At 44.0% G+C, this 67,367-nt stretch overlaps 9 protein-coding genes across 10 annotated transcripts in view; 6 read left to right on the forward strand and 3 right to left on the reverse strand.

Moving 5' to 3' along the window:
* The window catches only part of utp6 (UTP6 small subunit processome component), a 7,233-nt gene extending 4,112 nt beyond the window's left edge, over positions 1-3,121 (reverse strand). Inside the window, exons 1-10 of the mRNA XM_068750929.1 lie at positions 3,030-3,121; positions 2,331-2,415; positions 2,213-2,254; positions 1,996-2,088; positions 1,869-1,916; positions 1,707-1,770; positions 1,478-1,596; positions 1,228-1,305; positions 1,050-1,131; positions 540-621 (exon numbers count right to left, since the gene is read on the reverse strand). Of these exons, the coding sequence (XP_068607030.1) occupies positions 540-621; positions 1,050-1,131; positions 1,228-1,305; positions 1,478-1,596; positions 1,707-1,770; positions 1,869-1,916; positions 1,996-2,088; positions 2,213-2,254; positions 2,331-2,415; positions 3,030-3,121 (785 nt within the window). The remainder of the gene's footprint in view (positions 1-539; positions 622-1,049; positions 1,132-1,227; positions 1,306-1,477; positions 1,597-1,706; positions 1,771-1,868; positions 1,917-1,995; positions 2,089-2,212; positions 2,255-2,330; positions 2,416-3,029) is intronic.
* A 734-nt stretch (positions 3,122-3,855) lies between these two features.
* Positions 3,856-4,942, reverse strand: LOC137906725 (gastrula zinc finger protein XlCGF8.2DB-like). Its single transcript, XM_068751013.1, has one exon. The coding sequence runs from the start codon at positions 4,940-4,942 to the stop codon at positions 4,097-4,099; it is 846 nt and encodes a 281-aa protein (XP_068607114.1). The 3' UTR covers positions 3,856-4,096.
* Positions 4,943-6,757: 1,815 nt separating this feature from the next.
* Positions 6,758-12,409, forward strand: suz12b (SUZ12 polycomb repressive complex 2 subunit b). The gene is made up of 17 exons (XM_068751174.1): positions 6,758-6,772; positions 7,006-7,150; positions 7,445-7,491; positions 7,574-7,638; positions 7,786-7,854; positions 8,010-8,059; positions 8,264-8,349; positions 8,450-8,681; positions 8,778-8,883; positions 8,977-9,082; positions 9,166-9,343; positions 10,052-10,140; positions 10,356-10,499; positions 10,615-10,772; positions 11,416-11,614; positions 11,850-11,929; positions 12,073-12,409. Exons 1-17 carry the CDS (start codon positions 6,758-6,760, stop codon positions 12,407-12,409), a joined length of 2,106 nt encoding a protein of 701 aa, XP_068607275.1.
* A 2,339-nt stretch (positions 12,410-14,748) lies between these two features.
* atad5b (ATPase family AAA domain containing 5b) lies at positions 14,749-19,684 on the forward strand. The gene is made up of 13 exons (XM_068751014.1): positions 14,749-14,998; positions 15,783-15,879; positions 15,980-16,062; positions 16,171-16,319; positions 16,549-16,711; positions 16,833-17,077; positions 17,209-17,302; positions 17,400-17,461; positions 17,589-17,787; positions 17,859-17,988; positions 18,061-18,801; positions 18,943-19,101; positions 19,519-19,684. The coding sequence occupies exons 1-13, from the start codon at positions 14,749-14,751 to the stop codon at positions 19,592-19,594; spliced, it is 2,448 nt and encodes an 815-aa protein (XP_068607115.1). The 3' UTR covers positions 19,595-19,684.
* Positions 19,685-19,892: 208 nt separating this feature from the next.
* On the reverse strand, positions 19,893-22,016 carry tefm (transcription elongation factor, mitochondrial). Its single transcript, XM_068751333.1, has 5 exons — positions 21,863-22,016; positions 21,281-21,768; positions 20,567-20,716; positions 20,280-20,458; positions 19,893-20,199 (listed from the first exon to the last, which is right to left on the reverse strand). Exons 1-5 carry the CDS (start codon positions 21,903-21,905, stop codon positions 19,938-19,940), a joined length of 1,122 nt encoding a protein of 373 aa, XP_068607434.1. The 5' UTR covers positions 21,906-22,016; the 3' UTR covers positions 19,893-19,937.
* A 945-nt stretch (positions 22,017-22,961) lies between these two features.
* On the forward strand, positions 22,962-25,881 carry LOC137906578 (arf-GAP with dual PH domain-containing protein 2-like). Its single transcript, XM_068750865.1, has 11 exons — positions 22,962-23,049; positions 23,245-23,375; positions 23,814-23,905; positions 24,152-24,240; positions 24,325-24,437; positions 24,522-24,668; positions 24,808-24,891; positions 24,966-25,028; positions 25,165-25,242; positions 25,534-25,762; positions 25,853-25,881. Exons 1-11 carry the CDS (start codon positions 22,962-22,964, stop codon positions 25,879-25,881), a joined length of 1,143 nt encoding a protein of 380 aa, XP_068606966.1.
* A 1,042-nt stretch (positions 25,882-26,923) lies between these two features.
* Positions 26,924-34,472, forward strand: rhot1b (ras homolog family member T1). Its single transcript, XM_068750534.1, has 19 exons — positions 26,924-26,960; positions 27,315-27,373; positions 27,518-27,599; positions 27,686-27,729; positions 27,820-27,873; positions 27,968-28,020; positions 28,175-28,283; positions 29,030-29,131; positions 29,360-29,458; positions 29,543-29,651; positions 29,721-29,841; positions 30,120-30,204; positions 30,359-30,504; positions 31,013-31,113; positions 31,315-31,445; positions 31,692-31,775; positions 32,071-32,193; positions 32,289-32,491; positions 34,355-34,472. Exons 1-19 carry the CDS (start codon positions 26,924-26,926, stop codon positions 34,470-34,472), a joined length of 1,860 nt encoding a protein of 619 aa, XP_068606635.1.
* A 3,266-nt stretch (positions 34,473-37,738) lies between these two features.
* On the forward strand, positions 37,739-58,149 carry rhbdl3 (rhomboid, veinlet-like 3 (Drosophila)). Its single transcript, XM_068751233.1, has 10 exons — positions 37,739-37,858; positions 38,379-38,402; positions 49,292-49,450; positions 50,555-50,632; positions 52,764-52,988; positions 53,528-53,676; positions 54,292-54,404; positions 57,000-57,100; positions 57,233-57,293; positions 57,878-58,149. The coding sequence occupies exons 1-10, from the start codon at positions 37,739-37,741 to the stop codon at positions 58,147-58,149; spliced, it is 1,302 nt and encodes a 433-aa protein (XP_068607334.1).
* Positions 58,150-61,704: 3,555 nt separating this feature from the next.
* Positions 61,705-66,610, forward strand: znf207b (zinc finger protein 207, b). Of its 2 annotated transcripts, XM_068750751.1 has the most exons (11): positions 61,705-61,812; positions 62,159-62,285; positions 62,377-62,515; positions 62,842-63,027; positions 63,211-63,286; positions 63,399-63,460; positions 63,720-63,859; positions 64,147-64,245; positions 64,868-65,119; positions 65,422-65,578; positions 65,791-66,610. In XM_068750751.1, the coding sequence occupies exons 1-11, from the start codon at positions 61,772-61,774 to the stop codon at positions 65,940-65,942; spliced, it is 1,431 nt and encodes a 476-aa protein (XP_068606852.1). In that variant the 5' UTR covers positions 61,705-61,771; the 3' UTR covers positions 65,943-66,610. The 2 variants fall into 2 exon arrangements, with proteins under 2 accessions (XP_068606852.1, XP_068606853.1); XM_068750752.1 differs by lacking the exon at positions 64,147-64,245.
* The last annotated feature ends 757 nt before the right edge of the window (positions 66,611-67,367 follow it).

The following is a 67,367-nucleotide window of genomic DNA, read 5'->3' on the forward strand; positions in this document are numbered from 1 at the left end:
AGAGAGAGAGAGAGAGAGAGAGAGAGAGAGAGACAGCGGTAGAAAGACAGAGACAATGACAGCGAGGGAAAGACAAGGACAAGTAGGAGGAGTCAAAAACAGAGAGTGAGTGATAGAGAGACAGAGAACACAAAAACATAATGTATTTACACCACATTCAGTGACGTACAATATTTAGGCTGCTGAGCAAACCATTGTCTAAGGAGGTGCTATATAAAACTCTAAATGCTAATGCTATCGATAGGGACATCAGAGTTGACAGCTGCAGGTCCAGGTTCTGCAGCGCCACGGACAGAAGGACCTGCAGACTGAGGGACAGAAAGAGGGACAAACAGAGGGAGCAAGAGCACAAGACTACGGGAAAGAGAGAGAGATTTTACTGACATATATTTATAACATGAATAACCGGATAGAGAGGGAGGAGCTCAGTGTGTCATAGCAGGTTGTGCCAGCAGTCTTGCTTTGTTAATGATGTTAGCGCTCCAGAACACACAGCACGGGTGAGACACAGTGGAAAAAACTATTAGCTGGTGTCTTACTCTCGCAAGATGAGGTCCTGGAGCTCTGTGGTGAAGTCAAAGATGGCGGCTATGTTCAGAAGTGAGATAACAAAGTCCGCTTCTGTTGGACAAGATGATAAGAAGCAGAAAGTTAAGGTGACCCGACACTTCTCGTTGTAAAAGGAAGTCGGACACTTGGCTCTGGTTTTCTGGCTGAGGATCAGGAAAGACACATTCCTCAGTGGTTTGGCTTGTTTGGAGAATTTGTATTACTCATTATACAAAAAGATAATCTAAACTAAAAAATAATCATGTTTAAATTACATGTCAAGAGAGAAGACAAATGAATTGAAGCACTTTTTTTAATGGCAGGGCACTTCTTAAATGCCTGCATTAGTGGTTCAGCACTTAATGCTACAGACATACTTTGTTTCTTTAACTATCAAGTATATTTAAATAAAATAAAATAAAAATCCAACTCAATTGATTTTACTGTTTTAGCACTTTTTCTTTACAACTCGGCACAGAAATGACTTTAATAAAGCCTACCGTTGATTTTCCCTGTAGCATTTCTGTACACAACCTCTGCCAGTTTACCACCCAGGATCTCTGGAGAAAACTCATATTCACCCTAAAAAAAAAAAAAACAAGTATTAAAGCGGATATTCAGACGCTGAAGAGAAAGGGACAGCTCGTGTGTGATTTGGCTTTTTTGTGACCGACTCACCAGGTCCATCTCGGCTTTCTCCAGCTCGCTCTTCTGCTTCCTCAGTTTTTCACAATGCAGAAGCTCCATGCGGAAGTACTGACACAGAATAGATCAAGAACTTCAGAAAAGAATATTCAACAAACACACAATCTGAACATTCAACATTCTGTCTCACTTTAGACAAACGTTTGACTCTCAGCACTGGTTTCATCGTTTTATATTTCAGTCAAAAAAAAAGCAGAGCAATTGATTTTTTTTCTTCTTTTACCTCCTGATTGACTTTTTTGTTGTTGGGATGGAAGCGGAGAGCTCTGAGAAATAAGTGTCTTGCACTTTCAGAGGAACTTCTGTCCTCCAGCTCACTCTTGGCTGCCATGATCCAAAGTGCTGAAAATATACAGTCAAGATTAGGTCTTTAATTTGCAGGTGGCATCATCCTCAGAGTTTCTGTTCGTCCTTTCCATCGTTATTACTGCATAGTAGACGTAGTTTTCTACCCGGCTTGTCCGGATGTATGGCGAGCATGGCTGAGAACACCTTGCTGATCTGACCTTTAGTAGCCTGATGAGCAAAACACAAAGAGGAAATGACTTGACTGAAGAAAACAGAATTATTTTACATGAATTGTACTTGGAACAAATGACGAGATTGTCGCATACCCATTTCTTACTGAAAGCAACATGTGAGAGCCACAGCTGGACATCATCCTGTGGGAAAAGAACAGAGACCTCAATGGAAGTATCTGCGATCAATATTGATACACAACAACAAATACCCATACAGTACCTTCCACTTTTTTGTTGCTCTTCTGAAGACACTGTTTATTCTATGGATGATTGGGAACTCAATCTCCTCTCTTTTGAACTGGTAGTGTATGTGCTAAAACAAATAAATAAATAAAGTTAAGTCCATCCCCAACTCCATAGCTAACGTTAGAAAAAAAAACGTCAATCGTATCCAAAGTACGGGAAATAGAAATTAGATAAAACAATATTTTACTTACCGCTCTTCTCTTCTTAATCAGCTCTAAAATGTTGATTTCGTACTGTAATGAAACAAAAATGCTCAAGTTGCTTTGCTAAACACATCAGTAGCCTGTTTTCCAACATGCACATGGTTACCTGAATGTATGCAATGAAGTCCTCTTTGCTAATGATCAGCCTGTGGAGCTTGTATTCCATGGCTGTCACCCTCTTGATTATCATCCTGAAACAGAGAAACGGCCCGACTTGAATGCATCGTGGCTTTTATCTAGATCCATCCATCCGTCAATTTTCTTTATCTGGAGTCACAGAGGCCATGGATTAGAGAAAGGTTTTCCCCAAATATCCCACTCCCAGCACCACTTTGTAGCTCCTCAGGTCCAGAGGTGAGGCTTGTATCGTCAATAAACTGGTAAATCAAGAGACTGCGCAATAAACGCACGGCACAACGCAGAGCAGCTCTTTGGGCTCGGACTAAAGGACAAAGGACGCTCATCTGAAGCCAACAATGTACAACGCGGACGCAAAACCAAACAGACCTGAATGCATATTGTATTCACAATAGAATATTCAGTGTTGCCAAATTTGGCACTATTTATTTGTAATTAGACAACATCCGGTCTCAGAAACCGAATAAACAAACACTTTATATATATTTTTTCCATTGATTCATTGTGTCTTATGAAAAAAACAGAAACTCAAATCGGTTTATAAACCAGCTTCGTGGCTAAGCGGTCAAATGGGTTGAAATTTGTGTTGTTTTTTTTTATATCCGCTTCCGAAACAAAAATAACTGAAGATTCAAGGACACTATCTGTGCGTTAGATCTTGTCTTACTTGACTTCTTTCTTGGTGAACAGTCCTACTCTCTCCAACTGCTCCAACTCCGGGATCCTCTCCTCAATACGCTGCTGAACGACCTCCGCCATCTTCCCAAGCAAGTTCAGCAAGTTAGTTAGTGGTTACTAATGACAAATTTAAAGTTATATACACTAATAACGCGAGAAACACGGGTGATTTTCTCTCCACACATGTGCGGAAGTTGTGATTCGCCGGGGTTTCCGGTTCCGTCTGCAAATAGTTCCGTGAGGAAACACGATCCAGTCCATGAACTGGATCCAGGACAAGCTATATGTTAAGTTCTGTGACTTTATAACAAAAAATAAATGAATAGTTTATATAAGATATAATTTGAGACTCTTCTTGTCAGGTAGATTGACAAATGGTTCCTGGAGCTTTTTGAGTTCAACAGCATGACATCAAAAATATTCAAAAGTACGTATACAGTAATGATGTATAAATATGTGAAACTAAAAGTATAAGCTATTTAATGAAAAATTATTTGATGACACAGAAGTGGGGTTGGGAAATGTTTGATTGGATTTTGGAGCTGATCCACTTTATCTGAAGCCTGTGCAGCCATTCCAGTTGGATTTAAATAAAAGTGTATTTAAACTAAAAGTCTTAAAGAATATATTCCTCTGTTAAAGATACAGATTTGGCCAAAATGATGAAAGTCTTCTTTGGCTAATGAACAAATTTGCTACAAAAGAAATCTTACTATTATAAAGTTTAATTTATCAGCTGTCCTTTTGGAAAACTTCCATTTCTGGTTGCTTACTACGTTCGATAGTTTCTCTGCAGTAAGAAGACAAAGTGATGTTTAATATATTTATTACATTTAACACTCAGGAAACAACAATGAACACCATCATTATTGATGGACAAATATTTCCAGGAAAGACAAAACCATTTTAACCAACTCTGTCTCAAACATTTCTCTTCAGTCAGAGAATTTCTCAATAAATATTACAAAAATCATCAGTTTATACCATGTAAATTTCCCTCCTTACACATTTCAAAGAGCTTCTCACCAGGGTGGAAGTTTTACAACTGTAATGATTCTAAGCGCTATGGATTCTCATGTGGAATGTCAGTGTCTGATGGTGTACAAAAGCGTTGCCACATGTTTTACAAATGAAAGACTTTTCTCCAGTGTGGATTCTCATGTGACTTTTCAAATGTTCATTTCGTGCAAAAGCTTCGCCGCATGTTTTACAAACGAAAGACTTCACTCTAGTGTGGATTCTCGTGTGACTTTTCAAATAGGCATTTTGTGCAAAAGCTTTTCCACATGTTTCACAAACGAAAGGCTTCTCTCCAACGTGGATTCTCACGTGACATTTAAAATTGGCTCGTGTAAAAGCTTCGCCACATGTTTTACAAATGTAAGACTTCACTCTAGCGTGGATTCTCACGTGCGCTTTCAAATTGCCATTTTGCGAAAAAGCTTTTCCACATGTTTTACAAATGTAAGACTTTTCTCCAGTGTGGATTCTCATGTGAGTTTTCAAATTGCCATTTTGTGCAAAAGCTTTTCCACATGTTTTACATATGAAAGGTTTCTCTCCAGTGTGGATTCTCATGTGGATTTTAAGGCTACTGTTATTTATGTTACACCTGTTACATACTCTGCAGACAAATGACTTCTTACTGGTGTTATTGTTTCCCTGGATTTGGAACTGTTGCTCAATCTCAGCATCTTGTCTGCTTGTTCCACCTCTTTCATCATGGCTGGCAGATACATGAGAGCTGTTAGAGGTCAGCAGGTCAAAGTCTGCTGCTCCTACCACAGAGATTATAACCGGCATGCTGACAGCGGACTCGGTCTGCGCTGCACCATCTTCAGCTTTCATGCACAGAGTCTGAACGTCACTCTGGTCATTTTCCTCATGAGCAGGCTCCACCATGACGACATGAGTCTCCTGCTTCGGTACAAGAGGCTCTCCCTCCGGACTGGTGAGGAGTTCCTCTGGTTCCTCTTTCAGGTGAGGAAGCTCTGGGTCCTCTTGCTTTATACTGGACTTCACCTCCTGGTTCCAGAGCTGCTGGTCAACAGGAGCCTCCTCCTCCTCCTCCTTACAGACATGAGGCTGTGGGCGATCTGGAGGGACAACAAACGGAGTATGACGCTACTGCGATGACGCAAACGTAGACTCATAAAGAAATGAGTTACAGCGTGATAAAAATATGGACTAAATTATCGTCAAAACGTCCGTTTCATTGCTTGAAAATGACGTTTCGTGTACCTATCCTGTGTAACTTCAACTCGGGTTGCAGGCGGAGATCCAGCAGGCCGCGCTGACGATTTCTGTCTTCTTCGTTTCTGACGACAGTTTTCACAAAATAGCCAGAAATATCCTCATCAGCAGCTGTTAGTCTGTTTCTAGCAAAATCTCTCAAAGAGCCAAACGAAGACATTTTATTTAACTGAACTAAATACTAGATAAACAAATATAACGTCGACTTTCAATGACTTCACTCACTTATAGCTATAGATAGCTAACGCTACTAAAAGTATTTGTTGACTTCCGGTTGTTGCCCCCCAGAAAAACCTCCGACTAGGAATTCGTCCAAACATTTTTTGGCCCTTTCCGCTATAGCTGATTGTATGGCGACAAATCAAATCACAGAAAATAAACATTATTTATTTTTTCATTTTCTGCGAGCACTTTTACTGTGGAGGGTGATTATTCCCGCTGACCCTGAGTGGGAGGCAGGGTACACCCTGAACTAGTCGCCTATTCATCGCAGGGTATAAGCAAAAAAAAAAAAAAAAACTGAAGAAATATTTATTTTTAAATTAAATTAATTGATAATATATTCAGATCATTTGCATTAAAATTAACTCTTTTTTTTTTTATCATATCAATCAGATTGCTGAGGCGATTTCCTGCTCTCTTCTCAAATTAAGTCATTCTAATGATGTACATTAATTCAGTTTGAATCAAAAATATAATTAGTGATTTCTTTACTGAAGTGAGGAGAATTTGTTGCTGAAACCGAGCTAAAGAAAAATGAAATACATTGAAAGGACATATTGTTTTGTGTGGCTATTCGCCATATGTGAGTTTCAAAATCATAATTTAAACATTATGATTTAGTTACCTAATACTATCAAACGTAGTGCAGCTGCACGTACATTAATATTGCTGCTGTTAAGTTTAATGTATTTTGAATAAATTATCATCAAGCGACTGTCTTTGTCTCTTGATTTACTGTAAATCTGACATCATCATACAAATTCCGTCAACATGTTTCAATCGATCACGGAATAATCAATGTATAGAGGGAGTTGTGTTACGTCGCCTTTGATGTTAACGCTGATCAACTTGATTTCCCGCAAAATCGTGGAGAGCGAGAGCGGGTTGTACGTCATCTCCGGAGGTCAGCAGCCAATCACAGTGCGGGATTCTCTTAGCCCATCTATTGGCTGTGTACTGACTAGTACTCTGTTGTTTAGTGCAATTTGAAGGAAATAGCACCGACAGTAAATTGCAAAAAGCCGTTTAATAATTTGACACAAAATACTCATTTATCAAGCGGCCTTCGAGTCGACTGAATGCGGGGGGAACATCAAGCACACGGAGTGTTGTTTTCAAGAGAACCATGCTAGCACCGCTAGCTAACTAGCCAGAGTCTCGTCCGCCTCCTCTTCCATCTTCATGGCTTCCTGCCGCTGTATCTGCCAGGCTTGAGCTGGAAGTAGCAAGGTTGATAAATTAATGCCATCGGCCAGGGTGGGTAGCCTGTATTTATGTCCTGAGGCCATCGCATGCCAATTTTAGGATTTTCTGATCACTACTCTTAAGATACCAAGCTAACTAACATGTTAGCATTGTGCTTTTAGCTGAGCAGGCTAGCACGACTGCTAACGCGAGTATTTGTCTACTGGCTAGGCTAACGTGTTGTTTAGTCACCATTTGTTCTGCTACGAGTATCTATTGACACTGTGCTCTTGATTCACTGGCAGAACTCAGGTCATATTATGAGTGGGGCAAGTTGCAAAGCGAACGGCGCCGTGTACCCCGCCTCGTCGGCAATGATGAACTCTGTGAAGAAGCCGAAGATGGAGCAGATTCAGGCCGACCATGAGCTGTTTCTACAGGCCTTTGAAAGTAAGCACCAGCTGCTGGTCACTGGGAAATGAGTCTGGAATCATGAGAGTAACTTTTATTTTACTTCAATAAGTATGTTTGCTACCTGTTGAAGCTACCTGTTAATTAATTAAAAAATATATTTTCGTTTTTTTTTTGCTGATGTGTCTTTATGACTTAATCCAAAATGTTTTGTTCGTGACTTTTTTTAAATTATTAACTCAATAACGTTTCTGAACACAAATGTTATTATGTTAGCAGTGTTGGGGATTTATTCACATTTAACATCACGGTGACACTTCTTTGTGTTTCCAGAACCAACTCAGATATATAGATTTCTGCGTACAAGGAACTTGATTGCTGTGAGTGAAGTACTATTCATATTGTTGCTTTGTGGACTGACGCATTAAATGCATCATTAATGATTTCATTTTCCTGTTTTAGCCCATATTTTTGCACAGGACACTCACATTTATGTCTCACAGAAACGGCCGATCAAATGCTAGAAGGTAGGAAATCTGATTTGTATTTTCTTTTATGAAGTTGACCAGATTCTGTTTCTGATACAAATAAGCCTTTACACGTTTCTATACGGAGGATCCATTGTCACAGTACTTATTCATTTTGAACCTCTATGCTTTGAATTCCCCCACCAGGAAAGCATTCAAAGTGGATGATATGTTAAAAACAGTGGAGAGAATGAAGGGAGAGCAAGATTCTCCAAGGTAACGCAGCTCTATTGTATGAAAGTCGATTTGCACTTTTATTGTTGTCTATTGTTTATGGACACAAAAGTGCTAAATAAACAGAATTTCTGCCCAGTTGGGTCCCTTGATGAGAACCAATTCAGCATGTGCACTTTTCTCTTGTGGTTCTTCAGTTTATCTTCGCATCTACAGTTAACCTTCACTGGGTTCTTCCATAAGGATGGTAAGACCGCTTTACTGTTTTTTTTTCTAGTAATATACCAGGTGCAGATATTTATTGAATGGAGCAGTTGATGCCAAATTAATCCAAAATATATATTATTGGTAGAATAGATTATGTAGATATAACAATGAAATAATATATTACTTAAAAAACAAAACGTAATTTTAATAGCTTTAAATTTTTAAAAATGTTTTTGCCCTACAGAAAAGCCATCTCAGAATTCAGAAAACGAACAAAATTCCGTGTCCTTAGAGGTGCTACTTGTCAAAGTCTGCCATAAGAAACGCAAGGTAAAGTAAGATATGACAGAAGCTCTCTCACTTCAGCTAAAAAAAAAAAAAAAGTCATTTCTGGTGATTTAGTTTGTTACAGTTTATTTTTTCCTTTCAGGATGTCAGCTGCCCGATTAAGCAAGTGCCTACAGGTAAAAAGCAGGTGCCTTTGAACCCTGACAGTAACCAAACCAAGTCTGGCTCCTACCCTTCCTTACTGGTCTCCAGCAACGAGTTTGAGCCCAGCAACAGTCACATGGTCAAGTCCTATTCCCTGCTGTTCCGGGTGTCGCGCACCGGGAGGAGGGACACAAACGGTCTGATCAACAGGGAGGCCAACGAGAATATTGGTAGAATTTAATGCTTTTGTCCTCTAACTTAAATGGTTGTTAGTTGGAGGTAAAATTTCACACCGTGGATTTTTCTTTTTTTTTTCTCGTGCAAAGATGTGACAGATACCCCAAGTAGAAAGAAGCGAAGCTCATCCCACAGAGACGAGGCGGAGACCACGGAGACCTATGTTGCACAGATGACTGTCTTCGATAAGAATAGGTGGGCTTCTATCTGTGATGCTGTGAAATAATAATGTTTTGCTGTTCTTCTCGGCCATACTCTTTAAAATCTTTGCTCTTGTCATGTCGGCAGGAGATTACAGCTGCTGGATGGGGAGTATGAAGTTTCAATGCAAGGAATGGAGGATAGCCCCGTCAGCAAGAAGCGGGCTACATGGGAAACCATTCTTGATGGAAAAGTATGCGTTTGTAAATGCGGACTCGGAATGTGTCTCCCCCAAAACCCAACGCCAATGACCGTTACTCCGTATGATTCCCACAGCGGCTGCCACCGTTTGAGACATTTTCTCAGGGACCCACATTACAGTTCGTTCTGCGCTGGACTGGGGATGCCACTGGCAAGTCCACGGCCCCTGTTGCTAAACCCCTCGCGACCCGCAACTCAGACAGTTCTGGCCCCATGGAGACGAGGACCAGCAACCACCGAGCTGCCCTCATGAGTACGTACGAGCGCACCAGAGGGTTACTTAACATCAAGTAGGCTTGAGATGAAAGATTTCTCTTCTATAAAATCATTTTCATTACAGCTTGAATTAAATTCTGTCCTTGTAACTCTTTAAACCAGAAAGCAGAAATCATCCAAATATGGGAGGGGATGTAAAAGTTTCCAGTTCCATCCTATACTTCATTTAAAGTTCTCCAAGCATTCATAAAAGACACCAAAACAAAGAAGTAAAAGTTTGTGGAAGTCAAGGCCAGCCTTCCTTCAGCTGCCTTAGGGGGAGATGTGAGCTCAGTTACAAAACTGGTTCTTGAAATCTAATGCATACAATATGAACCAATGAGAGTCAAAGCATGCCCTCCTCTTCTCTCGTTTTCCGACTGTTATGGTTTGCAGGTTGTTTGTTGCTCTCTCGTGTCCTTCACAAACATTGCTGTTATAGTTGTAATAATTGTATAAAGTACACAGAACAGAGAACGAACATTTCTGTAACAGAGACCCATGTTTGGATTTCAAACAAAGCCATTGTTTTTATTTGATACGTGAAGCGGACAGCGTTGCATATTCCTGGTCTGCCGGCATCAGTCATTTCAGTACATGATGTCATGGAAAAACTATGTATTTACTCAAATACCTGTTGAATGTATGAAGTTGAATTAGTAGTTTAACGATTGTCCAAGAAATGACCTCCATCTGTTCCCGTCAGCAGTGAAAGAATCGGTCAGCACAGACGTTCAGACGAGGAAAGAGCATGTCCCATACGAGCCCCGGCAGAAGCTACGTATATTTTATCAGGTAAAACGCATCCTTCGAAGTAAAAGTATTCACAAGGCGCCGCGACGCGAGAAATATCTGAGGCGGCTGAAACGCAAAGTCTTAAAAAACTATTTGCCATTTCTGTCTCCTTGAGAGAATGTCATCGTATCATTCGCAAATAATCACCCGTGTGTACTCGCTGCATGCGAGATATCTGGTACACCTCGTAACTAATGCAATCTGTCCGTGTGCAGTTCTTGTACAACAATAACACACGGCAGCAAACGGAGGCGAGAGACGATCTTCACTGTCCGTGGTGCACCCTGAACTGCAGCAAACTCTACAGCCTGCTCAAACACCTCAAACTCTCCCACTCCCGCTTCATCTTCAACTATGTGGTGAGGAACAAGACGGCTGCCGATCCTTCACCTGAGGATGAGTTCAAGACCTTATTTGGTGTTTTCTTTTTGCCTAAACAGACTGAATGGGTTTTTTTTCTTCTCCTCTCTGCAGCCTCATCCCAAAGGGGCACGGATAGACGTGTCCATCAATGAGTGCTATGACGGCTCGTACGTTGGCAACCCTCAGGATATCCACAGTCAACCGGGCTTTGCCTTCAGCCGCAATGGCCCGGTCAAGAGGACGGCTGTGACCCACATACTGGTTTGCAGGTACCAACATATTGTAAAGACTGCTGCTGATGCATGTCAGAAGGGAATGGATGGGCCTTATTTATACTGGACACATTTAGACTCTCTTCCACTCAAGGTTAGTGATTTATTTTGATTCACTGAATAATCTTCAAAGAACTTTTCATGAACAAGGAGTCTGGTGAAGAACGTCAAAGCAGGAAGTAAACCTGCTTTTATGTAAACCCGCAGTAGATCAGCTCTTTTCAATTGGCAGGTTTCTCCCAGCTTGTGTAGTAAATCGGGGCTTGAAAGTTTAAGTGGCATTTTAACATTTTCCATTTAACTGGGAAAAATTTTACATTTGTAAAAAATAAAATAAAGTCTCCTCTGGATCCAGGTAATGATGTAGATCTGGTGGAATATTCACCCGAAAAATTCAAACTGATCCAGAATCCAGGATCTCTTCTGGATCAGTATAATTTAATCATCTGTTCCTGGTAACATTCCCAACATAACCTTTTTGAGTTATTTTGCTAATGGACGGGCGGACAGATTAAAGCCGGCGATTACATAAAAACACATGACCCCCCACCCCAGCCTCGGCGGCGGTGATAAAGAAAACTGAAATCCCAACGTAGAAGCTGCATATGCATGGTATATGTTCTCGGCCCCTTTCAATTAGGCCCAAGAGGACCAAACCGAGTCTGTCTGAGTTCCTGGAAACTGAGGATGGAGAGTTGGAGCAGCAGAGGACGTATGTCAGCGGACACAACCGCCTCTACTTCCACAGTGACAGCTGCATGCCTCTGCGGCCCCAGGAGATGGAGTTGGACAGCGAGGACGAGAGAGATCCGGATTGGCTCCGAGAGAAGACTGCGACGGTGAGGAAACCTTTCTTTGTGCCCGGCCTGAAGCTGTCCGCTAACTGATGGAACGGCAAAGCCAACCCCCCCAAAATGGATGTTTTGACATTCATTTTTCCATTTTCCTCAAATAAATCCTCACGTAATTGAATAAGTAAACACGCATTGTGTGATTACGCGTTGGTGTTGCAGCTTCACTCGTTCATACAACGGCTTTATCGTTGATCTACAACAAAGCGTTATTTGCTTGCAGCAACTGGATGAGTTCACGGACGTCAATGAGGGAGAGAAGGAAGTGATGAAGCTGTGGAACCTGCATGTGATGAAGTATGGGTATGTTGAATGTTACAGTACCGTCCTCATGCAGCGTCCCAAGTCTGTCTCTAGTTATCGATCTGTTTGTCTCTAATGTTTAGACAGTTTAGTATCTTCTATTAACTCTTACTGAAACCAAACTGTTGCGTTTTCCTACCCAGCTTCATAGCGGACAACCAGATGAATCAGGCCATCATGCTCTTTGCCGAGAACCGTGGCGCCCACATCATCCGCCGCAACCTGTGCCGCAATTTCCTCCTCCACCTAGTCAGCATGCACGACTTCAACCTGGTGAGCACCGCCACCATTGACCGCGCCATGGCCCGGCTGCGACAGATCCAGGAGGAGCTGCCATTCAAAGAAGAAGAGGAGGAGGAGGAGGAGGAGGAGGTGGAGGAGGAGCACACGCTGCTGTCAGCAGGAGCCTGCAACGGCACCGGAGTCGCCTCCATGGGGGGCAAGCAGGGCAAGAGGACAAAAAGCGCACTAACAGACTGATGTAGGACGGATCGATAATTGCTGTTGGATTCCCCCCCCCCCCCCCTCCCCTTTTTTTGGTTATTGCTTTTTGTTCAGTGAACAATCGCCAACCCTTTGGTGCTTCGATAGATGACTAACTGGTCACTGGCGAGTCTAACCTGAAGGAGAGCAGCGTACAAGGTAAAAGGTTGAACCAAATATGAACAATACAAACGTTAATCCTCCACATGTACACAAACGTAGGAATCTGAGGGCTGTATGATCCAATTTGAACCTACTTGATATGCATTCAGTGTCCTTGTCCCACGCAACTCTATCCAGACTGCAGTTAAATTGTACTGTTAGCATCGTCTCTTATTTGTACGCAAACACAGTAATCTTGTAGAAAACCTATCCTTTTAGCTGATTATTTTAGCACTTGGTGTTTGTATTTAGAAAGCGTACCTTTTTTTTTTTTTGTATTTTTTTAAGCTGCACCAAATGTTAATCTGCAGTGCGGGACTGAGATCCAAGCCCTTTGCTATAAACTCTTACAAAACGAATTTGCCGATTTTTGCCAAAACCTCCAGAGATTTTGCAGCTATGTGAACAGAGAGGGGAGCGATTGTGGTGTTTGTGTAATTCCCCTCCCTGGCAGATGGGGGAGACAACGTTCCAGAATGACCTAATCTTTCAGTGGGTCATATGATCAAGAGAATATGACAGTAAGATTCTAGACTTTTAATCAATGTTTGGAGTTAAGTAATGCCTATAACCCCCCCCCCCCCGCCCCCCACAGACACACACACACACAATGGATTGTGGGATTTGCTGGTAGTTTGGTATGAAAATCGTGTTTATAATGTAAAGCTTTGGGATCAAGGAAAAGTGACTAAATTCAGACTGACAGTCGGTCGCTCCGAGACCGTTGCGTCGGCGTCGATGATGGCTTCTGGAAAGTCAGGGAACTCAACTTTTCTGAATATTTTATTTTTTCCTAGCATTTACTGAAACAACCAGCAGTACGTCGATCCAGAGTTTGTGTGGATTGTATAGCATTCAAGATATAATAAAATAAAAAAAATCGACTTTTTGATGATGCTGGCACCTGTGGTTTTGTTTCCCTTTGAGTTTTTGAACATGTCGGAATCAGGAATATTTGAACACTTTTTTTCTCTCTCTTGTAATTAGACATGGGCGTGTCTGTAACTGACAGAAATGTGTATAAATGTAATCGTATCAGATATTTCGCTAAGCCTGTCTATGAATTTATTGGATTACTGGGTTTCAGTTGTCTGACCTTGTAGGTCCAGGTTATGGAATATTCCCATCTGTTGTTTTTTTTGTGCTGTATATTTTTAAGCATCTTTTATTTCTTTCCATGACACCTTTTTCTTTCTTTCTTTAAAGCAGTTGTAGTGTGCACATAAGTTGGTGCTCATCACCATTCATTACTCAGACTTCCCTTGTCAACCAAATGTAACGGTATATTTTCTGTATCCATTTGAAAATGGGAGACATAATTCGCCATTGTTAAAACACCCTTTTGAAAATTGTGAACTGTACACTTAGGGGGGATTTTATATTTAAGAAATAAAATACAATTGACCTTATCCATGTGTGTTATCTTTTGGTGATTTAACCATTTGTGATGTGGGTTGAAGAAATGTTCCAGTTGTACCTACGTGCAGGAGAGCTCGCCAGTTACGTTCTACATTTCCATGGCCGACAAAACAAAAAACAAACTAAAGTTGGAAATGCACTTGCATGTTCTGGAGTTTTAGATGCACTATACTGCAGTGGTACAAATTAAATCCCAGCGTTTCCTTGGGGATCTTTAAAGTATTTATATTTAAGTGTCGGACGTTGTTCCTGGTATCTGCTGGAGCCATTCGCCCAGCTTGGGGGAGGTTACTGCCCCCGAGTGCCCCAATCACTACTGGCACCACTATTGCCTTCAGGTAGTTCAACCCCTTCAGTTGTAATCAATATATATATATTGGAGATGATTGGAAAACGTCCTTTTTGATGCTATCCTGATGTTTCACATTCAAAGGTGCAAGCCTGAGTGAGCTACTTGTAAAATACACGATCTTTGGTCACGTCAAAACCTGTCGCACGCGTTTTTACGTCATTGCAGCTCAATTTAGTGATTTATTTTATTCGGTACTGGCTGTTAAATGTGCGCATGGTTGGTGCATTTGTCAAATTTTCAAGGTTGTATTTTTTTGTCAAGTCATCAACTAAAATATAAAATATAGTTAGCTAGTTAATTTACGCAAACGCGAACGTCGCGCGGACTTGACGTCATTGCTGCGTCTTGTATTGCAATGACGTAGGCAGGCGGCTACCGGAAGACTTTTACCAAACTTTATGCGATGGTGAACAAGCTTAAACGAAGGAAGAAAGGTGAAGACGCCGCATTTTCTCCTCGGTGTGAAAGCGTGCAGCAGGTGAAAAGTGAGCAGCGGCCCTCAGCAGCTTCTCAGCCGGCAGAGAGCGCGGAGTTCCGGGGCGAGCCGCCGGCTCTGCGCCGCTACCTGGAGGAGATCCAAACATGCAACCCCGCATTCCCCGTCCGGGCCGTGTTCGGCGCTCTGCAGAGGAAAGCACGCCTGCAGCCTTCGGGTGAGGCCGAGGACCGGTTCCAGCTCGGTGTCCTGCTGCCACCGGTTAACGTGCATCTTTTATTTATTCAAAAAGCAGAAAGCGATCCAAGCTCCGCACAGAATCACCCACAAGAGAAGACGGGGGAAGGGAGAGAGCCGAGCCCGGAGAGGAGGACGCCCAAACGTCAGAGGTGATGGTGATGATGATGATGAATACATTTATTAGGTAGAATGCTAGAACTGTACAGTCAAACAATAGCATGTGTAGCTGCCGTTCAAGGTATATCTAATATTTATGTGTAATTAATTTGATTATAAACATGGAAGTAAGGGGGAACCAAAATTTTGGTTCCATGTTTATAATCAAATTAAAAATTAAATTAAACTTCCATGTTTATAATCAGGTTAATTACACATAAATATTAGATATACCTTGAACGGCAGCTACAGCATGTATTACAGTACAAGTACTGTCAAACAGGGGCATTTCAAATAAAGCCCTTGCGGTCTGGGTTCTGCTGTGGCTCATCGTAGCATTTCAGGACGGGGGATCCGGGAAGGTTCTGTGCCGACGTTCGGGACGCACCTCAGGAGTAACAAGCTCAGCCGTGTTCCCGCACTGAAGCAGCAAAGCGGACGCTCGACAGGCGCAACGAACAATTCCGGCTTGAGCGGCGCAGAGTGTCGGGGCCAGTTACCGGCGGCGTCCGATGTTAACCAAAGAGGTGCGGCTTTCAGACCCGCATTCCCCAGAAGTGCGTTCTGTTCAATCGCGGAACGTAAACGTCCCTCTTGCGTCCCAGGTTCCGGATTTGAGGATGTTCTCTGGACGGACAAATACAGTCCTCGGCATTCAAGTGAAGTCATCGGCAACTCTGCCTCCGTGAACGAGCTGCGCAGGTGAGCTGCGTCTCGCTCCCCACGTCGGCGACGTCGCTAAACCTGAAATAGTTGTGATCAAACGCTGGTATAATATTTCTTTTTCTTTTCTGGAAATCAGTTGGTTGGAGAAATGGAAACTGAGAGCTGCCGGTGAGGAGAGGAGAGAGACGGAGGAAAGGAAACGAGAAGACGACAGCAATGGTGCCGCTCTTTGGTTTTAAAGCTGGTCGACACGCACGCTGACCTGCGTGTAGTGGAAGACGAAGATTTGTATCTCTGTACGTGTGAGGGTTGTCCTTTTCTGTGTAGACTTGTGGGACTGCGGGGACTTCCAGGGTGAGGCCGGGGGGGCCGGCGACCGGGAGGAGCCCTTGTGCAAGACCATGCTCATCACGGGACCTCCTGGTGTGGGAAAGACCGCCTCGGTGTACGCCTGCTCTCGGGAGCTCGGATTCAAGGTGCGGATCAAACGCAAACCCGACGATCTGTGGGCGACTGGAATCCAAACTAGGTGTTGAATCCGGGGAATGCAGCGAAGACGTACGCTGAGAATATCAAATATGGAAGAATCGATGTTCCTGTTTTAGCAGAGGAGCACAGATCCGGGTTTCGCCAGGTTCTAGATTGTTTTCAAAGCAGAAATCGGAGCTTTCTGTTCGTTTTTTTTGTTCTTTTCCCGCTCCGGAGGTATTCGAGGTGAACTGCTCCTCGCTGCGCCGCGGCTCCCGCGTCCTGTCCCAGCTGAAGGAGGCCACCCAGTCCCACCTGGTGGACATGCCGGGGAGGGATCCGCTGAGGCCGGCTTACCTCAGCAGCTACAGCTCCGCCGCTCAGCCCGAGGCCGTGCCTGGTGAGGCGGCGGACGACGAACGCACGCAAATCTAAACGTCGCCGAATGATTTGTGGCGAAAGCGAGACTTTGTGCTGTCGGTCGTGGGGCGTTACCGGAGTCCTCGGTTTGTCTCCGGCAGGAAAGACAAACCGGCCTCTGAAAAATGTCGCCTCCACCTCCAAAAGGAGAGCGGCGAGAAAGTTTTGCCGCTCCAGAAGCGGCGCAAAGGCTCCCCCCCCAGGCGCGGCCTTTTTGTTGGGCAGCTACTTTAAGAGGACGTCCAGAGCCGTAAAACCGGAAACGCCGGGCGGGGGTTTGTCGGACGCCGATCCAACAGTGAAGCAGAGCGCACACACGGCCACGTCGCTCATTCTGTTTGAGGAGGTAACCCCCCCCACACACACACACACACACACGCTGTAGGGTTTACAGTTTAATGGCCATGAGACCGGACATGGTTTGGTTTGGGTTGACCCACTTTCTAACTGTCTGACCCCGCCCCCCCCCCCCAACAGGTCGATGTCATATTTGATGACGATGTCGGATTCCTCGCAGCCATCAAGACTTTCATGACCTCCACTAAAAGGCCGGTTGTTCTGACCACCAACGGTAAGCGCGCGCTCGGCGGAGGTTATTGTTTGTTCCTTCGTTTTGAAGAGACGGCGACAGCGATGGCGCCCCTGATGCTCGCGAATGTCTTCCTCAGATCCCTCGTTCAAAGAGCGATTCGGCCGCGGCGTGGACGAGGTCATTTTCACAACGCCATCAGCGGTGGGTTCCCTCTCGCCATTCCTCATACCACCTCAGCGGGAAACGCCTCGTTCTCGAAAAAGGCTCCGCTCGCCGCCGGTTGTAAATGTCAAACAGTTTGTCATTAGAGGTCGCTGCGTTTCAGGCCGGTGCGTGCAGCTTCCTGCAGCTGGTGGCTCTGGCCGAACACGCGCCGCTGGAGACGGGCGACGTCGTTGGCCTCCTCCGAGCGTCCGGGGGCGACGTCAGACGCTGCCTGCTGCAGCTGCAGCTTTGGGCGCGCAGCGGGGCCGGACGGCCGCCGCCCAGAGGAAGGTCGCCCGAGGAGTTGACCCGTCTGCAAGGTGGATTAGGAATTAGCGATTACAGCTGTAGCTCCAAACCCTGTTTGACATGTCTTCATCTCCTCACTCAGGCTCGAGCGTTGCTGTTGGAGGAGACGATACGGACTTGCGGCGTCGTCGGTGCGGCTCGGGCTGCACCGCCAGCATGCTGGGTCTCCACCCGCTCGGCCCAATCCGCCTGCTGGACCTCCTCAAGGCAAGGGATTCGCCTCTTCTTCTTCTTCTCCTGGTGCTGCTTTAAATAGAAGCTTTTCTCCCCTAAAGAAAAAAAAATCAAGACTTGCTTTCTTTCGTTGGTCAGTGTCGGTTCCGGCCTGAAGCAGACACGCCGGCGCTGCTGCGGCTTCTCGCCGAGAGCTGGAGAAGAGGCGTGCCGCTTCTGTACGCCAACCTGGAGCTCCTCCTGACCGCCGGCTCCAAAGGAACGTCAGTCTCCGCCTCGGGAAAGGGAACCGGCTCGGGGTCGCAGAGTGATCCGAAGGCGGCGCCCGCTGGCAGCAAGTCTGTTATTTCCAGGCTTAACGGAAGGAAGCGTTTGACTGACGCCGCGTCGTCCTTCTGTCGGACGCCAAGCCTCAACAGAACCGTTTCAGCAGAGACCGAACGAGAGGCAGCCAGAGCGGAAGGCGACTGTTTGGATGCCCTGATCGACTTCTTCGACCTCATGTCGTACCTCGATTCCACCAGGGCGGCGGCGGCGGCGGCGCTCGTCTCGGGCCCTTGCGAACCCGGGGCGTTTGTCTGGACAGGAGGCGAGATAAAGGACGGCTTGTTGGACGAGATCGGCGAGGAGGACCACGGCGGCGCCAGCGAGGAGAGGCTGTTGGATATTCGGGCCGCTGTCGAAGGTCTGGGCTGTGGCCGGTGCCTGCGGAGGGCGTCGGAGGCGTGGACGAAAGCCCGAGAACACAAAGAACCGGGAGACACGAGACGGACGAGGCTGACGCCACGGTTACCGGCTTCTTCCAACAGACGGCGCCTCAGCTTTAGTTTACAGCCTCTGTGTTCACGAAGGTCAGCTTGATCTGAATCCCGGGTGTTTGGTCGCTGGAATAATTAACATTTACATGAAATAGCGATAAGAGCACTCGATGCCCACAACAAGCAAAAAATGTGTCATTCACCGCGTCCCCCCCCACGTGTCTGTCCCGCCAGCGTGTCCCACAGGAGGTACGAGCTGAGCAGGAAGGTGCTTGGAAGCGAAGGGTTCGGCCCGCTGGGGAATAGGAAGGCCGTCTGGGTGGACTACATGCCCGTCCTCCGCGGCATCCGCCGCTTCCAGAGCGCACGGCGAGGGGAGGAGCCGCCAGTCAGGTGGGGTCGACCGTGGCGGGCGCGGCGTTCTATCCGTCTTCACTTCGGGAGCACAAATAGAAACGTTTTCATAGTTCGCAGAATCTAGTCTAAGATTTACTTAAACATGTACACTCTGCTGCACGCACACACACACACACACACACACACACACACACACACACACACACACACACACACACACACACACACACACACACACACACACACACACACACACACACACACACACACACACACAGCAGCTTAGACCTGAAGCCTGACAAGAGTTTTAACTCAATCTGAGCAAATGTATTTCAGGCCGTCATTGCTGGAGGATTTTATTTGAGGGGTCTTAACGGCCCACATTGACAAAAGTATTCTGATTTTGTACATGACGGTAAATACTGTCTGCTAATAATGGCGTCTCTCCATCAGGGGTCCGGACTACCTCAGCAGGATCAACCTGGGACTGTCGAAATCAACCGTTGAACTCCTGGAAGGCTTTTCCTAGCGTAGAGCCCACGTCCATAAACTCATCTCACCTGCATTCATTCACCCAAATGCGACCACCGTGTCTTACTTACATGCATGTGCAACAATAAAAGGGTTTTAACTTTTATTTTATAGTGTTGATCTGGATTTTACTCATAAAATCTCACAGTAGTTACTCTTCAAACGGGAGTAACTATAATCCTCAAACAGAGAAGCAGGTGGCAGAACAGCTGGAAGCATTCAAACGTGGGTTTCTTCATTTGACTACCAATATTCAATAAAAACGCCACCAAAGATGTCCAAGAAGGAAACCATTTATTTAAAAATGCAGCAGGCGCTCCTGGATTCAATGCGGATTGACGCTAACCGCTAGCGCTACTCAGCAGCTCAAAAAAGGCCACAGCCTGAAGCAGCGCGGCGCAGAGCTCCTCCCCTGTTCCGCTGCCCAGCTGGAAGGAATGCCGGTACTTCACCAGCAGGTTGGGGGGGAAAGTTATCCTGGGACTCTTGTGTGTCACCGACTCAGTCATCAGCCTCTGGACCGTCTGTGCCCCGCTGGTCCGAGAAAACCCCACCATGAGCCCAAAGTGCCGACCCACGGCAACACGGGACATGTTCAGAACTCTGCAAGCAGGGAGAGGAAATAAAAAAAATTTTTTGTTGCCCTTCTATATTTAACTAAACGTCACCTTCTTTCTCCCCACCTGGGAGGAATGTCGGATTCAGGCAGCGAGTTCCTCGGCTCGAGCAGAGCGAACAGCATGGCCTCCACCGTCCTCATGTGAGCGACGACGGAGAACAGGTCCTTGTTGTGAAGGGACACGGCCGACTTCTCGATCACGTACAAGTCCGCCGATGGCAGGAGAGACACGACCGTGGCGACCTGATCGGGGGAGGGCAGATATCACCGCAAATGGTTCCTGTATCGACGGTTTGAGCACAAGGTCGAGTTCAGATGAGAGAAATTGATGCTGCGTAGTTCCCTACTCACGTCAGTCAGGTAAGCAGAAGCCTCGTACTTGTCCCTCAAGAAATTAGGACAATCCGCCTGCTGCCAGTCCAGCACCGCCATCCCCCGGTCCACGTGAATCCAGGCGATTCCATTGATCCCGCACACTATTGACACAATGGAACTGGACCCCTGAATAAACAAATGCAGAATATTGACAAGGAGGGAGGGGGGGGGGGGTCACAGAATTATCCTGCATTCTCTCTTTTCATATTGTTGAAACAGCACGAGACACCCAGGATGCCCTGTCGCGAAGGACGGACAGATTTGACTAAAGTTGTGAGGGAACGGGTTGGACAGGATTAGAAATGAGACAATAAGAGGGACAGCGAAGGTTAGACGTTTTGGAGACAAGGTCTGAGAGGCTTTGATGGTTTGGACATGTCCAGAGGAGAGACAGGGACTATGTCGGTAGAAGGATGCTGAGGATGGAACTGCCAGGGAACAGGGCTAGAGGTCGACTCAGGAGAAGACACATGGACGTAGTGAGGGAGGACATGAGTGGCTGGTGTTGGGGAGGACGATGCAAAGGACAGGGTGAAGTGGAGACGGGTTGATTTGCTGTGGCGATTCCTCACGGGATAAGCCAGTATTACAGTAGTAGTTGTAGTAATAGTATCCTGATCATGCTAAAGTAGGACGGACGCTTGAATGGTGGACGGAGCGAGGACCACGCAGACAGGAAGAGACCCTCACCTCCAACCGGGACAGGCCCACCTCTGGACTTATAAACCGGCCCAACGGAATAGTCCCTTTGCTCGGCCTCTGAACCGGGTTGAGGATGGAGTTGAACACCGTGACTGCGCTCTTATGCTTCACCATCGGCACATTCACCAAACTCTCCAGCGTCGTGAAGGGTCCGTGTCTGTCCCTGTACGCCACGATGTTGAGCGACTTGCGGCCTCTCAGGAGCTTCACGCCGGCCAGCACGGACGGCGCAGCGGTGTTCAGGAGGTTCAGGATGGTGTCTCGTTGATCGGAGGTGTAGTACGCGTCCAGCGGTCTGTTGTCCCGGCTGCAATGTGCAGAGGCCGACGACGTGAGGTCAGGATAGAGCGTCTCAAAGCCGACCACGGGAACCCGGCTCCGCCAGCAACACGTACACTGGAGGTACTGTGGCTCCAGCTCGGGCATCGATAAGAGTTGTGGACGACGGAATAGCCCAGAGGGCCCCCCGTAGCAACCTGCGGTGGGGCGAGAACGTTTGTTTCAGCGTGTATGCTGTTATGCTAATATTAGCTAACACTGCTAATCGAACTCGACTTTGTTGTGACCTACTTCTCTTGACGACCGACGACAAAAATCTCCTGGTGAACCACATCTTCGCTGATTTAAATAAAAAACACGATAGTTTTAGCTATTACGCCATATAAAGGCCTTTTGCAGAGACATGGCCCGATACGGTGCGACAACTTTCAGCTGACCGGTGTTGTACAACAACAACAAGTAAATTGGTTCCGGGCTAACTTCTTCTTTTTGTATTACTGACTGAACGCGAACCGTTATTAAAGCTCATTATCGCCACCTAGTGCAGCGGTGTGTATTCTCATTTCCGTTTTTGACGTCACTGAAAAACTATTCTAGTTTCTGTGTTTATATGTTCGGTATTATTATTGGCTCTTTGGCCAAACCTGATATAAATCCTTATTGTCTTTAGCTACTATGTGAAAGCGCAGCACCAAGAGGGACTGTGTTGCTGAACAATAAGTACCATAGATACTTTGTTTTGTGATGAAAACATATACTAATATTCATCTTAATATACCTTGTACTCAAGTGCAGTTTTAAATGCAAACCTATTTGTAAAAAAAAAGAAGAAAAAGTTCCACACCTGTAAACTATCATCCATCATTGTCGCTCGAAATTTGAATTTGTAAACACAATTGATTGCTTATTGGGATCTTGTAGATAAACAGACAAACAAACAAACAAAATATGAGTGATTACATAAACTTTTCCAACTTTAATTCGTGGAGATTTTTATCTCAAAGTAGATTTTTATCTCAAAGTAGATTTTTACCCAATTAATTAAACAGGTGTTATGGGTGAGGTGGGACGCACGAAATATGAACTGAAATATTTAGTTTGTACTGACATGATAACACTTTTCCCACACTTTCAAACTAAACACGTCTATCAGCCTAAGGCTGTCGGCCTGCTACATGGTGACGTTTGTTTCACTTCCTTCTGCTGTTATTTCTAGACCTCTGCGTTTGTGTGCCGAACAATAAACTTCATGATGCTGCCTTGGTAAGAGGAAACGCTGGGTCCACTGAACAGCCACGGTCTTTACCTGCTGCAGAGCTCGGTGCCCTTTAGCGTGTGGAATAATCAGTATGTAGCTATTCAGCCTAACAGAAGCAAACTGCCTTCATCTATGGCCAATCTGGAAAGAAACAACAAACTCTTGTTGGATCTGGTGCGACAGCCTGGAAACAATTTGTGTGCCGACTGTGGGGCCCCAGGTGGGTATGATCTGGTAACCTGTCTGCATCGCTGGGTCAAGCTCCAACAACAATTCATCTTTTGCCAACAATTTAAAAAGTCAACTTTAAAACATGCTGACCTGTATCGTGTTGCGTTCTGCAGTATTTGTACAGCATTTAGTTCCTCCTCATTGTGTTGCTGCTTGTGATATTTGCTTTTTTCCCCCCGCACAGAGCCAGACTGGGCCTCCTACACACTCGGTATATTTATCTGCCTGAACTGTTCCGGGATGCATCGTAATTTGCCGGCTGTCAGCAGAGTGAAATCCATACGTCTGGATTGTTGGCAGGATTCACTAGTAGAGGTATATTAGTTTGTGCTTAGCAATCATTTTATACGATAGATATAGATATTATCATTTTTTTTATACATAGAAAGAATGGGATAAAAATCCATGTAGTTTCTCCCATGAACATTTGTTCTTTCTGAAATTGTTATTAATCCACTTACTCTATTTGTTTACTGTTTTACATTCAAGACTATAGTTATCCTGCATGTCAGATCCCATGCTGTGTGAGCATTTCACAGACAGAAGCTTTAATTTGTGTACGTTAAAGCCTAAACTATCCACATAGATATTTTTTATGTGTACACGGGTAATTGGTGAATAATATTCTATAGTCTCATGAAGTCTGACCTGGACCGGTTTTCTACTCAAGTCTGTTAAGTCTTGCAGATGAATTATTAGCCTTGCTCTTAAGTGACCGAATCATTTCATATAACCATGTAAATGTGGTTGCAGTTCATGCAGAGGACGGGAAATTCTGCAGCCAAAGCCATTTATGAAAAGTGTGTCCCCGTCTTCTACTACAGGCCGCAGCAAACCGATTGCATGTGAGTGGCTGTCAACGTCCGAAGCTCATTACTGCAGTAGAAGTGAAGAATCAGCAAGTAATGTAGTTAGTGCAGGGGATTAGAGAAGTCGTCGTCGTCCCCCTAAAAAAAAGGAACCAGTACAAAGAGTTGCTGCCACAGAGAGCGTGACTTACACTCATTCATCAGTGTCGGGCCTGCAGCTTTACGTGGCGTTTCAGACCATGTCCTGCAGGAATTGTAACGATTGACTTGTTTTTCTTGAAGCACTCTTAAAGCCCAGTGGATCTGCTCAAAGTATGAAAACAGGGAATTCACAGGCGACAGCAACTACACTCAGCAAACTTACGGCTCAGGTATTTCTCTTGAATATATTCTTTACGTCAACAACAACAAAATAATGTGTATTCTCAACTCTTTACTTAATATATGCATCCCAGATGTGTTTGAGTCAGCGCTTTGGAAGAAGGGCAAAGACAGCAAGCAGTTTCTCAAGAGGATTTTCCAGCTGTCTCAGAAAGACTTCACCCTCAAATACTTCACTAAAGAGGACGTGAGTAGTGCTTTTGCCATGTCATCACTTAGCCTATAAGGTTTTGATTCTTGTGATTCTATTCCTACATTCAAACCATCATAGTCCAAGGTTCCCAAAGCTGTCATCTTCATGAGGGACCTAAATGCAGTGTTCCAGCCAGAGAAGATCTCGCACGCCAACGGCCTGCAGATCTCTTACTTGCACGGCGAACGTGTGAGGAATATGTTTGTATATCACCATCACGGTCAGGTGAGCTGTGCGATTTAAAAGTTAGCACGCAAAACCCCTGAAATCTCATTCGCTGTTAAATCAGAGGAAAAATAAAACGACGTCATTCAGGCTGAACAGACCCGGTGAAATATGTTCATCTGTATCCGACGCTTTGCAGGTAATTGTATATTTCTTCAACGCAATCCGGGCGACGCGTCTGGCGTACCTACGGAAGAAACATCCCACGCTTCACGATGATGACGTGAGGGTTTAACGTTAAAGACTTTATAACCATGTGCTTTGTGTTTTAAATGTGTCGCATGTTTCTCTTTGCAGTTAATTCCCCGAATAACGAGACACTGCCTAAAGGAGGGCTACATGGAGAAAACTGGCCCAACAGTCTGTTAAAATTACCTGAATTTAGTCCAAAGTTGTTGTTTTTCTAAATTCATCTAATGCTTTTGTCGCTGACAAATGACTTGGGATTGCGATTGTGCTTGTTTGTCTCTCTGTGTGTGTGTGTGTGTGTGCTCAGAAACGTGAACCATTCAAGAAGAGGTGGTTCACGCTGTGCTCCGTGAACAGAAAGCTTCTGTACTTTAAAACTCCTCTGGTAATTAACAGATGATAATAACACAGTGAAGGAAGAAAGAGTTCTTTTATTCAAAGCATAAGAAAGTTAAAAAATATATATATATAGTAAACATTTGCACCAAAATTAAGAAATAATTCTCAGAAACTAAAGAGAGAATAAAAATATTTAAAGAAAGTCCATTTTATTAGAAGTGGAAAATATTTCTAGATTTTTACTCTAAAGCAGATTTTAGATCTGAGACAATATTTAGCATTTTTTTAATTGCAGTCATTCTTTAATGGGACTCTTTTGCCTGTTTTCTATTGTTAGGATTCCATGGAGTTGGGCGCCGTCTTCATCGGCACAGAGCACCACAGCTACTTTGTCTCGGAGACGAGCAGCCGGAGCACGAGGAGAGGCCGGTGGCACTGCGGCATCACGTTGGAGACTCCGGGCAGAGAGTACGTCTTTCTGTGTGAGCATGAGCAGGAGCAGAGGGATTGGCTGGAGGCCTTCAGAAAGGTCATCTCTCAGCCCATGACTTCAGAGGACTACTGTAGTAAGACAACTCTCGTTACTTCGGACTCCACCGATGGCATCCTTCTTTAAATATGCGCCATTCTAAATGCATTTCCTTCCTATCCTTCAGATGAAGCCAACTTGAGAAGAGGGAAATGACTGGAATGACTCTGCCTGGCTGTTCCCACACTGACACCTTGTAAACAAATCTGATGTATATTATGCATGTACTGTACTAAAACTAAGTTTTGATTCCATGTCTATTTGCTTGTCCGTTACTAATTAAACACATCCCAGATGCCGTTGTCGTTGTAGTTACTATAGTATCACTACAAGTGTAGCGTTTGAAATGAAAAGATGAAAAAGAAAAGAAAAGAAAAATGACAGGGCAGGGGGTTCTTCAGAGGCCATATGGAAGTCCTATTTGGGTTAGTGTCCCTCTGGCACCAGCCCCCATGTTTTAAATGACCCCCCCCCCCACCTGAGAGACTTTCAACTTTCATAGTGTCCCAATCAGTCATTCATAAAAACAGACATTACATAGTATTATTATAATGTTACTGGCCATTTTGCTTCCTTATAAATAACCTTTTAAAGTAGTTTTTTTTGTTGACTGGTGGCGCATGAAAGACACTGATGTCAGATCCTGGCAGAGAATGTTCCTGATTAGAACTGAATAATAAAACACAGTAAAGGAGGCGGATTTATAATGTAAAAAATAAAGAGCACAGTGGCGAGATTTGAAAGCAGAAGACTGTATTCAAAAGACATACCGGAACGCACTAACAGTATATGGGCAATCCTAAAGGACTTTAGGATTACAGTCTTTCAACATCCTCTTCACAATATACGATCTTTGTTATCGCTCAGTGCGTCCGAGGGGCGCATCCGACGGGCAAACACCAACAGCCGGGTTTCGAAGGCTGGACGGAGCGCCAGCAGCTTTACGCGACAACCTCTGATCTGTTGGCGGAATAAAGACGCAGTTCCGGCGTCCAACCTTTTCTGCGTTTCTCTAAACGCCGTTCGGCCCGTTTGGAAAGCAGCGTCAATGATCGGAGTTGAGATGCGAACGTAGCCCGTGCGTAACGCGCGCAAGGCCGAGCAAGGGGGCCGTCCGGCTGCACCCTTCATACCCTGACTGGCTGCGTAAATGCGTTCACCTAAATCCAGTTCGCCCAGTTTGTCGACGCCGGTCAGAATGCGCAAGGACGTGAGGATCCTGCTGGTGGGGGAGCGTAAGTCCAGCTGCCATTCAGCGTGCGCGTTGATCAGCTGATGGTTCTGATGGTTCTGATTAGAATTAAATCGTGTGTATCCTTGTTTCATTATTACATCCTAACGCATAATTGCGATTAAACATTACGGAAAACCTTATTTTCTGTAATGATGACGATCAGCTAAAACCTGGCTAAAAACATTGCCTCCCTGGCAGAGGTAATGATAGATATTGTAGTTTTATAACGGGTCTCTTGGAAAGGAAAATATATAGAAGAGTCAGCCTTTTGATTCTAACAGACTGTCTCCAGTAGTAAAATATGAATACAAACTTGTAATAAGCGTGTCTGATTTGCACTTTTTCTTCCGGGCAGCCAAAGTGGGGAAGACGTCTCTCATCATGTCCCTGGTCAGCGAGGAGTTCCCAGATGTGGTACGGATGAATATTTCTACATTGATGCCGCTCCGACTGAATAGTTTCCCTTTGAGGTTTTTTCCATCACCGTTGATTTGACCGTTAAGTCCCGCAACTTGCTGCAGACGCGCCAGTGAAAGACGGGCTGTCTTCTCGCTCCAGGTTCCCTACAGAGCCGAGGAGATCACCATTCCTGCAGACGTAACTCCCGAGAGAGTCCCCACTCACATCGTGGACTACTCGGGTAAATGCTCGCTCATCGTTTCCTGCTTGGCGAAAAGAAGGAGCACCTTCTCCGTTTGTAATCGCAGCACGCTTCTCCTCCTGCAGACGCAGAGCAGACGGATGAGCAGCTGTTTCAGGAGATCTCCAAGGTCAGTCGGCGCATGCGGCGGATGAGGCGGCGCTGTCTTAGAGAGGTACGCGTTCTGAGTGAAAGGGCTCACGGAACGTCTCGTTCGCAGGCCAATGTGATTTGCATCGTCTACGCCGTCAACAACAGAAAGTCCATAGAAAAGGTGAGGCTTGCTCGCATTTCCATCATCTGTTGTTATAGCAGTTGTAACAGGATACAATGCCGGTGTCATCCCCCCCCCCCCCCCCCCCCACCAGGTGACGAGCCACTGGATCCCCCTCATCACTGAGAACACAGACAAGGACAGCAGGTGTGATTGTTCTACAGCATCCTAGTCGCTGCTTTTCTGTTAGAGAGATAGTCAAATATTTGTTTCACTGAAATGATTTCTACAGCAACGTCTGATGCATGTGCCTTATCAGTGCTGTGTGTGTGTGTGTGTGTGTGTGTGTGTGTGCTTCTAGGGTTCCCCTGATCCTGGTAGGGAACAAGTCGGACCTGGTGGAACACAGCAGCATGGAAACCATTCTGCCTATCATGAACCAGCACAGCGAGATAGAGACCTGTGTTGAGGTGAGAGGTTCCACATCCACAGCAGCGTTTTTATTCACACAGAAGCGAACACGAAGAGGGGAGCAATCATTTCAGCAGTCAGCTTCGATTGTTAGCCGGAAACGACTCAGTTTCCGGCTAACGTCAGACATTACGCGTGCATCGGCCACAATAAGTAGAATTTGTTACATTTTCATGCAGGTTTTCTTTTTTTTTTTTTTTGAAGTGACTCAAGGTTTGCCAGTTTCTATTTTATCAATGTGGGAGAGATCTCTTGTACCGATTATTTCGTTGTGCAGTTGTCATATTTGGACTTTAGAGTTTTTGGGTTTTTTTAGCAGCAATTCTATCTTTTTATCAGTCCCGTCTTATTATCACAGGCCTTTGCGATCACTGCTGCATGTTTGCGTTTACGACCTTCACAATGCGGCATCTCGTACCGGTTGTCAGTAGATTTTGAAATAGATTCTGAGCTGCATTGGATAATTTGGTCTATTAATTTATTGATTGTTGTCTTTGGCATCAACTTGTTGTCCTCCTCGTGTTTTTCTCTTGATCTCATTTCTATTCCCTGACAGGGCAGTTACCTCAGACTACTTAATTCAGCCGGACACGTCACTGAGACAGAGCCTGTGTGCTAATACCCTGTCTGGCCCTGACTTAACACACACACACACACACACACACACACACACACCCACTCACACGCACACACACGCAGCTTCTGGCTGCGTATTTAGAACTAAAGTGTAATTCTTTGTTTCTAGTGTTCAGCAAAAAACCTGAAGAACATCTCAGAGCTGTTCTACTACGCGCAGAAGGCAGTTCTCCATCCCACAGGGCCGCTCTACTGTCCAGAGAAGAAAACTGTAAGCGCTCAAATACACTGCGAATCCTACACGGCTGTCTTTATTATTCGTTATTTTAAAAAAAAAGTTTCTGTTTTTGTTTTAAAGAGAGGCTTTGATGTGAAATTGTTTACTAAAATTGAAATTGTTCTACTGAAACTTGTGTGACCTTTGGCCTTAAACTGACCCACAGCCCAGACATTCCGCCATTTTGTTCAGGGGACGCTTTATTTGCTTAACTCTTTCCAGATGAAGTCACTTTGTGTAAAAGCGCTGACTCGGATCTTCAAAGTCTCCGACTTCGATAATGATGGGATTCTCAACGACCACGAGCTCAACTTCTTTCAGGTAAACCGATCTGTCTTGGCTAACGGAGCTAACGGAGCGAACAGCGGCTTTAACGAAAAGCTGTTGTTGTTGTTTTTTTTACAGCGGACGTGCTTCAACACCCCACTAGAGCCTCAGGCGTTGGAGGACGTAAAAAACGTTGTGAGGAAGAATTTGAGCGACGGAGTGTGCGACAACGGGCTAACGCTGAAAGGTAGGAATGATGGGACAGGTGTGTGTGTGTGTAAACACAGTCATGGCTGATTGGTTGGGTTTTATGCAGGGTTCCTCTTCCTCCACACCCTGTTCATCCAGCGAGGCCGCCATGAAACCACATGGACGGTACTCAGGAGGTTTGGCTATGATGACGAGCTGGAGTTAAATCAGGACTACCTCTTCCCTCCGTGAGTCTCAGAGGGACACCTCTATCAGTGCCCGGCCTGAATATACGTCCACGTCCATGAATATACAGCAAACATTTGTCTTTCGTTTTTGGTCCTCTAAAAAAAATGAAATGTTTGAGTGATGTCTGAATCGGTTGAATGACTTGGATTTTTTTTTTTTTATGTCTACTGAGGAGCTACTGAGCCAAGTGTTTTCATCTCTGCAATGATTCCTGTCAGCTTTATTATCAGACACAATTGCTGCAACGTTTACTTTGCAAATATTTCATTCTGTCTAGGTTGAAAGTTCCTCCAGACTGCACCACGGAGCTCAACCACAATGCCTACCTCTTCCTCCAGAGCGTCTTTGACAAACACGACAAGGTACACTCCCGTACGTCAGGTTCTGCTTGCTGCTTGGTCATGTACCATTTTAAAAACATCGTCTGCACCGTCATGTTAACAGCAGGCATAGTCAGACGTGATCTAAACGGAGGCCTTGATGCCTGCGGCATGAATCCATGTTTGTGTGCATCAGGACCGTGACTGCGCCTTGTCACCAGAGGAGCTGGCGGACCTGTTTGACGTTTTTCCCTACATGCCCTGGGGTCCGGATGTTAATAACACAGTTTGCACCAATGAGCAGGGCTGGATCACCTACCAGGGATACCTCTCACAATGGACGTGAGCAGATCTGTGTAGATCCGATATGTGTAGAGATACCGTGTCTGGCATCGGGGGGGGGGGGGGGGGTATGAAGCTTGAAGAGTGTCTTTGACAGTCTTAGAAACACACGACTCCTGGCAGCGAATGGATTTGAAGCATTTGAATAAATGTATGCATTTGCGTGCAACGCTTATATAACCAGACCTCCTCCTCCTGCTCCTCCTCCTTTTCTTCTTATTCTTCTCATCTTCCTCCTCCTCCTGGCCAACCAATATTCTCTAAACCGTTTAACAGGTATTTCTTGATATAAGTAATTATTTTTGTAAATATTTGTGTCCTTTGTTTGGCGTTATTTTTTTTTAGGAGACTTATATTGGCACCAATATTAAACATTTGTCAAACAACACCCGTCTGGATCCACTGATGTAATTTAAGATTCTCTTTGCTGATAGTGTTTAGTATTAAGTCCGTCGCCTCTCTGAGTGGACCTAACGATATTCATTTCCCTTCTACTTACCTTTTTCAGGTTAACGACGTACCTGGATGTTCAACGATGCCTGGAGTATTTGGGTTACCTTGGTTACTCAATTATGGCTGAGCAGGAGTCCCAAGCAGCAGGAATTACAGGTTCAAAATATTTCATCGTCTTTTTGACATTGAACATTCCAGACGCATTCTAACGGTATAATACTAAACTCACCGATTCGGACTGATTACAGAATGCTGATTTTACTCACTGACTACAGGCTTGTGTTGTTTGTGCACGGCAACAGTTTAAACTGATCCTCTTGACACCTGTGTGTGACCCCCCCCCTCCTCCTCCCACAGTGACCAGAGATAAGAAGATTGACTTGCAGAAGAAGCAGACGCAGCGCAGCGTCTTTCGCTGTCACATCTTTGGAGACAGACGAAGTGGCAAAAGTGGTTTTCTGCAAGCGTTCCTCGGTTGTAACCTTGCGGTAAATAGAAATGAACTCCTCTGATGATGCTTTGTTTTTTTTAAAGCACACTTTTATTAGATATTAATCCCAGATGTTGGCCAAAGCTAGACAAAAAACATTTTATTAAAAGGGTTCAGCTAAAAATGTTCCTGGTCGGAATATCACATCGTTGCACTTGTGGAATAGATTCAATGGACGCTGATACGGATTCCTCCTGTTGCAGCATCCGTCACAATTCAGATGTTGTTGTTTTTCTTTTCACAGCGCCAAAACATGATTAGGGAGGAGCACAAATCTTACTATGCCATCAGCACAACCTATGTTTACGGCCAGGAGAAATACCTTCTTGTGAGTAGTGAAAATTCACTTGAATGGTGACCAACGTTTCTATGCAGTTATGACCTCGTTCAGGTTGCCAGTGTTAGACGGCAAAATGCAGCCGAAGGCGTGACTCTCTAAAAACATGAATAAAACGGCCGGAAAAGCTTGCTAATCCTGTTTCACATCACGCAGACAGTACATTTAAGGTTTCACCTCGTCGTCGTCATTGATTGCAAATATATTCACTCTAAATTTGCGTTAAGTTTCAAACAATTTCAGCTGAAATGTTTCATAATTCTCCCATCACCCTCACCCCTCCCAGCTTCACGAAGTCTCCCCTGACTTCGACTTCCTGTCTGATGCTGATCTGGCCTGCGACATTGTCTGCTTCGTCTATGACGCCGGCAACCCGCGGTCCTTTGAATACTGCGCCACGGTCTTTAAGGTAACAGGGCGTGTTCCTGGACTGCGTTTAATGGCGAGACACGAAAGCTTCCCTTTGAAAGCAACTGAGACACGGTTGCTCAAACCCCTTTTCAGCAATACTTCGTGGACAGCAAGACTCCGTGCATGATGATAGCGGCTAAGTCGGACTTGCCGGAAGTCAGACAGATGTACGGCTGCAGTCCGCTGGAGTTCTGCAGGAAGCACAAGATGCCGCCTCCCCAGTCGTTCACCTGTAACACAGCAGCAGCCCCCAGCAGAGAGCTCTACTCCAAGCTCACCACAATGGCCATGTACCCGTAAGTATAGAGATGCTTGATTGAAATGTTTTTAACCTCACACTTGTCATTTTAGCCAAAAACACTTGTTGGATGATGGCCGAACCGCCGTAGCTTCATGTTTCTCAAATGATAGACTGAAGCTTCATTGCCCAACCGGATTATAATGGCATTGAGACGCCGGGAATCGGTTATACTTGGAGGAGGGGGGGGGGGGGGGGTTAGTCATGCAAGACAAAACTTAAGGGGTTTAAATATTCTTAAGCAGTTTATGAAGTAAAGTTGTATGAAGGTAATGCAGTGAATGCTAGAACGAATCTTTTGGGAAGATTTTAATATTCACTGTTGTTGAAATTGTTTTCGATCGATATTAATTCAGAATATTTAACCATTTTAAACCTGAAACAGGAGCCCCCCCCCCTTACCTCCCTTTTCCACTCGACCTCATCTTGAAAAGCTTGTCACGTAGAATTTGTGTTCCATATTTTGCCCTGGGATAGATCCTCTCACCGTGGTGATGTTCCTCCTCACGGATGCCTTTCTTTTGCCTTCTGGCTCCGTCGCGTTCAGATTGTTGCAACGGCGCTTTGCGCTGAGGGGAAATGGGTTTCCCTGCTCGGCTGAAACGTTGATCTCTCCCAGAGGCTCACGCTCTCACACCACAGTCAGTCCTGTTGAAGTATGCGTCAGCACAGTTAGATATTTACACACAACAGTCCAGCTCTACTTTAATCCACAATCTATTCAACTCCTACTCTTATATTCAGATTACACCAATGGATTTAAACATGCACCACTCTGCTTTTGTGCACATTTGCGTTCATAGTTATTGATTGCATTTGAATCCATAAGGTGACACAACTTGAGTAAATCTTTGTGTTTAATAAAATCACCAAGATATTTCGCCTCTTACCCAAGAAGAGCGTTCCAGATAATCGACACCAGCCATTCAGAACTGACGAAGCTTCCTGGATGAGAGGCGAAACGTCTTCAAGCGTTTCCTGTAAATCCAGCTGACTTTATTCAGCACAGAGTTTTGCCATGATGAGTGACAAACTTGAGGACACAATATTTCATAATCAGTAATCTGTCATTGCTTTACAATAATCAATGACAGTAATTAATCACAAATGACAGCAATCACAGACAGCAAACAATTTGGACAAATCGATTCACCTATCATACTATCATACATGATGATCTAATTATTTTAGACACACGTGTGAATGGAAAATCCGTCATATTTCTGGGGTGTCATCTGAATAAATGGAATTATTTTCATGGTGGAGGGGCCTTCAGTCATGCCTTATGTCTCCCCCCCCCCGTATGTCTCCTCAGCCACGCCCGGCTGCGATGCATGTGCACTTGTAACAGATGCACCTTCTGCTTGTGTCAGAACTTCCTCAACTCTGAGCTACTGCAGATGGTCAGGGCCAAAGTCTACGCTGTGGTCCTCAGAAGGTCTTTGTTCTAACCTTGTATTTCCACCATCATCACTTCTGGCTTGCTCCATTTGCTTATCTGTTTGTTTATGTTTTTCCATACCATAACTTTTACCTTAACGCAGAGTCAATGTGAATTTATTCTTCTCTTCAGAGAGGCCCTTTAGTTCTTCCTGTCTCTTACTCTTGCTCATCTAACAGAGATGTAATAACTCATTCCTGGTATTGTTGTCTGATGTCATGACTCCTATCCTACATTTCTCCATTCCTGCTGATTTGTTTTTTTGCTTCAGCGTCTCCACATTTCAAGTCTGCATTTTTTGGTTTTATCATCCGATCCTCCATAGTTTTTGTGTAATACTGTACTTGATGCACAGAATCCATGCATACGCCTCTCCTTTCCTCTTTCTCTGTATTTACTCATCTTTGGCCTGCTTGACAGACATGTGAGCCAAACAGAGCTGAAGAGTTCCACATTCTGGCTGAGAGCAAGTGTCGGGGCCACAGTGTTTGCAGTCTTGGGCTTCGCCATGTACAGAGTGCTGCTGAAGCCCCGGTGATCCTCCGACCAAACAGAAGAGCGGTGACCGGCCACAGCATAAGGGTTTCCCCTCTTGCATTTAGTTATTGAAAACTTTTCTTTTGTAGCTTGATGGGTCAGAAGATAAAAAGGTATTTCTGGTTGTGGGAAGGGTTTTTTTTGTGCATAAAAAAGAAAAGAATATTTAATTTTGTACTGAAATGGCTGATTTGCTGAAAGTGTTTTCTTCAGGTATTTGCAAATCAATCTATATTCATACTGAAAATGACTGATGCATGCTGATAGCCCATGTTGAGCTTTTTTTGCTTGCAGATTCGAACGAGGAAATTGTTTTAGGTTGTAATCAGAATACTTTAATAATCCAATAGGGATTTCCCTATGGGATTATTAAGGTATTAAAGTGGACAATGGGGACTGGGATGCTTGAGGTATGCAACAGGATGGATGCTTGTATTTGAGTGAACTATTTGTAAATGCTGTGTATACTCGTCTAGTAGATTGTAAATTTGTTTGTCTTTATCCAAAAAATGCCACATCCCGATGTCTGATAATCAGATCATTAATTTTGCTGAAACATTCGGATTGATTTTCACACTGACAGATATTGGTTTGCCTTCAGGTCGTGTCTGGTCGCTGGGTGTTTGGAACGCTCTGTTGTTCTCCCTAAATTCTAATGTTGATGACTTCAGTCAGCCAATGAGTGCATATATTGAAAGCGGACGATTTAAAACTCCTGTGCATTTTGCATCTGCATGCTTTGATTATCGATTTACTTTACAAAATGATTGCCCCAATTTTTTCTGCATTACTTTCCCTTATTTTTCAGGGTTGTAGTAAAGTTTAGCGACATCAGTGCAGCACAGAGGCCGACTATAGTTGAAGATGCAATAGTCACTACTCTCTGTTCCACTTTGATATCTTCACTCATCCCTGCCTTTCCAATTAAATGTGTCTAAAACCTAGTCTGATGGAATTTCTATTTTTATTTCACAAAAAACATTGAATATTTTGTCATTTCTTGCTCTCTAAGTGGTATCAGCTGTTTTTTTAAATATTTTTGGAGAGGAGATTGTACATTTGTACATGACATCCCACCGCACTGACCAACTTGCATTAAATATAAATACCGGTACACATTTTGTTCTGCTCTAAAAAGACAATAGTAGGCTATTATTTAGCAAGATTAGATTGACTTGAACAATGTAGAAGAATGAGCAGCATTTAAAAAGATTACAAGGAGGCAGCGTTGCTCAAAAGTAAAATTAATTAATGACTAAAACCAGGCAGAAAATTGTGCTGTTGTCATGTTATTGTGTTTTAAAAGCGTGGAACTGAAGCCCGTTTATTGGCTCATTAATAAATGCATTTTACATATGAAACCTGTCTGTTTGACATTTAGTGCTCCACCGGTTCCATAATTATATGGGACAGGCAATGTGCTGAATGAGACCTCCAGTGAGGTAATCTTCTAAGTATATAGCCCATCTGTAGAATAGGATGTGTGATTTGGTTATAGCTTTTGATTATATAACATCTGGTAATTATACGTTCACAATTATGAGGTTTGGCATTTCCTACTCCCTCAGCAACAGAGGCAGACACAAAACAAACATCTAACTCTGTAATTCTGTCATCATTCATTATCAGTGAGGCGTCTGCTCCACAACACAGACTGGAGTCTCTAGTGATACATACAAGCAGCTGTTCCATGAATCTCAGCGTGCTCACTGTGCGTCAGTACATCCATACGCTCACTTCCTGTTTTACATGGCACCATCCTCAGGTTCCGGAATAAGTCCTAAACACTTTGACTTGCAACATCCTGACAACTGACAACTATTTAGACTGTTTTGTAGAGTTCAGACAACGTGTGGGGGCCCACTGGCTCTGAGGACAGTTTGCTCCATGCAAACAGATTTGACAGCTATCTAAAGGAAAGCGATGCTCCTCAGCTGTTAAGTTATGCCTGAGCCAAGTTCTCCACATAGCAGGTGTTAATCCTGCTGTCGAGCATCTCGCTCCCTCTTTCCTTTTTTGTGTCACACTCTTTCCTCTCCCAATCATCTGCCTCTCATGTTACATCTCTGTAGCTGGTGTTTGCACAACTTGCCAAAGGAGACGCCATCAAAGCTGATTTTGTCCAAGCTGCTCAGAGCCTGTAACTATAAAGGCCGCAATAACAACAATGTATTTGTAGTTCTCTTCAGTGCTTTGAAGTTCACTGTATAGTTCTTTGCATGTGTTTGCAGCTTTCTGCAGGTCTTTGTATTTTATTATAGTTCTTTGTAGTTCTTTTTATTTTTCTGTAGTTCTCAAGCAGGAGACTTAATTGAGTTCTTAGAAACCCCGGAGATGGAGAGACACCTCTGTCGTAGCGCCCCCTCCCTCCTTCACCTCCCTCCTTCACCTCCCTCCTTCACCTCCCTCCTCCTCCCTCTTTCACCTCCCTCCTCCTCCCTCCTCCCTCCGTCGCTCTCATCATGTGTCTGTGTAACGTCGGAGGAGACTCCTGTCGACTCCAGGAGCTGCGCCGACCATCCCACCGTGCTCCTCCCGCTTCTCCGAGGCTTGTTGTCTGCGCGTTGACGGCTGCCGCTCCGCGCAGCCTCCAACTCCGACCGGGAGAAAACGGCGCGCCAGGTAAAAGGCGCACCAAAATGTTGCGCACTTTGGCACTACTGCCTTTAGGCGTCTGCGCCGCCACGCTGCCCACGCTGTTCTATTTTCTAGTGCGTCACAGAATGTCACCTGCGTGTCATGTTGTTATCAGCGTCTGATGATGTCATTATGTTTTTCAGATGGATCTGCTCTCAGCCCGATCCGCGGCGCATCTCTCGGACCTGCGGTCTAAATGTGCGCTCCCTGCTTCCCAAACTTAAACTGCTGCAGCAGTTTGTAGTCTCTGCGGACTATAAACCTCCAGCAGTGGTAGGCAAGAGTCGTGACGCACCATCGAGACCAGAATCCAACATCACTGTCAAATGAACTTCTCTGGGCGTGAAGATTTGTCCGCCCGGACTGCGTTGAAGCGCGCCGGCGGACGGATCTAACTGGAGGAAACACAGCTGTTTGATTTATCGGGGTTTCTTTTTTCTTTTTCTTTTTTTTACTGGATTTATTTGGTAAAATAAGACGAAATCCAAGAAACCTCGAAAAGCCAATGAGCTTGACGTTCACGGCACATGAGATGCGACATTTGATCGCAAACGATGCTGGATCATTCCTGATTTATTACTGAATGAATCGCCGCTCTCTGCGGGTGCATTGAGAAGGGCAAGCCCGAGGATGACGACCGGGAGCCGAGAGACGCAGACCGTGAACGCCTCTCCAGCAGTGGCGGCCAACGCGGAGGGCGAGGAGATCGAGGTTTTGGAAAGCACCGATATCCCAATAGCTTCAGAGGACGTAAGTACGCACTCAACAAACGTTCATATTATTTATTGTATATATATATTTTTTTTTTTTTACAGTTATGCAACAGGATCTTAACTTTTTTCTGTGCTGGAGCAAATCCACACAGTAGGTTTTGTTTTGTCGTATATCAGCATTCATAAAGAAGAGTGCTATTTATTTAAATATCTACAATACCTGTAGTTTGAACTGATCGCAATGTCGTTTTCTTTCTGGGGGGGGGGCACAATGATTCTCTCAAAGGACAGTCACATGAATACAGACACGTCCCTCTGGATATCCCTGACATTTATTAAAAGAGGGACACCTGACGCTTGTTACCTTTTGCTGCAGTTATTTGACCACAAAGATCAGATAACATGGTGTCACTGTAAGAGTTAAGTCAAAGTATATAAAAGGAAAGTACTTCTTCTTCTTTTTCTTCTTTATTTCCAAATGGATCGTCCAGTTTCTGGGAGTATTCCCCCTCTCATTTCCATCATTTGCTCTTCTTTCCCCTTTTTCCTTGTCTCAGCAATGGAAGTCGGTGTTTGACAAGGTAGGCTACGTGGAACAAGCAACAGTCTTCTGGCATTAATCTCCTAGCATATGCATGACTCACCCATTGTGGAGAAGTATCGTCTTTAAAGGCGCTCATCTGTGTGACCTGCCTGTGACCTCTGGCATAGTGTCTGTGTTCCGCCTGAAGCAACAAAGATGTGTTGAACAAACGAAGCGCCGCTTTCACCCCTTTAAAGGTCATGAAACACGGGGAAGAGTTTGGACACAGTCGGATACAATATTGCATCACGGGCATCATTGGATACCGGAAAACCCGATACAGGTTCCTTTCTACTGTCAGAAGATCAGTGTTTAGTGCTTCTGTGTAATGCATACCTATAAACGCTAACATCATGATTCATACTATTCTTGTCCGTGCGTCATGACCTTGATTTTTTACTGAAGTCTGGCTTCATTGCTAATGGAAGTGACTTAAATCTGCCCAAAGAAATTTTTCACATTTGGACCCAAATCTATAAAAAAATGTCAACTTCCATGTGTCGAAATCATGTTCCCTGATATTTTACTTCACAATGCTTGCTTAAGTTTGTTTGCCGTCCTGATATGTGCTGCTGAAAGCATCTAAAATATTGTCATCTTGCTTAATGCAGCTACTCTTGACTCGTGCATCATTGTCTTTCTCATATCTTCTCATTTTCAGCATCAGTTTTTGATTTTGGCTAAATTGACACATGCATTTGTAGATCAAATTCTTGCTTAGTGTTGCTATAAAGTCTTTGCTTGCCTGCTGGGCAACAGTGATGACATAACAGGCAACCAGATTGTGGGGTTTGTCAACCGGAGCTCCTGCAGAGGCAAGAGCACGAGGGGCTGGGGTGTCGTCCACTGACATTGAGCCTGGAAATACAATTAGGGTGATACATAATCCTTGATGTATTGATGTGTCAGTCAGATATAAGTTGTGCAGAACATGAATGCACACACACACACACACACACACACACAAAGAAACATAGGCTGACTGATAATTCAAGCAGCCCTTTGGATTGACAGACGGCAGACGGACGCCCCATCCTTCAATTACAAACACACACACGTTTACTGTTATGCACAGAAGCCACTCTGTTGGGGTACCACTGCACCTGCCCACCATGTTAATATTGTATGTATGTATGCATGTGCACGTGTGTGTGTGTGTGTGTGTGTGTGTGTGTGTGTGAAGGGGATTTGGAGGGTTGTTTTGGGTTGAGCCAGAGGCTCATGTCAGGCTCACTCTTAAAGGGGAGGACTGAGGTCCCCTGAGATTGTGGCATAATCTTGTGGGGTGTGTGTGGGGGGCGGGGGGTTGTATTGGTGCTGGAGCATATTCTATGGATAATTAAGTGGGCCTCTCAATCCACGGTCTGAGTGTGCACAGCTTTGATTTTTATTTTTTTTCCAAGTGGATGTCAGTGTAAAAAATGTGGGTTTGCCCAAATGGTGAGGTCAGTGCCTGATCTGGCAGCAACAAATGTCCTTTCACTCTTTTATTCTCCTTTCCCTCATTCTCCTGACAATGAGTTGCTCCATTTGTCATGAAGCTGACCTCAGTGACCTCCGGCTTCTGTGAAGCAACTAGGGAAATGAAATGATTGCCTACTCCAGACAAGGAAAGAAAGATTTAAAGCAACCTGTGTCACTGTGATGAAGACATAAGGCAAAGGTAGTATCTTAATTATTGTTATTTTTTTTGCCTAGTTTTAAGATGCCCCATATTAAGTGTACTGGATGGGTTCGGTTTATTTGGCAGCATTATGAAAGAGCAGCCTACAAACTTCAACATTCATGAACAACACAGGGGAATGCGCTACTTTCCTTTATAATTTAGCAAATTTTCATAATTGGGATCATCGTTTTCTCAAGGACCTGCTGAGATGAGGAAAGGAAGAAAATGGCAAAGAGATGCTGTGTGGCGGACGGGGGGGCTGCACTACCCTCTCTGCCTCAGAATCAAAAGTCACCGAGCCCCTCTCTGTACTCCAGATACACACACCAAACAGCAAAGACTGCAGTCAGAGTAGCTTGATTGCACAATATATATATATCTATCATCTAAAAGAGGGAAGAAAGTCTGTTTTGCAACCTCCATCCTGTGTTGACCGACGAGCACACTCACCACTGCATGTTGTTGTTTTTAAGGATTTATGGGGATTTGAGGATGGACCGCAGTTTATGTCCAGGATTTATCAGATAAACCATCTTAAGCATGTTTGGATCAATCCCAAAAATGAACCAAAACATATGTTTGTAGTACCCCATTTGGCACATTTCTTCTTCTTCTTTTTTTCGATTTTTCATTATAATTTTACATACAACAACCCTAATCCCACCCTTCCCATCGTATGCATAATACACACCCAAAGTCAAATAAAGAGGAAACTCACACAGAAAGAAAGAGGGAAAAATCTGCCACCTTTGTGGCAATACAAATATTGCATTCTGAAAGACGACCTGCAAGTTTTGTTAGCGAATGACTACATAATGTAATTGTACTGCAAACCCCAGTTTTCGTTATCTGCTAGATGTGGGAATGGACAGCATTCCCTGCCAAAGCTGCGTGCCTGTGGGTATGGGAAGAAGTGAAAGAGGGAATATAAAAGCCTCATGCAAAATCTCAAATAAAATTAAGACCTTTGCCCTGTTCTAAATTATGTAATCTAACAACAGGGGTTCCCCTCTTGATTAAAATTCTCACCCCTTTTAGCGTTGAGCCGGGAGGACATGATTTACGAGAATTTATTTTTCATTATTATTTTGGAACTTTTTTGACCCAACACTTTGCTCATTGTAGATCTGTAAAAAAGCAATATCTCCACGGCCTTTCTGTCTCTCTTGATGTCAGCTTAGCACAGTGAGGGATCTTTGATAGAGGATTAATGAAGGGCTTCATCTTCACTAATCTACACCTTCGATACAGACATGCTTTACCACCCAAGTAGACTGGGAATGTCCCCGTGCCTGTGAAGCCGGAGATTGGAAGTCCCCAGGTGTGCAGCTTGGAAACCTGCTTGAACTCTAAGTAGAAGGTAGTAGCACTTGTCAAAACTAGATTTATGCAAATTATTGGCAGTAGCTCCATTTCGCTCTTCCAAAAGAGGTATGCCAGATTGAGCTCAGTAGGAAATTTATTACTGTTCTCTGATAGATGTGTATCTATCAGATAGATGTTTATCTATCAGATAACAGTCATAAATTTCCTTCGTATATGCGAGATCCTCCACTGGAGCTGAGTACACACTTTTCACATGGCTACACAGCCCACTTTCCATGGAATGTCTTTCTTGGGGGGGGGGTCGAAAAAAAGCCTTTGAATTTATGCTATGAGCTCAGAAACAAAAGTCTTTTGATCCTAAATGTTGTCTAACCCGAGGGCATGCTCACCCCATGCTTTGCTGCCGATCACAGTGTAATAGCCATATACAGCCATAGCAGACCACCTAGTATCATTCATTGATTCATTCTAAAAAAAAGAAATTCACCTGTGGTAAGCCATCTGTTCCCAGGTGGATTTGTGTTTTCCACTGTTTCAGCGGTGCTTTTCTGTGAGCAGCGGCCGTGATTCCGAAAAACCAAAGGTCATTATTCAAATGACATCTCACGTCGTCACTGACACCTTCTCACTGTTGCTCTGTTTAATATAAGCACGCTCCAAATGAAAGGACCAGCCAGGCCACCTGGTTTTAACAACAGGTGGGAACCCTCTGCGTCTGTTTGCTGGTGCCATCTTGTCAGCTTTAACACCCATTAAAAGCAAATGTAATTGCAACAGTGATTAATTAATAAAAAAATATTTCTTATATCATGAAAAAATACACTTAAAAGAGCTGATCATCAAAATATTTACGTTTTCCCCCCCCACCTTTAGTGTGTAGATGTATTTGTCGGACTTTTATCCATACATCCATTATATAAAGTTGTGCTTTATCAGCCTCATTGCTACTGACAAACACACAGATGGTGGGGATCAATCTGCGGATCTGCTCATCACTGCAGCGGTGATTGACACCGGCTGAGCCTTGGTGATGTGGAGATGTTGACCCCTGATTGTATACAAGCAGCAGCAAGCTACACCCCATCCCCATTTCTCCAACAACTCCTGGGTTATGTGGCAATGAAATAACAGACAGAGCCTCAAACATCTTTATTGAAAGATCTCATCATAGCTCATCTTTCCATCTTTCCCTGCCTTTCCTCTGCCTCTCCCTAAATAGATTCCCCGAATGAAAGGCACAGTTCCAGTTGGCAGCATGTGAAAGCAGTCTCTCCTGTTATGCCGAGGTAAAAATAGCTTTTTTGCCTGTTGATCTATGAAACGGAGACAGAAGATGTGCCAGTCTATAGCCGTAATTGGCTGGATGGTTCAAACATAAAGCAGCGGCACCTAAAAAAGTGTTTCTTTAGAGTAGACTGTCGAACAGTTCAGTGATCGTGAAACATCCTGACACCTTTTTTTTGGGGGGGGGATGCATAGAGTACATTTATACCCACATCCCTAAAAGGGAAGCCCAATTATTAGAAGTCGTAGAGGTAATTCGATGGGGCCCCCCCACACGAATTAGTCCGGATTTGTTTTCTTTCTACCTCCTCTTTCATTTCTCTCTTGCCATTGTTTTTTGTGTAATGATTTTGCTCTCACGTATTTCCTTCTGTTGAACACCATCCAAATATGCATAGGAGTACAGAAAAGCTGCCATCTTCAGAAGTAGAATTATTTTTACTTGAACGTTCGTTTTCCTTTGGGGATAATGTCTCTAAATGACATTACGGCGCATTAAAATTGACTTAGAGCTCTAATTTTTCATCCTCCCTTCATCAAGGAGATTCAACTTAAAGCACTACTCAAAGTCATATTACATCAGTTCACAATAGAAAAGTTATCTCAAGGCACTTCACAGGAGTAGCAGGGAAAGACAGAACAGAATTTACTGCCTCTGGGTTCTATTTTGGGCTGTAAAATAGACAGTGCTTTTAATTTAGGTCATCAAATTAGTGCAGTGGTAAATTCCAGCTTTATTCATTTAAGGCAGTTGCAAAATGTGAAGCCAATTCTTGCACAAGAGCACTTTGAAATGGTAATCTATGCCTTTATCACCTCTAGGCTGGATTACTGTAATGCACTTTACTTCGGACTGAGCCAGTCAAAATGCTGCTGCTTGTCTTTGAACTGGAGCCCGCCTGGCCTCACTTCACCAGCGACCTCTGGACTTCAGAATTCATTTTAAGAATCTTGTATTTGTTTTTAACTCTTTAAATGGTCTTTCCCCTGCCTAACTCTCGGAGCATATTAATCCATGATATGTTCCCTTGCTCTGCAACTCAGTTCAGCTGACCAGCTGCTGCTCGAGGTACCAGCAGTTTGGCTTTGGCCCGACAAATTTAAGTGCTCCTGAGTACCCAGTCAGCTTTGCTGTTGTCTTGGCAACCTGACCTGGCCCAGCATGGCAGTGCTCAGCAGCGCCCAAGGTGAGTCACAGTGCTTAGCTTTTACATAGGCCGCCGTTCCCTGCCTGGTCTCCTCCGTGTCGTCTTACAGCGCATCATTGCAAACAGCGGCCAACAATGTGCTGAAGAGGCCGAAGTATGACAGAAATACACCACAGGAAACAAAACACCATTTTGACCCTTTAATCCCCTATTTGATGTCTGTCTGAGTTGTTTCTTTTTTTAGTAGAGTAACACAGTGTGCTGGTGTTCATAAATGTGTTAGTGTTAATAAATCACAACATTCATATTTTTTCAGTGCTCTGTTATTTCTTGTTTTTAGCTTTCCTTCATTATTTTTATGTAGAAACGTTTAGCTCAACAGATTTTACTTTTTACTTAACTAATTCTTAATACCATGGACCCCAGATATATAGCCAGCTACTTTATTACAGTGCATTATATAAAAAGACAAATAACTGTTCTGCCTAATTTCCATTTTGAGTAATGAAGCCAGGGTGCTCAGCAGGAACCCAAGCACCAATCAGGAGCACATTACATTGACATAGATATTGCTATGGTCTGAAAGACTCTGAAAATTACATTATTATTTAAAGACCTTCTACTTTATTGATTGTTGAGCTGCAATGTGTATGCGCTATTTGAGCTAAAATCAAACAGGAAATTGTTCAGAGACTATATCAGAGCGCCGATCAAACATTACAGCCCTTGCACATGACTGGGAGAGCTTTTATTATCGTTCTGTAGGACAGCTGCACTTATTATATTAATTTAGAGGTTTTGAAACCTCCCTCAATGCTTTTTGAATCAATAAATGTTTATAACGCGCTAATCAATATGTCAACCTGCTGTTATTTAATACAGTGGAGCAACAGCTACTGTACAGCAAGTGGAAACTCCCCACTTGTATAACAAGTCATGACGGAAGCTTTTCTGTGTGTGAGACTGTCTCACACGCTTGGTCAGCCTGCATTTTGATGTGGTCGTGCAGCATCTATTGTGATCAGATCCTCGATGAATTTTTGGTCTTACTTATGTAAACGGTGATCTGCTATAAATAGAATTTTCTTGCTCTTTGTTAGTGTTAACTGTGTGAGAACAAGGCTATGTTGTTACCCTGACAGCGCTGTGGAATCTCAGATTTTCATGGTTAGTCAGGGAAATAAAAAAAAGAATCTTTGACACTATGTTTACTGTTCATGTTTACTGTGTCAGGATGCGGCAACCTCATATGGGTCTGGAACGATCTCCTTCAGGGGATAAATCAAAGTTGATAAATGTACGTTTCTTTAATGGTGTATATCGTAATGTTGGTAAAGTTCCACAGGTATGTATGTATATTAAAATTCTGATTTGTTAGTTAAGGTCAGTAGAATTCAGTAATTATTCTGCCTGTGAATCAGCTCTGTGATATATTCTGGTATTTTCTGCCATCAGGTTCTACGGTTCATTATAATATCACGGCTGTCCCTGTAGATCTCATTATTTTTCCATCTTCCTAATTCCCCAAGAGCTGCCGGCCAGTGAGATATTGATATGAGACTGTTCCAATTAGTCACACTTTGAATGGCAGAATAAATTCATATCTGGATGAGCTAACTTTTTATTGTCTTGCTTTGACTAATTCAGGGACTTCTCCACAAGTAAGTCTTTGCTTCCAGCCATGAACTACGACCACATCCCACCAAAAAGTAGCATCTTAATAATAATAATTAAAAAAGGCACCAGGTGTTGCATGTAATGTAGTTCAAGAGATACTAAGACTGGGGGATTTTGTTTCCTGAGGACAGCCAGCAAGCAGTTTCCAGTTTTTCTAGTGCAAATTCAATATTTCTTGCTTGTTCAACCCAGAGGATTATGGAGACAGGATTATGAAGTAAAGGTTGCACTAGTGTGGCTTTCACCCACTGCTAAAGATCATCACACTGGCTGTCCACCTCATTATTGCTGAGCTATAAAAGCTCTTGCTCGTGGAAACGACCCAGGAAGTGAGGTGTGAGTGGCGACAGAATGTGCTTGTCCGTCATGCTGTTGTCGTATGCCCTTTCCGCCTCGCACCCTAACCCTCTGGGGAAGAACGTGGCTCTCATGTGACGGGTCCAACCCGAACCAGATGGCAACCTTTGAAATCATTTCCGACAGTGCTGTTACGCCCTCATCGTCACCCCCAGCCTTGCTAACCCCCCCTCCCCACCCCTTTCTCATTCCTTTTCTTCTTGGGATTTCAAGAAAATAAGTCAAGGCATGAGGCACCCTCGGGGCATTCCCAGCCTCTGGTCCATTTGCCAGCTATTACAGATCATAAATCTCTGTTGTGAATGGGAGCCACAGCCATCAGTGGTGCAGGGTTTTGATGATGTTGTCGTCGAGGGTGGTGGGGGTTGACCTCAGGGTCGTCCTGCAGCAGAAGAAGGGACTAAATTAGAGAGAAACAGCAAGGGGGTTGGCTCGCGAAACAAATGTTTCCCTCGTCTTTTTGTTCGGCGTCTTTTTCTGCGAAGAGCTGCTGAAAGTGTGAAGGGATGTTTGATAGAGAGTTTGGCCTGGCATTGGTCAGAGGTTCACACCCTGGTGCAAATGGGGTGAGGGGGGGGGGACAAGGTCAAAAATCCCTGTATTTTTGTCTGCTGACCTGCCGGTAGCCCAAGCTTGGATGACCTTTTCTCAATTTGAGTGAAATTAGAAGCCGAAATGGTTCAACCACTTACGCCCTCAAGGGTGATTGTGTGATTGTGTGTCTCGAGTCGTGTGTCCTCGCATTTTGTCTTCATGCATGGATCGCTCGGGTAAAAATGATTTCAAAAGCAGCCATAAGGGGTAAAGTGCTCTTTTAAATACATGCTTGTGAGATTGCTGAGGGATGTTTAGCTGCAATTCTGCAGGAAGTCACGCATTTCGTGCATGCCTCAAGACACTGTACTAACATTTCAGCCTCACTCAAGGATCAAAACATTTTCCCAATATTTCCTTTTGATCATTCATAGTATTTTTGTACTTTTCAAATGAATGACGGAAATAAATGAACCCAAAAAGTAAACAAGTCTACATTTAGCTGACATGACTAATTTACCTTGCTAGAAGCTAGAAGTTCATTTTGCATTTTCTACCTCCGTCTCAAGAACATGAAAACCGAAAACAGCCATTGTCCTATTGCAGACAGACAGCAGTGGTTGCCCAAAAGGATTCAGGTTCTGTGATTGGGATTTCATTTCCTTTTTGGACCAATTGTTGTAGATAAAAGCTGATGACACTGTATTAGTCTTGGTACATATTTGTAATTGATCACTGTGAGTCAGGTCCAGCACAGTATGGAGTTAGCTGTCCAGTGATACTCAAGCCTCAGTGTCAGACACCTTCCCAGATATCAAACTGTGATTCTCTCTCTCTCTCTCTCTCTCTCTCTCTCTCGACCTATATCGCTATCTCTCGCCCTCTCTGTGTGTGTGTTACATGCATGCAGTCATCTTAAAGCCAACCAATGTTGCCTGGTTACAAGCCAGTTGGCAAGGAAACAGTAACAGCCTATGATAATTTGTGATGGCCTCAGATGACTGTGTGTGTGTGTGTGTGTGTGTGTGTTTGTGAGATTCTAATCTGTCGAGCAAGACCAGTGGCCAGCTAGGCGGTCTGGTGAGTAGCCCAGATAGACACAGCGTCAGTCGTCCCTCCAGCCTCCTCTTTGTGATAGGAAACCAATTCAAGACTGAAATCTACACTTAGGTAGTGTAAAACACCTGCCCTTCCGTCTCTTCATCGGGGTTTCCTTAGGGAAAACACGACTTGTATTCAAAGTAATGAGTGAAAGAGAAAAGCGAGGGTAAGGGTTTGAGGAGTTGTTTTTGCGTTTCGATGAAAGAGCGGTATAATAGATCGCTGTTCTGACGTGAGAACGGCCCTCCATCAGCCTGTTGAGCTTGCTGATGTATGCCAGGTCAGGTTGCTGCTTAATGGACTGGTTTTATGCTCGGCTGAATGTTATCCCACCAAAGGGAAAGGTTTCACCCAGCAAAAATAAGCATTTTAAAATACTGCTTCAAAATGCACCGCTAAGTACAAACAGTAATGTCAAGTACAAGGCGGCGCAATTAAAATGGCAGATCAGTAGGCTCGCCAGTGATGGAGAGAATTTAGTCGTTCATTGCCCTAAATTTCTGAATTCATATCGGACCCAGCACTTTATGCGAGCCAGACGACTGACCTTTTTCTGCAGGATCTCCCATGACAGGTCAAGCTGCTGTCTGGATAATTAATGGTGCCGAGCCTCTGTGACTCCTAACATCCCAGCCCATTCTTCGCCTGGCCCCCATGCTGCCGTGATATTTGCCGTAAAGTGACACCAGCGTCCGGGCTCGGGGTCGTGCCTCCCCCCATTTATGTTGAACTCAAAAATGTGACATTTGTTCCCAGCTGAGACGTAAAGTTCAATTTGAGCCCTGCAACGATGATGAGATTGAAACATGAAATGAGATTCACAGGTAACAGCTGGAACCGAAGGGTCGCTTTCAGTGTCAATGTCAAACAAGTCAAATTAAGGGCATCATCTTTTGTCAGTCCAGATACATGTGTTATCCTCTGAGATTTAAAATTAGAAACGTGCACAAAGAAAGAGTTTTTGGATCCCCTCCTCCTCTTCCTCCTCTCAATTGTGTGGCTTTTGTCCGGGTTTATCTGACTGGTACCGACATCGGTGCCTCCCCAAGTCGGGACCTTTCTGTGCAGACCTGCAGGAGAGAATAGGCCTTGTGGCTTTATCTCCAACACTTAGTTTTCTCTGAAGAAAAAGAAGAACTATCAACTCACACAGGGGATTCTTTAGAGGACAAAGTGATGTTGGGCCAATAAAGGAAAAAACGGTTCATAATAGCCACTTTCTCCTCTGCCTTTGGTCTGGCAAACCTGGCAAACCAAAAAAAAAACATTATAAGACAGACATGTACTTTCATTAATTCCATCGATAAAAGTTATAGAATACAACATTAGATCTGTGAATGACAGAATTATGTCTAATCTAGTAGATGTGGTCCACTATGCCCAGGTCACATATCCACCCTAACTCTAACCCCTCAGGAACATCCATCCATCCATACATTCATTAATGTTTTTGTAGACGGGACGACCTCAATCGTCTTCTCTGCAGCTGCTTAACCGCCCTGCGGGTCACGGCTGGCTCTCAGCTGACTACGGGCAAGAGGTGCGGCAACATCTATCGATTGAAATGTGTCAGATCAAACATTCAGAGCGGCTGTCATAACTGAACATATTAAATGGAATCATAAATACTAAATTCCTATGATTAGTTTCAGCACTCAAGCTCGGGCTAATCTAAATATAGTTACATCTGAGCACTTCTCTCCAAATAGACATGCTTATTTTATTTTTATCTAAGCTCTTGGCCGCAATGAGAGTTATTCATAAAGTTTTTTTTTTTTCTGTGTTCATTTACAGTACGACGCGGAGAACTCTGGCTTCATCAGTACGGAGCGGTTCAGGGACCTCCTGATGGCTCATGGCTCCGAGCTAGACCCGCACAAACTGGAGGTTCTCTTGGCTCTGGCTGATGGCAGTGCTGATGGAAAGATCTGCTACCAAGACTTTGTCAGCCTGGTGAGATGTTTTGACAGTCTTATAGACGCCACACTAAATATATCCAGTATGTCTTTGCCATCCTGCCCCAAAAGCCGTAAACCAAGTTTACTGCTCGGCTACAGAGTTCCAAATAAAAGGACTCTCGGCCTTGAAATAAATTCACTTTTTAAAATCCTCACCTTGCCCCAATTTCAGTTTCTCCTCCACATTGCAGCCTTTGCCTGATTGTTCAAGGTCTCACCGAGGATGTCCAGCTGCGCTCACAATGTCAACACTTTCTCTTTTTCTGATTTACACTGTGTCGCTGTCGTTCCACATCGGAAGCTGAACTGCTGACCCGAAACAGTGTGGAGTCGTCTTGGGGAGGGAGTTGTTGTGTGGCAGTCAATACTTACTGGGTGGCTGGGGGATTGAGTGTGTGTGTGTGTGTGTCTGTCGAGACTGAGGGTAATCCATTGTCGCCTGTGAGTGTTGATTGTCTCTTACAGTGGGTGAGGAATGAGGCCTGTAGGAAGCCTGAAAAGGGTCCTTTCAATGCTGGTTTCCAATTGGTCCATTCGTGCCATGTGCAAGCTGTGGGTCATGGCATGTATCTGGAAGTGGGACAGGGAGGAATGGCGTGCCGGGATGGGTGGTGTCCTTAGTCTCTATTGTGTCCACCGCCTTAGTTGTTTATGCATTCATAGAGGCAACAGTAGCTTCACACAGCGTGGAATGAAGGGAGGGAGGGAGGAAAGGAGTGAGGCTTATTCATATTTATGGTGATATGTTATGCACTAAGAATAGTGGATGGCATAATTAGTTTGGAGTTATATTATTAATCAGTGAGTTCAAACGTTATCAACCAAAAATGACAAAAAAAGTCAATGTCTTGAAATGTTGTACACTAAAATCATCGTCTGTCTAAGGAGACTATTCAAGGCGGGATATTTCATTCCAACCCACACCTCTAAGAAAAAGCTCATGAAAGGGATTAAAACATCTAAAGGAATGTGAGATAAGCAAAACAACATGAGGAATTTGTTCTCATTCATGGGCTCTCAGATAACCCTCGAGGGGAACTTGGGAGCCAGATTTCCAATCCTTAATTGGCTGGTTTCTGTTCCCTTTCTATCTCTGCAGCTCTTTTGCCCTCACAGAAAGAAGGGAAGGACAAAAATCAAGGCTAGAACTGGAGGCGGAAGCCAGGATGGACAAACTGTGAGGCCGTTATTTGTTGCACCATCTCCAGTTTGCACTGTAGATCCTCCATCAATGTGATCGTCAGTAATGGCCTGTTCACTGCTAGTCCTCAGTGAGCGCCCTTTCACTTCGTCTTCCCTCCATCTCCTTCTCACTCTTTAGGTTCACCTTCTGTCTCTCTTCCTGTGCATACGCTACTTTTTCCCTTATTGGCGCCATTCTCCTTCTGCACATCCAGATCACTCTGCCTGGCTCTCTCTCATCTATCACACTGTGACTGTCCTGGGTAGAGGACGGCTCAGTAATAAGTTTACGCTCCCAAAATATCTACACAAATGGTTGAACCGCTTTGTTTTCTCCTGAGGCGAGGGTTATGTGATCGCCGGCGTTTGTTTTTCCGTCCGTTCGTTAGCAACTCAAAAGATTCTGGACGGATCTTGATGAAATTTACAGGAAATGTTGGGAATGTTACAGATGATTAAATTGTGGTGATGATCCAGAAGAGATCCTGGATTCTGGATCACTTTGAAATTTTCAGTAACATTGCAGTCAATGGAACTTCAAAACGTGTTCCTCAATATCTCGGTTGATTATTGACCGATGTTTGTGGAATTAGACACAGTCATGTAGGGTGGGGGCCTCTATCTCACCACCAACTTTCAACTGGATCGGATCCAGAATGACGTTAGTAAATAATATTACATTTTAACATTGAAAATTCCATTTATGGATTCAAAAAGCTGTTAAAAATACACATTAAGTCTGATTCAGTTTTACTTTTCATGGTTCAAGGTGTATAAAGATACCAAGTAAAATTTAGAACCTTTTGCTGATGATCCAGAACACCATGTGGATGGTGTAATTCTAATTATGAGGGGAATGAGCTGCTTGGCGGAGGTCTGCGCACTCTGAGTGCTTTTCTAGTTTTCTTTGTTAGGATTGCAAGAATCATTGTTTTATCATGTGGGATGTTACATCAGCTGCGACGAACCCCAACCCAGATCTTACTGCTTTGATTGCATGAGATAACTTAACTTTACATTTACTCAGACTTTATGTAAATTGTGAATCTTTACATACAGTGTTTCTAAGATTGAATTGGTGTATTTGTGTCATAAAGTCAGAAGACTTCTTCTGTTCTCATTTGTACTCTCTCTTTTCCTGCCTTTGTCATCTCCTTTGACATCCTTATTGTGTCAGCCCTCTTACGTCTCCTTGAATGTCCATCGCCCCTCTCGTCTACTTGTCTCCTCAGCATTTACTATTGACAAACCTGGAAATGTCTCTTGCCAACCCATTTGTTCCCTTCAGCTTCCCTATTCCCATCTTTCTCTCTTGCCAGTGGGCAAACAGACAAAACGTCATTCCTTCTTTTGTGCCACACAAAGAGGAGTGGAATTGTAGTCAGTTCACAGTAAGAATTGACTGTCTTTATGGAGCATGGCTCCCTGGGGGGAGGGTCAGTGCGTGTCTGTGTGACCATGGTAACCCTTAATCATTTTCCCACACTGAGGCCTGACATTTATCTCCAAACAGTAAAACATGCAGAAACACCAAAAGTCTCATTCAGCTGCTGTTCGTGGGGGCATTTTAAAATTGTGTGAAAGTTGTAAAAAGTTGAGGCGACCACATAAGCATGACTCTGTTTTACCAAAATGTCAAGAAGTTGTATTCTTTTCATTGACTGCTCTTTATAGAAATAAACAATTTAAATCATTTCCCTTTTTTTATACCGGTACATGTCAATTGCAACAAATATATCCTTATCATTGTTCTATCAGTAAATGTGTGTGTAATGTAAAATGTGCTTAACATGCAGATGAGTTAACTGTAATGGATGATGTTAAAAGCTGCAGGAAAAGAGCATGTGCTCCCGACATTAACGCCAAGGAAGTGTGTCCAACAGTCAACATTCATTCTGAGTGATCAGTGATGTCTCCTCTTGACATGTTTACTGTTTGAAAGGCATATTGAAGTGTTCACACGATAAATACTATATATAAAAAAAACTTAATTACAGTTTAATAGGATGAAGGTCATTAATCTAAGAATGCAGAACAATTATCTTCCCTATCTGTCTCCCTCTCCGTACTCTTCCACTTCCTCTTCGCACCCACCTTTTTCCATTCCGCCCCTTTACTTTATCCAGATGAGCAACAAGCGTTCCAACAGCTTCCGGAGGGCCATTCTGCAGGGTAGCAGACAGCTGAAAGGCTGCAGTCTCAGAGATGAGGTCGGCTTGGGTTTGCCTCAAAGGCTGGTCCGACACGTGGCCTATGAGACGCTACCCCGGGAGGTAGACCGCAAGTGGTACTTTGACAGCTACACCTACTGCCCCCCACCCTGGCTCATCCTGGCTATCACCATTGCTGAGGTAAACTGTTGGGAGCTTGAAATGAATGTGTTCTACACTGGTGCCTAGTGAAGATGTGCTTCATCGGTTTCTGCCCGCCAGTGAACTATGAATCCATGCTTCGATAAACACAGATGTGCAGAGTGCAGAAGGAGTTAATGCAAATATGTACGGTAATACATGCAAGCTGCACAAGATGAGAAAAAGATCAATTGTACACTGTGATGGTTTATGAAACTGGGATTTACTTGTTGCAAATATTTCAAGAGGAGGCAAAATCTTCCGATAGTCGATGTGAATATTTCTGAATTTGTTACAACACAATCCCACAGGGTACCGTTAAACAAGCTCTGGAGAAATGTCTGACAAGTCATCATGCATGTCTTCATAAATGTTTTTGCTTTTGTAGAATAACTTCCAATATTGTCCAATATTGTATTAGGTGAGCAGTTTGTCCTGGTGTATGGTGCTGAGCATGATTCCCCATGGTGTTGTAAATCTACACCGTTGCTTCTGAACTCTCCTGTTCTGAACGTATTTGTCTCTGCATGCTCTCCCAGGTAGCTGTGTTCATGTACTATGGCTTCCAGTTGGAACGTTTGGTCCTGCAGGTATCCAGCCCGTTTTTCCTGAAGAGCTCCTTGCCATATCACCCCCAGCTCCGAGCCCAGACCTGGAGATATCTCAGCTACGTTTTCATGCACACTGGGTGAGTTCACAGCTTCTGGATTTCTAATTACGAGTGTTAAGTCAGGCTGCAGCTCCTGGGGACACAGTTGACTTTTCCAATAATAACCATCAGCGCCCCGTGACACAACCTCAGTGGTTCATTTTGAATGTCCTGAAATCTCCCGTTAACATTTGCGTTTGGGCCATTCAGCCGAAATGCATTGAGCCATGTGTGTGCTATGTGGCACCCACAGGCCATCGGCATGCTGGGTGCTATTGTAGCGCAGCGTGTAAACTCGTATGCTCGTATGTTCCGAATGAAATGTTCTGCTATTTTTACTTATGTACCGGTCCAGTCATGATCTGCTTCTCTTTTTTCTTTTACTGTGTAAAACTGCTTGTAACGTGCACGCTTGCACATGAAATTATTTATAAATCCTGACTAAAATGCCATCTTTTTTTTGTTTTTGTGTTTCATGTTTTATGATCAGATTAATATGTTCAGGTTCAGGTCAATTTCTACAATTGCTCTATCTGAAATGGTATTTTTTTAAGGTATATTATTAAGTGATAGTTTCATTTGGGACTCTAATCCTATGTGTGTGTGTGTGTGTGTGTGTGTGTGCATGTGCGTGTGTGTGTGCGTGTTACACAGGATTGAACACCTCAGCCTGAATATGGCGATGCAGCTACTTGTGGGAGTCCCTCTAGAAATGGTTCATGGAGCCCTGCGCATCGGACTGGTCTACTTGTGTGGTGTGCTGGCAGGTAGGCTCTCTCTCTCTCTCTCTCTCTCTCTGTGTGTGTGTGTGTGTGTGTGTGTGTGTGCTTATCTGTCTTTCTGTCTGCCTGCTTTTCTATTTATGCCGTGACACGCACAATAAAAAGGGACACTGAAGATACACACACACACACACCCACACTCATGAAAGCCTTTTCTGGTTTAATTAATTATCGACCAGGAGCAGAAGAGAGGAGGCGCGGTCTGGTTGTGTTGTTGTGATGATTGCAGTTGTTTTGACTGACTGGCAGCAGGATTGTAGACACAATTTAACTTTTAGTATTCTCAGATTCATGATAAAGAATTTCGTTTAATGGTTTATAGTTAGAATTAAGTTTAAGGTTTAATCCAGACTCACACAACAATAAAGAGAGGAAAAAGGGGATTAGATCTTTGATCAGTCAGAAAGTCTGACCCAGATTAAATGGACGTGTCAGGCATTTACAGTCCGGTTTTGTACTTGATAGACACATCATTGCTCTGAGGATTTTCTCACATAGTTGATTTAATTATTGATAAATTCATTCATTTATTCAGACACTCCTGCCCTGTGAGCTCACAAGTGGCAAGGCATTATGCCATTAAGGCCCCGTACAAACGTAAACAGACATTTGTGTGTATTTGTGTACCTGCAGTGAGTTTATTTTTTTGTTGGTACAAAGTAATAACATAAATCTAGACTCTTCACGTATGCATAATCTGCTATTCTATTTTTCACCAGGAGTCAGTTCATTCCAAATCTACATTTATTCTATATAGGACATATTTTATAGTAATTATTCAGTAAGTAAAAATAAATATATGTTAATCAAAGATAAATATTGCATGTAGTCATGTAAGACACACAAGTGACACTCCCAGACTGTGTGAGGAATCCCACAGAGGGGCTCAGCTGGCAGCTACAGGAGCTGAGGCAGAGGTCAGAGGTCAAGTAATCACCGACGACAAGAGGGATTGATGACCTAGGAAAACAGACGCAAGCACTTTATGGAAACAATGGACACACAAGCCCTCCTGTTGTACGTTGTTGCATTTATGGACTGCAGAAAAGTACTCAGACACAATAACATATATGGTCAAGGAGCAGACAAGAGCAACAAACAGAACTGTCCTGAACCAGGGGTCTCATTTCTAACCATTACAAACACACAGATTCAGGGATGAACATGGTGAAGCGCCACTTCCTATGCTCAAGTTGTGATATTTGCAGTGTGATGGGTGGACTGACTCCCTTTCTTCACACTGTAAGGAAATAGGTGAATGAACAGTACATAATCAAAATCATTCATGTTCACACATATTATCATAATGAGAAAATATTGTTTATTAACACACATCACAAATAGTTTGGTGCAGACGAGCAGTTTTGGCTTCACGTCACTAAATGTCCTCAAAACTGTCCCCAGTGTGTCCCCATTCTTCATCTGAAAATAGTGGCAAAAATATTCAGTGCAACTTGCAGGTTGAAGCGACTCAGCAACATCTTCAGACTATAATTATTATTTCCTTTATTTTACAGTGCAGTTGTTTCGGGTATATTTAAATTCTCATGTGAAGTTTTTACTGCGTGCATACTGCGTATGTGTATATACATTTAATTGTCCTGGAAATAAAATGTATTTGTATTTTTGAGAGTGGCAGAATGATGGCGGATGAACACACAGCCACATGCCCTGATTTATGCAGCGTGGGCAGTTGCGTCTCATACAATTAGCATGAATAATGTACACACAGGTCAATGCCATGGAAACAAGGAAAGGGAAAAATAATCTCCATAGAGAGAGAGAGTAATTTTATACTCCAACTAATATCATATCTCTGTTTGCTCTGACTTTTCCTCTGCCCCCACATTTAAACTTATAAATGCACGAATGGAAAAACAATTGCTTTTTGTGGATGCTTTTATAATATGATGAAGAGCTACAAAGTTCCAAAAGCGAGCAATTCCCTGTTTCTTTGTTGGCAGCACAAAAACCCCATTACCTGTGGCAAAGAGATTATGCTTTTACCTGCATCTGTTTTATTGGACTTGTTGGAGGATTGGTCTGGGGTCAGGAAAGACCAGTTGATTTCAGTGGACCCAGACACTGGGGATAAGATAAAAATGGAAATCAAATACTGTACACTAAATGCAAGATCCATAAAGGACCTGTTCTGTTACTGCTACCATGATCTTCATTGACCCAAGTGAGTTTGACCTGTGGGGGGGGAGGATGACACGTTTCCATTTTTTTTCCAAGTAGTGCAAAATAGCTTCAATAAATATTTTGAAACTTGCAGCAGCTCACGTATGGGTCAATGCCATGAAGCTATAGACATTAAACTTTCCTTTAACTTACTACGTTCATGTCAGGGTAAAAACAATGTACAGCCTGTACAATATGTACATGCTGGTCCCTACCATTTACTGCAGCAGGCTTCTGGTTGTAACCAGTTGTGATCAAATTTGGTGTCTACCTCGGTAAAGGTTTAATTGGGGAGAAAAGAAATCACCCTCCGGGGCACTTTATTTTCTAGTTCGAGATAAGAATGGTGTCATTTGTTTGCTGTGCTAATAGTAAGCTCCTTTGTTATCACTCCAGGGTCCCTGGCGGTGTCTGTCACCGATATGACAGCCCCGGTGGTTGGGTCATCTGGTGGAGTGTACGCTCTGGTGTCAGCGCATTTGGCCAATGTTGTAATGGTAGGTTTGTGTGTACGTGTATGTGTGTGTGTGTGTGTGTGTGTGTGTGTGTGTGAGTGTTCTGTCTTTATGATCAGAAGCCAAACATGCCCTCATTAATTCTCAGCCCTTCCTTTCTTTGTCTTTCTGTAGAACTGGTCAGGAATGAAGTGTCAGTTCAAGTTGTTTCGGATGGCCATGGCGCTGGTTTGCAGTAAGTCGTAACAGTCCTCAAACTTTTTTTACTTGATAAATCTGTTTAATACTATGTAATCACCAGGCTTTAACCTTGCAGCAAAGATCCTGTGTATGAGAACATGTTTGCCCTAAAATCAACAATACACTATTAATGTCTTTGCAAAGCAACATATAGATAATTTATATCTGTTAAAACCAGCAGAAAATGCAGATGCAAAGTTAAACGCTGACTTACAAAGTAGTTTTCCACAAAAGCAACAAGAATTGAATGCTGGGGGGGTTCAGAAGGTCCAGTCTTTACCAGATCATGTTTATAGGAGGCATTTTTGGAATGTGCTTACCTCCGAGGTTACAGCAATGCAATGAAAAATGATTTATCTTATCATCTCGGCATTGAAAATCTGAATGCATTTTGTACCACATTTCTTACTAAATCTTTGACGCTGTTATCGACTCAATAGCCTGTTATTGTTGCTGATAACAAAAAAAGAACTTCTAAGTCTTCTACATTGGAACTGATTATTTTATTCGTTGTAATGCATGCACTTTAAATAAATCATTGCTAATCTTGTGTTTCTTTATCGTTCTGTCTGTTCGCAGTGAGTGCGGAGTTTGGCCGGGCAGTGTGGCTCCGGTTCTACCCTCCGGCTTTTCCTCCATGCCCCAATCCCAGCTTTGTAGCTCACCTAGGAGGCGTGGCGGTCGGTCTGACGCTGGGTGTGGTGGTCCTGCAGAACTATGAGCAGCGACTCCAGGACCAGTCCTTGTTCTGGATCTTCTTCTGTGTCTACACCTTGTTTGTCCTTTGTGCCGTCTTCTGGAACATCTTTGCCTACGGCTTGCTTGACGTTCGACTGCCTCCACCGCCGTGAATCGCTTGTTCGAGGCAGACGAGACACTTAATCCCTATTACACCATTTCTAGATGCTTGGCTGCGTGAGTCGGCTCAGCTTTCCTATATCCGGAGCCCCGGGATGATGAGTCACCTGACAACCGCCGGCTGCTTTGATGCAGGGAGGCACATAACTCGGCGGAGGCAATGGTGTTGTGCTCATCGTACCTTTTGCAGCCAACTGGTACCTTCATGTGTGATGCCTTACCATCGCTCTCACTTAGCATGCACGCTAACCTCCACCTATCGACTAGTGGAGGATTTTCAAGAGTAACAGACAGTTACGCCATGTCTGCCACCTCCTCCTCAACTCAACCGTGCCTTCTCGTGGAGACGTCCGCCTGTCTAAAGCATTTCTACACAGTGGCCTCTTGTACGGCGGCAGCAGGACAACCTGGCTGAAAGACTTATTCGAGACAGAGGAGGGCATGCAGTCTCCCTGTGCCATCAGCAGCACTAAATGAATATAAACAGTATACATGGGAATTTAGGATTAGTTGGTGTCTTGTTAGTGTTGCCAGCAGCTCATGTAAATGACAGGTCAAAGCAGGCAGCAGAACATATAGGCTTCAACCACCTCCAACGGTTAATATGAATTTATCATTGAAGTAAATTATGGATTTAAGTTCAGTGTTGCCTTCAGGTATCCCACAGAAGGATTCATTTAACTTCAGCTCTATTTTAACCTCAAAATTGTGTATTTGCCTTTTTTTATGTGTACCGTTGTGTTCAGATTAGAAGTGCCATTTGGACTCTCAGCGTTCAACAGTAATACCAAATCGTTACAAAGGACCACAAGGACACGTCTCCTGACCAGCAACACTTTTTTTTGTCCGAATAATTAAGTGGATTTTATTGTCTTGATGGAGTCAACAGAAAATGTTTGTGGTCTCTAAAACAAAACACTTTTGGCCACTGGCTGATTTTTTTTTGCAAAGGTAGAGAGTTATAAAGACGAGGCAGAAGTTTAATAATTGATGGTAAATTAAAGTTCAGGGGTATTAGACCACTATAACGTTCACTGATGGGGGTGTTTCTGTGCTGGGGAGAAAGGAGAGAAACAATGCTCTTTCTTATTAGTTCCTGTCACAGCTGAAATTGTTAATTGCTTCAACAAGACTAGAAAATGACCCCAGTCCTGAGCTTAGTCCAAACTGTACTGCTATTTAACCTCAAGTTACAGTTGTAACTGCTTCGCACAAACAGTATAATGTAATATTTTAACATGCAGTTGTTTTTTTACTTGTTCGTACTTGATTGCTCTGCCTTCTGATATGGTTGTGACAGTTTGTTATTTATGAGAGGATAGAGGAGTGGCATCAAATTATATTTGAGGCAAATGGGGAGGGCCTTACCATCTATTTTATTTTGGAGGGAGGAGGAGGGTTACACCTTAACATTTGGTTGTATATTCTATTTATTTAAAAAGCATGCATTTCATTTTAACATGGATATTTTGTTCTCGTTTGGGAGCTGAATGAGTTTAACTTATTTCGTTGTATTTAATGACCGTGGAAGATGGAAGTCAGCAGCCAACACAGCAACAGCAACAGCGAGCATGATGCCAAAGCTTTGGATCCGTCCTGCAGCTCCTGTTGGCGACCAATGCTTCAGCCCTGAATGTTTCCAGCCCATCTCTTAGGGGCATGATCAGGGAGACTAGGGGACTATGGTGCTGCATGTAACAAGACACACGATATATGCTGTGAGTGTAGCAGTGAAGTTGTTCCCAGTGCTTTTTGCACACAGATTGAGCCTCAATGCAAGGAATACCAACAGCTCAGTATGTGACGCTTGAGGTAGGAATGGTTCACACGTAGCTCTGACATCACAGTCCAACTTTATTTTACATTTCTGTTGCTAATCTAGTAAAATGTCCATCAGATAATGGCTAGTGATGTCACTCCAGCAGGTATTAAACGTGAATGTTTGAATCTTATAATAATATTGGTCAGGAGGAGGCACTGAATGAGTTTCAGATTCTTCCAAAACATCAGTCCTGATATCCACAGCTGCATGGCCGTGTGTCAGATTTGTTCCTTTAAGTGTTTTGAACACCTTCATCTTCACAGGGCAGCTGAAACCTCAAGTCCACCTTGAAGCCAAGTGATGTGCACATTTATGCATGGTCACAACAGCTGTAGCGCTATTCAGGATCCGACCACAATCGATGTGTTCTTCTAGACGTCTGCATCGGCCAGCTGTTATACTCTGCTTCCGGGTTTATGCAGTGGAATTATTTGTAATAAAGCAGCCATTATGGGTGAAATCCATCAGTGTTCAGCATGTTTTTAATTCCTGTCTGTTTTCTAGGAGAATTTGCATTTTATTTAAAAAATTGCTGTTTCTTTGGCGACGACTTTCACTGCCTGTTTGCGTGTTTTATGAATGGAAGGAGAGTTATGCATTTTACCCGAGTGCTGTAGATATTTTTTGTAGCACTGGGAAGGTTTAATATGTCCAAAAAAAAAAAGAATCTGACACCCAAACAGCCAGATTGTCATAAGAACAATTAGCAGTAACTTATCACAAGTTACAATGATACATCCTCTATGTATCCTATTATCCTCCGATAATTCATCTTGATGAAAAAAAGAGAAGATAAGTGAAGCTGCAAGGACGCAAAATCTGTCTTCAAGCATTTATCCTGCCTCTCCATTTATGCTGCCTGCACAGTGTAGCTATTTGACCCTATTAAAATATATATTTCACAACATCTAATGTTTTGAGAAGCCGATCATCCTTCGTGCTGACGTATCCATTTTGGCAACACAATGACAGTGAGCAAGGATGCACAACAGTCTTTTAAAAATCCCAGACTGAATGCTGACCGCATCATTCATACGAAGGTACCAAATATCTGTTTCTGCCTTGTTGTCTCCACCAAGTGGACATTGGAGACACGCACACGTGTAAAGATGTATGGAGTCAGACAGCCCTCCCCCTGTGGGATACACAACCTTGCAGCTGATGATAATGAATATATTTGCTAGATAGAATGTTAGAGCAGTACAAGTACAGTCAAACAGTAGCATGTATTACAGTACAAATACAGTCAAACATCCTGTCTAAGAGAAGCATTTCAAAAAAAGCCCTTGCGGTCTTGTTTCTGTTGAAAGTCCTTGGTACATAAATCATCGACATTTAACAATACCAATATGAACTTTTGACAGTTTAATATAATTTACCAAACCTCATGTTTAATAACATGACTATAAATATGCAATGACATGTGAGACGGTCATTTGGGAAGTCCTACCAAGTATTGATAGGTTTGGTTTATATTCGCATATTCAGGACGTTGCAATTATCTGTATGTAAAATAAAACACTGCTACTAAGATACTCAAATTAAAGTATTCACCTCCTTCGTCCACGGTATGAATAAGACGCTCATTTAATTTAGCCGTCTGTCCGCAAATCTCGCGGGCGTGCCGATGATATGACGTCGCGTTTCTGTTCACGCGAGAATCTCGCATGCGCTATAACTTCCTCCAGCGAAGCGCCATTTTCGGCGTTGTCACAGAAGCATAGCATGCTTTTATCGGACAGATAATAAGACTATTTCGTGTTTTACGGCATATTTTTCGATACTTCTTAAATATGGGGCGTAAAAAGAAGAAGCAAATGAAGCCATGGTGCTGGTATCCTTCTGACTGCAGCGCAGAAATGGCCGTGGGGAAATGCTGAGGCTTCGCGTTAGCTTGACGAAAGGAAGGCCTGAAAGCATTCCGTGCTTTCATCGATTCGCAAGACGGCGTTGGCTTCTCAATCGATCATTTTCTGATGTCTCGCTCTGAATGCTGAATTATGCTTGATGTATGATATCCAAAGTGGATATTTATAATATGGATATCAACGGTACACGGGTGATCTTCGGGTATTTGTATTTTTTGCCCTTTAAAACCCATTATATAGCTTGGATGTTATGTTATATGTGGTGTATTTAGTTTCTTGTTTTGGAACGCGAACCTTAACGCTTCGCTAAAGGTACTGTAATCGAGACTTTGATGATGAAAAGATCCTCATTCAGCACCAGAAGGCGAAGCATTTCAAATGTCACATTTGCCACAAGAAGCTGTACACTGGCCCTGGTTTGGCTATTCATTGCATGCAGGTAGGTTAAGAAAGCGTCTTCTATCATTATTTAGCTCATTAAATTCTAGTCAATTCATGTTTTGTGGTTGTTTGCTTTCGTTGCTTTTTAGGTACATAAAGAAACTATTGACAGTGTTCCAAATGCGATCCCTGGACGAACAGACATCGAGCTGGAGATCTACGGGATGGAGGGGATTCCGGAGAAGGACATGCAGGAGAGACGGCGGACGTTAGAACAGAAATCACAAGGTTGGTATCGCTCCTTGAGCTCGTCAGGTGGAATAAAAGACAAGCACTTAATTTGTCTACTGAATCTCGAATCTGGTAATTATATTCTGTGTATGAGAGAACGCAAGGTAAAGGAAGTGGTATCCATCTTGGTCAATTATAATTATAACTTCACAGCCCGGGCCCAGTGCCTGATAATCTCTCATAATCCCACATTCTGACTCGTATTACAAAGTTTGAATTGGATCAGATGATGCAACTGAATAAATGAAGGTAGTGCAAAATGTATTTGCATTTTATTTTGAACTCGGCTGCGTTGCGACTAAACATAATCTGTTGATTTTCAGAGAGTCAAAAGAAGAAGTCAAACAACCAGGATGACTCTGATGAGGATGACGACGACGACGATGAAGCAGGGCCGTCGGTGCAGCAAGTTTCTGCGGTCCAGCCCCAGGCTGGCTACGCTGCGCCGATGGCCCAGCTCGGGATGCCTCATGTGGCCGGAGCACCCGGGATGCATCCTGGATATCAAGGCAAGGCTCTGTAGTGGTTTGGGAAATAAACCCTGGATCGGCTGTGTAGTACCAAGAGGTTCAGACACGCCGTCTAAAAGATGTGATAAAGCAGTAAAAAAAACAAAAAAAAACAGAGGCGGTTGGACAATTGGTCTTTTATTGCATGTTGGTTAAATTAACATATCTTCTCCTCCGTTGCAGGAATGCCTCCGATTATGCCCGGCGTTCCCCACATGATGCACGGCATGCCTCCCGCCATGCATGGAATGCCACCGGGGTGAGAGTCCTCCTCCTTTTTCAGAAAGCAGTTTAACATTTTCTGATCTCTGGCGGGTTTTTTCTGTCCTCCTGAGTGTCATTAACTAAGTTGGTCTTACTTCCTGCTGCAGCATGATGCCGATGGGTGGAATGATGCCTCCCATGATGCAAGGGATGCCTGGTTTACCCCCCGGTGAGCTTTAGTTGAATCTGGGTTAGAGGCTAGTTTTCTAAACATCACTAGCGAACATTAACGAGGTAATGGTTTGTTAGCGATGCAGAGGTCATCTTTGCCGACCGTACCGGTGAACATCTGACTCCGCTGATGTTTAGCACGTTTGAAAGTTCAATCCCATTTGGTGAAAACAAAACTTGTTTATTTGGATCTTGTTCCAGAAACGCCATTTAAAATGGTGTGTTTTCAATGTAACGTGGTGTCAACCCTTGTTTAGGGATGCCTCCTCACATGGCCCCAAGGCCAGGAATGCCCCATATGGCCCCAGCCCCCGCAGCAGGGGTGATTCCCAGTCGCCCGGCAGCACCGGCGGCCCAGCCTGCCGTCAACAAACCGCTGTTCCCCAGCGCAGCACAGGTGAGGCGTCCCCGGCAGCACGAACGTGTTATAGAACCGTTTCTGTAAGTTAAATATCTTAATGGGATGCTAACATGGCGGCGGCATTGAGTTCATGTTTCCCACTCTTCTGGGTTCCGATTCCCTCCTGTAGTTGGATGCTCCTCTTCTCCTTCCTCGCCGCCTCGTTTAATCCTCCTTCAGACTAGTCTCATTATCATCTAGTATATCTTTGATCTCTTGACTTGGACCGGCTATTCAGACATGTTGCATTCCAACGCTGTGATCTCCTTTCCGTCACGCTGCAGATGGGCTCTGGTGTTCATAGCAGCGCAGCGGCTGTTTCTTCTCCACCTGCAGACCCTCAGTCTGTCTCCTCCCAGCCTCTCTTTCCTAACGCATCACAAGTATGCTCACAGACGCGGCTCTGACTCGGAGCACGGCGGCTGCATGCTGCCTATTTAGTGCCCGCGCTTGTTTATTGGGGTGCATTTGCTTTGTAAGCCTCCTCGCGCATCACGATAAGTGTGTTGACCGTGCTGTTGGTGTCAGAGGGTAACTATCTCTGGCATGATTAACATGCTCTTTGTCTGTGAGCTTTATTTCAGTGCATGTGCTTTAATTGACACAGACCGGTGCATAGCAGCGGTTTGACCCTGTGAAGCATGGATTCTGTCGGCTTCCTCCTCAGTCTGAATTCTAATTATACTTTCCACAATCTGCATTTCGTCCACTGAGTGACTGGCCGCTTCGGATTCATATTCTTGAACCGCTTTTATGCAGAATTAGCATGTGGACAGCGTCCATGCAAAGTGTTTGATAAAACTTTACTGACGCAACTTAATTCAGAAGTCAAATAGGATAGTTTCCAGTTTTTACGCGGATCTCGTTTCGCTGGACTCTGACTAATCTTTTTTTATTTTTGAAACTTCACTTGTTATAATCCGTATTAATAATTTAATAAAGTCTTGGAAGCTGCACTATATTTTTTCTCTACCAGTCAGTTACTCTCGCTGTGTGTTTGCACAGGCCCATCAGAGCACTTCGGGAGCTGCTGCCGCCAACGCCCACGCCGCGCCTTCTGGCTCCGACCCGCCAAAGGCCACATTTCCAGCCTACACCCAGTCCGCTGTCTCCTCTTCCTCTTCCTCTTCTGCTTCTTCTAACCCTTCTAGCAGCACTGTGGCCAAACCCCCAGCCACAGTGACCAATAAACCTGCCACCCTCACGACCACGAGTGCAACTAGTAAGTTGATCCACCCTGATGAGGATATCTCACTGGTAAGTTGCTTGAGCTTCCTGTTATTTCCTTTTCACAGTAAGTAATTGGCTGATACATATAATAGTACTTGTAATGACGGATAACTTGGCAGTAGCAGTATTTGGGCTGCAATCTAGTACTCATTTTATATATATATATGGAATAAAATATTAATGCAGTATTTGCGTTCTGTCAAATGGATGTAATGTTAGATTATACTCATTAGTGTCTCTCTTGTGGTTAAATTGACCAGCATGCTTTGCTATTATGTGGTGTTGCTTTAGTCTGAGTGCTTGCTGTGTGTGTTGCCCCCCGCCCTCAGGAGGAAATGAAGGCCCAGTTGCCTCGCTACCAGCGCCTCGTACCCAGGCCGGGTCAGGCCCATGCGGCTGCTCCTCCGGTGACGGCTGTGGGCAGTATAATGTCCCCGCAGCAAGGCATGCCACCGCAGCAGCCCGGCATGAGGCACCCCATGCATGGTACGAAGCACTTGTGAGAAAATATACTGACAAAACTCTTCCTTCAAATGGGTCTTTAAGCTGGGCGAGGTGCCGCCACCCGTCGTTGGACTAAGGAAAGCATTTTTTACGCTTGGGTTGAATTGCTTTTTGTTTATTTTAAATGCAAAATTACACAAATGGGAACAAAACGGACCTGAGCCCACACTCTGCTCTTTCTGTGCGCTCTGCAGGCCAGTACGGTGCTCCTCCTCAGGGCATGCCAAGCTACATGCCTGGAGGAATGCCCCCATATGGGCAGGGACCTCCTATGGTGCCCCCTTACCAGGGAGGCCCTCCCATGGGCATAAGGCCACCCGCCATGTCTCCAGCAGGACGCTACTGAAGCAGCAAAGCAGCCACACCGCATTAGGTTTGAGGCTAACACCTTTCTATCATCCTTGTGCTTTTTTGAAAGCTAGCTGCAAGACGAGCGCTATCAGACCACTGGTGGTGAAGACCAACATTATTTGTTAGCGCATGTGGACATTTAATGTAACATTATTGGGAAAACAGCCAGATGTATGATGAGTTCCTGACCGCTATTTGTTGTTATCTGATTACATGTGAGGATATCTTTTCCCCCCCCCCTCCCCCCATAGGTTTCACTCGGGTTAATTGAAGTGAAGTGTGTTAAAATGAATCATAATTCTGTTGAAGCCGCTGGAGTAACATGAACGTACCAACCCCTTACAAAGGCAAGTTTCTCTTGTAAACATTTGTTCTGTTTTGCTTTTTATTTTTTTCCTTTATTTTTTTTTTTCCGTAGATTGATTGGGGCCCTCACAGCATGTTTAGGTGCTGTTGGACTTGCGTCCCCAACCTTGGTTGGTGAGGGTCTCAGTGATGAAGATGATTCCAGCCATGTAGTGTTAAAGTCATGACTCATCAGTCGGTAGCTTCATTCTTATTTCAGGTGTGTTTTTAACGTTTTCTTGGTGAAGAGGGTACCTGTATGCATCCTTTGTAATGTTTTATGGGACTGTTGTAATAAAATTCATCTTGAAATCCTCATCTGGTTTGTCCTGACATGCGTGGGAGGTGAGTCGTGAAGGTTTGTACTGGCTCTGTTTTACAACAAGGTTCCTTTTTTTTCAGGTTTTCAAAAACCACGTTTGTCATCTGTTCATTGTGGAGTCCGTCTTGCGTTCCTTTTTAAATTACGGTCGTATAAGAAACCTTTGACATCAGACACTGACTAAACTTTCAGTGAGCTTCTGGACCACCTGCAGAGGCGCTTGTGATAAATGTAGGATGGAGAACACTTGAACACACCGAAAGGGAAACGAAGCTTCATTCCTCACTCATTAAAATGGTAAAATCATGCATGAACGTAATGTTCGTGTTTCTTTCTTGTAGTCATGTCCCCCTAATGGAGGGGGGGGGGGGCAAAACAACAAAGCCAGCAATACAGAAGCACTGTGTTGAATTACTTTGGTCAGATCAGCTTTTCAGAGGAAAGGTTTTACGCAACAGAAACCTCGGTCCCAACGAGACCCCTCCCCCAGATGCGTTAGCATCTGTAGCGTCACTGTTTGCTGCAGTGCCAGGTAGTATTGTTGGCTGGTTTGTTTTGTTCATCCTTACGATTCTGAGTCTGCTTATATGATCATCTGCAGGGAAAACCTGTTTTGGTCGGTGGCTAGATGGAAGAGATGTAAGGAAAGGTAACTTGATTATCCATGCAGAGATGTAGGACCCAGGCCTCTGGTGCTTACAAGGGATTCAAAAAAAAAAAAGTACCGGAAGTACTTGGACATTTTTAGTGGCA

This window comes from Brachionichthys hirsutus, chromosome 17, assembly GCF_040956055.1.
Source record: "Brachionichthys hirsutus isolate HB-005 chromosome 17, CSIRO-AGI_Bhir_v1, whole genome shotgun sequence".
Classification (NCBI taxonomy): Eukaryota; Metazoa; Chordata; class Actinopteri; order Lophiiformes; family Brachionichthyidae; genus Brachionichthys; species Brachionichthys hirsutus.

Bases quoted from the DNA above. Each gene is read 5' to 3' on its own strand.
- LOC137906725 (XM_068751013.1), bottom strand. From the start codon at position 4,942: ATGGTGGAGCCTGCTCATGAGGAAAATGACCAGAGTGACGTTCAGACT.
- suz12b (XM_068751174.1), top strand. The intron at 8,350-8,449 runs GTAAAGTAAGAT...TTTTCCTTTCAG, and splicing joins TCTGCCATAAGAAACGCAAG to GATGTCAGCTGCCCGATTAA. The intron at 10,141-10,355 runs GTAAAACGCATC...GTCCGTGTGCAG, and splicing joins AGCTACGTATATTTTATCAG to TTCTTGTACAACAATAACAC.
- atad5b (XM_068751014.1), top strand. From the start codon at position 14,749: ATGGTGAACAAGCTTAAACGAAGGAAGAAAGGTGAAGACGCCGCATTT. The intron at 16,320-16,548 runs GTGCGGATCAAA...CCCGCTCCGGAG, and splicing joins CTCGGGAGCTCGGATTCAAG to GTATTCGAGGTGAACTGCTC. The intron at 18,802-18,942 runs GTCAGCTTGATC...CTGTCCCGCCAG, and splicing joins CAGCCTCTGTGTTCACGAAG to CGTGTCCCACAGGAGGTACG.
- tefm (XM_068751333.1), bottom strand. From the start codon at position 21,905: ATGTGGTTCACCAGGAGATTTTTGTCGTCGGTCGTCAAGAGAA. The intron at 21,769-21,862 runs GTAGGTCACAAC...GCCCCACCGCAG, and splicing joins GTCGTCGGTCGTCAAGAGAA to GTTGCTACGGGGGGCCCTCT. The intron at 20,717-21,280 runs GTGAGGGTCTCT...TTGTTTATTCAG, and splicing joins TGGGCCTGTCCCGGTTGGAG to GGGTCCAGTTCCATTGTGTC.
- LOC137906578 (XM_068750865.1), top strand. From the start codon at position 22,962: ATGGCCAATCTGGAAAGAAACAACAAACTCTTGTTGGATCTGGTGCGA. The intron at 25,029-25,164 runs GTCTGTTAAAAT...GTGTGTGCTCAG, and splicing joins TGGAGAAAACTGGCCCAACA to AAACGTGAACCATTCAAGAA. The intron at 25,763-25,852 runs GTAAGACAACTC...CCTATCCTTCAG, and splicing joins GACTTCAGAGGACTACTGTA to ATGAAGCCAACTTGAGAAGA.
- rhot1b (XM_068750534.1), top strand. From the start codon at position 26,924: ATGCGCAAGGACGTGAGGATCCTGCTGGTGGGGGAGC. The intron at 30,205-30,358 runs GTACACTCCCGT...TGTGTGCATCAG, and splicing joins TCTTTGACAAACACGACAAG to GACCGTGACTGCGCCTTGTC. The intron at 31,446-31,691 runs GTAAATAGAAAT...TTCTTTTCACAG, and splicing joins TCCTCGGTTGTAACCTTGCG to CGCCAAAACATGATTAGGGA.
- rhbdl3 (XM_068751233.1), top strand. From the start codon at position 37,739: ATGACGACCGGGAGCCGAGAGACGCAGACCGTGAACGCCTCTCCAGCA. The intron at 49,451-50,554 runs GTGAGATGTTTT...CTATCTCTGCAG, and splicing joins ACCAAGACTTTGTCAGCCTG to CTCTTTTGCCCTCACAGAAA. The intron at 57,101-57,232 runs GTAGGTTTGTGT...GTCTTTCTGTAG, and splicing joins ATTTGGCCAATGTTGTAATG to AACTGGTCAGGAATGAAGTG.
- znf207b (XM_068750751.1), top strand. From the start codon at position 61,772: ATGGGGCGTAAAAAGAAGAAGCAAATGAAGCCATGGTGCTG. The intron at 63,028-63,210 runs GCAAGGCTCTGT...CCTCCGTTGCAG, and splicing joins GATGCATCCTGGATATCAAG to GAATGCCTCCGATTATGCCC. The intron at 65,120-65,421 runs GTAAGTTGCTTG...CCCCGCCCTCAG, and splicing joins CTGATGAGGATATCTCACTG to GAGGAAATGAAGGCCCAGTT.